Genomic DNA, 72,089 nt, shown 5'->3' with positions numbered 1-72,089 from the left:
GCAAACCAATTTGGTAAAGGCATTGGGCCCCTTATTTGCATATTTTTTTTTTTCTTCAAAAATATACTTTATTCACGTAAAATTTTCACAATACATTGGAAAGTAGTTCAGTACCTTGCGGTCAGCAATTCCATACAATTCGTTTGGATGCTGACAGCAGTTCCATACAATGCACTAGCGTGCATTTCACTTCAAGGTACAGTTTAGTACAATCTGTAAATCACATTACATGTAGTACTGTGCAAATAAGGGTATTACATGGAGCAGATAAGAACAGGTTTACATTAGATTCCAGGATACATTTCGATACCGATCACGAATCACGTTACATGTAACACTATGCAGATGAAAGCAGTACATGGAACGGATGAGAATACATTTACATTTCTTTACAAGTTAGTAAACAGTGCAGAGACTTTCATCATACATGGCACAACACAGGTGTTTTTCAGTACATGGTGCTCTATGTATACAAGCAGATTAACAAATACAGCCGGAGGGGGGTCTGATTCCATCCCCTGGGTTTACCGTGGTGGAAGGGCCTTAAACTGTGGCTCTTCCCCATCATGCCTTTGCGGTGACTGCACCAATCTTTAGTGCATCCCTCAGCACGTACTCCTGGACTTTGGATTGCGCCAGTCTGCAACACTCGGCCGTGGATATCTCCTTGCTCTGGAACACCAGCAAGCTTCGGGAAGACCAAAGTGCATCTTTAACCGAGTTGATGGCTTTCCAGCAGTAGTAGATGTCTGTCTTGGTGTGCGTCTCTGGGAACAGTCCGCAGAACACAGAATCCTGTGTTACGGAGCTGCTTGGGATAAACCTCGACAGCAACCACTGCATCTCCTTCCAGACCTGCCTTGCAAAGGGGCAATCCCGAAGGAGATGGATGACAGTCTCGTCCGCACCATAGCCGACTCGGGGGCAGAGTGCCGTGTCTCTGAAACCCCGGCTGTGCATGAAGAATCTGACGGGTAGGGCCTTCTCACTGCCAACCAAGCTACGTCTTGGTGCTTGTGTGAAAGCTCTGGCGATGAGACATTCTGCCAAACGAGTTCGACAGTCTGCTGGAGGAACCGTCCGACAGGATCCATCATCTCCTCCTTCCGTAGGGCGTCCAGGACCTTACATGCCGACCATTGCTTTATAGCCTTGTGGTCAATGGTGTTTTCCTTGAAAATCTTTTCCACGAAGGACAGGTGCTGAGGCATGGTCCAACTGGTTGGAGCGTTCCACGGCAGCCTGGTGAGACCCATCCTTCGCAACACTTGGGACAGATAGAATCTCAGCACGTAGTGACACTTGGTGTTTGCGTACGAAGGGTCTATGCACAGTTTGATGCAGCCGCACACAAAAGTGGCCATCAGGATGAGGGCCATGTTCGAAATGTCCTTTCCCCCCTTGTCCAGAGATTTGTACATCGTATCTCTGCGGACTCAGTCCATTTTCGATCTCCAGACGAAATGGAATACGACTTGGGTGACTACCACGGCACAGGAGCGGGGTATGGGCCACAACACCGAGAGCACCTCACTCCTGATGACCAGGTTCTTTCCTGCAATGGAGAGGGAGCACAGCTTCCACCATCCCAGTTTATGTTTGGCTATAGCGATACGCTCCTTCCAGTTTTTGCCGCACGCCCCATCCGCTCCGAACCATATTCCCAACATCTTCAGGTAATCTGACTTAAAGGTGAAGGGAATAAAGGATCGGTCGGCCCAGCTTCCAAAGAACATGGACTCGCTTTTGCTGCGATTAATCTTCTCTGCCGACGCCAGTTCAAACTGGTCGCAGATTGTAAGCAATCCGCGGACCGACTGTGAATCCGAGCAAAAGACGGCGACGTCGTCCATGTACAGGGAAGTATTGACCTGAGCACCTCCACTGCCTGGGATTGTCACCTCTCTAATGCCCGCATCCTTCCTGATGGACTCGCAAAGGGCTCGATACAGCACACAAACAAGACAGAGGACAGCCTTGCCTGACTCCAGACCTGATCGGAAAGCTTTCAGTTTCCCACCCGTTGATTAGAACTGTGCTACTGATGTCTGTGTAGAGCAGTTGGATCCAATTGCGGATACCCTCCCCAAACCCCATCTTGGAGAGCACGTCCATCAGGTACGTGTGTGATATCTTGTCAAAGGCCTTCTCCTGGTCCAAGCTGATTAAACCGGTGTCACCCTCCTGTCCCACACGTAGGCAATTGTATCCCTGAGTAGCGCAAGGCTATCAGAGATCTTGCTGCCGGGGACAGTGCAGGTCTGGTCCGGGTGGATCACCAGTTCCAGAGCAGACTTGACCCTGTTTGTGATGACCTTCGACAGGATCTTGTCGTCCACACTGAGCAGCGAAATGGGCCGCCAGTTTTTGATTTCCTCCCTCTTCCCTTCTGCTTGTAGATGAGGGTGATGATGCCTTTCCTCATTGATTCTGACATGCTGCCGGCCAGAAGCATACCCCCATACACTTCCAGCAGGTCTGGGCCTATCCAGTCCCACAGAGCCGAATACAACTCGACCGGTAAGCCGTCGCTTCCTGGAGTTTTACTCGTCTCGAGGGACCAGATGGCCTTTGTCAGCTCGTCCAGAGTTAGTAGGTGGTCCAGACTCTCCTGCTCGCTGTCGTCTAAGACCTCCGAGATAGATGACAGGAAAGACTAGGAGGCCACGCAGTTTGTGGGCTTGACGTCGTACAGCCCAGCATAGAAGAATTTGCTGATCCTCAGCATGTCAGGCTGCGAAAGGGGCCAATGACTGTCTTTGCCATGGACGCCGGAAGCCTCTGTTAATGCCTATATCCATATGCTGGGCAGCACACTTCTGGCTCAGAATGTGCACATGCATGCAGCAAGCCACATTGCCCATTTGATGCCAGTTTTACTTCTGTGAAGTGTCATCAAATTTCTAGACATGTTTCCTTACCCTTACAAAATTTAGTTTTCATATTTTCAATTCGGATCATGGTACTGTTTTTTTACCTCCCACATCAAACATTCACCTAGAATTTTACATCCCAGGATCAAATGTTCATTACAACCATCTGTTCAGCTGTCAGTTTCCTATGTTAATGCTGTGTTTCATTCTGTTTTGTTTATTGAAAGTGGGTTGGCGTGCAAACGAAGTATGTATATATATAATTACATTGTTAAATATGTGGGTTGAATTGCTAAGTTGTCTGCGATTCTGTGATAATTGTGGCGTTGCAAGTACATGAACAAACTTAAATGACATCCTTGAAACAGCCATCTATTATTCTACGTACAATGGGCTAGATTTTACACTTGTGTGCTTATCGCCCAAAAATGGCCATTATTTCCAGCCTGGACGCTAAAAATGGGTTTTCAGATCGCCGGCTTCTCGCCCATTCTGAAAGCACCTAGTTTCCATTTTTGAAATTGGGCGTTACCGCAAGCGATATGAAATGGGCAATGGCGTTAAATCTCTCTGATCTTCTGCTGTAAAGTGTTGCCTTCCTTAGCAATTCAGGAGGTCAAAGGACATCATGACATGCGCAGAAGAGGAGACAGAGAGGGAGTTGAAAGGGACTGAAGACTGTGGTGTGTGCTTGTTTGGCTGTTGTGGGAGGCACGCGGGAGATTCACCAGCAGCAAAAAGCCGACTAAGCACCAAGAACATAGCTGACACTGAGATTTTGTCCAATAAATAAAATATAACATGGAAGGGATGGTGGAGGCCCTGGAGCTGGTAGGCAGGAACACTGGTGACAGAGGGCTCCCAGTGATCCCGGAGCACGGCACTGCACCCCAAGGTGCCACACCCCCATTGCCAATGACACGAGAGCCAGGAGCAATATCTTGTTTCTGGCTCGAAGCACGTTCCCACCTCGGGACCGTCCTCTCCCATATCCGTCTAAGCAGCAGTTCAGCCGTCATTCCACCCCCCCCCCCCACCACCCCCCGCCCAATGAAGCATCGCCTGAGGAGCTCCTCGACCAGGCGGCTTGGAGTCAGGAGCGGAAGGGGAAGGGGCAGAGGTGGGGAGAAGCGGGGGGTGAGGGTTGTTTTTTTACAGAAATACTGATGATTTCAGACAAATATTCGGTTTAAATGTTTTTTAATAAACAAAACCTTGTTGCGCATTGGCTCAGATAGCTGCACCATTACACGCTGATGATTTCTCAACATCAAAGGCTATAATTACACTTAGCTTCAACCAACTTAAACTTTAACTGTCACCACGGTGATGCCCACCATTGATGTATGACCTGCACACCCAGCAGTGGGTCAGCCTTATAAATACCACCAACGTTCTTTCAGGAAAAGTGCTCATTGATGAGCTCCTGACATAAGGCTCTTGCAGCTATTATGCCACAACGTGCCCTTTCATGCATTTTACAGGGGGATGGGGGCATGGCTTCAGCGTCAGCCTGATTGTCTGGGCCGATGTCAGCATCCACCTCCTCATCCTCCTCTTCCTCTCTGTGGTGAGGTGGACTGTCAGACTCTTCAGGCAATTCTTGCCCCTCCTGATAGCCAAGTTCTGCAGCATGTAGCACAGCAGCACAAATTGAGGCGCCTGCTCAGGGTAGTATTGGAGCTCGCCTCCTAAGTGGTCCAGGCATCTAAAGCACTGCTTAAGCATTCCAATGGTTTTCTCCACGACATTGCAAGTTGCTCTGTGGCTCTCGTTGTATCGACTCTCGGCTTCAGCGTGGGTGTCACACAGAGGAGGTCATCAGCCAGGTGGCGAGGCCATATCCTTTGTCACCAAGCATCCAGCATTGACCTTGTGGCTGATTGTTAAACAAGTCAGATACAGTGCTCTCACGCAGGATGTGAGCATCATGGCTGCTGCCCGGAAATTTAGCATTCACTGCCATTATAATTTGTTGGTGGTCGACAATGAGTTGGACATTCAGGGAGTGGAATCCCTTGCGATTTCTGAAACCTCTGCATCCTGAAAAGGTGCCCGCATTGCGATGTGCATACAGTCTATTGCTCCATGCACTTTGGGGAAGTTTGCAATTCTGGAGAATCCTAGAGCCCTCTCACTCTGTGCCTTCCTGGTCATAGGGAAGCTGATCAAGTCCCTACTGCGTGCGTACAGGACTTCAGTGGCCTCTCTAATGCAGCAATGTGTGGCATGCTGAGACAGACCACAAATATCACCAACTGAGGCCTGAAAAGAATCCGATGCGTAGAACGACAGTGCTGAGGTGGCTTTGACTCGATGGACAGTGCAGTACTGATGGTACTGGCAGGCTGCAGATCTCCTCTTATGAGCTGGCATACCTCAGTGATACCCTCTTTGTGGAAGCGCAGTTTCAGAAGGCAGATGGTGTCGGGCAAGTCGAGGTAAGACCGCTTGTCCCTGTAATTGCGGGGGGTGTAATGTCTGGTCCTCCTCATCAGTCTGGCATGTCTTACATTGGGCACATAATGCTGTGGAGCGTACCTTCGGCCATCTCGCATCAGCAGCATATAATTGTTCATCAAGAGAGGGTGAGAAAAGACAGGCCCCATTGCAATAGCTCTCTGTTTTCACCGATTGGCCACAAACAATGAATGTCCCGACGAAGGCACCTATTCAATTCCAATCGGTCACAGTATGGTAAACAGGTTTGTACAGATGTTCACATCACCTCCAAAGACCTCCAGAGTATATCCGAACTTCCCCGAGGTTGAAGCAGAGCAGCCTTTTAAAGGATGTAACATGTGATGTAGAACATAGCGTCCATAACGCTGTGATTAGTTCCGGTTAGTTCCACTTTTACCGGGCGGTTTTTGGGCGAGCAATATTGTGGCTGATATGTGTGTGAGGTGGTGAAAGTGATGGTGGACGATCTCCTGGGCGTTATTTTGGGCAAGTGTGATCTTTACGACAAAAAAAGGTGGGCGATTGGTATTATTGAATCTCGGCGTTAATTCCGTGCGGAAACTAACAATGGGCGATATTATGGGCGTTAATTTCGCCCATTCTGATGATTCCGCCCCAAAAAAGTGGGTGGGCGGTATTACTCTTTCCCGGCATTACTCAAGTGGGGAAAGTAACGCTCGGTGATAAGTTTCCGAAAAATGCCCGTCAGTTTCCATTTTGTGGCTAAATGGGTGATATATGGGTGTTATACATCATTTCAGTGGTAAAATGGACGTTAATTGGGCATTAAGGATGCAAAAAAAGTGGAAAATCTAACCCACTGTATCAATGATTTCAACAGGAATTTCTGGTGATGGTTTGTGATCATTGCATGTTACTGCTGGGACAATGATTCCCTGTTATAGCAGCCATGTTACTTTAAAAGTAGACAAAGCAGCCTACAAAACTATGGCCAGATCTTGCTGGAAAACGAATGGCGTGTTAACGATGTATGTCTTTATTGATGTGCAAATTGGCCATCAAGTTCAGGGGATTAAGAGATACATCACGAGTTGCAAATCTCAACAACTTGATGATTGATTTGCGCCACTATGCTGTTTGCTTCACACAAACGCATCTTGCCTTTAGCCGCAAATTCATTACCCAATCAACTCACCACAGGAAGTAATCAACTTGTCTGGCCCAAAAATTAAACAATTTAAACTGTGACATTTCATTCCTTCAGGTAGTAAATTGTTATTCAAGATTTTAAAAATGCCAAATTTAAAATGTTCACATTTTTTCTTCTTCCTTTCTGTCTCTTTTTTCTCTCTCTCCTAAACCACTCTTTCCTTTTCTTTCTGTAACTGATTTGATTCTAATTTACTCACTTTCTCAGCTGTTCCTTTGTTTCTTTCTCGATCCTAAAATCTCATTGGTTGAGGAGATACACTGTTAGCACTACCGTTCACTGAGGTCCCAGATGTCCTGCGGCTTTTGCCGCGCGTTATTAGCTTGCACTTCCAGCAAGTTACTGCGCAAAATATTTTTGAGCTGAAGGGTGCAGAATAAAGTCTAACTAACGGGGCATGCTGGGAGATGCCCTGTTCCAGCAACATTCGGCCCATATGCTTCTTTGATTCAAAGTTCTTTATTGGCAAATCTGGGTTTTTGAACTCTAGTCTTTGTGATTATAGGGTTCCAGTTACTAAACTGAAATAATTTTATTTATAAAAAAAAATTAAAAGTTATGGGCTCAATTTTCCCCGATGCCATTTTTTTGGCATATTTGAAGAGTTACCCTGTTTTTTTGGGCCTGATTGCGCCAAAAAAAAGTTGAAAGTTTCCCCATTTTAACTTGTGAATGTGGTTCGGCGCACATTGTCCTTAAGCTCTGTGGGTGGAGGCTAAGATGTGCGCCAAAAAGATCGGGTTGCCAGGGTAACGAGGGACACACTGGGGGCTGAGGCTGGAAAGTGAAACATACAAAATATTCTGGCTGGCTTACAGCAACCTGCACAAGCACATTGCAGCTTACCAACATGAAAATAATAATGAGTGTGCCAAAAGTCTGTCCTGTAAACTGAATTGGAAAGGTTCCCTTCCTCCCCCCCACCGGTGCCGCTCCTAGCCCGGGCCAAAAGGCCCCCCTCCCCCCACCGGTGCCCGGTGCCACTCCTAGCCCAGGCCAAAAGGCCTCCTTCCCCCCTGGAGCCCGGTGCTGCTCCTAGCCTGGGCCGAAAGGCCTCCCTCCCCCCCCCCCCCCCCCGGAACCGATGCCACTCCTGGCTCAGGCTGAAAGGCCTCCCTCCTCCCGGAGCCGCTCCTAGCCCAGACCGAAGGGTGGACAGACCTACCAAAAGTCCCAGATTAAAGTCCCAAATTTGATTCATTAGAGATTAAAGACAAAAAGGAGATTGTTACAGTAATGGAGTTGTACTACAGAACCCGTAAGTAAAAGAAGTTATAATTACCCACTCTCTCTCAGTCTCTGGTGCTGCTGTCCCGGCTGTGGAACTGGATCTTCTGCGATGCTGATTCTCTTACCTGTGCTGATTTTGTTAACTGCCCAGAAGATTTTTCAGAGAGGACACATACGCCGTCTTAAGAAACATCGTAGTTGGCCAAACTTGCATAAACAGCCTCCAATGAGGTAAAAAAAATCGTAGCTTAAAAAAATCGTACCTAAGTGAATTACGCTGGCGTAGAAACTTTGGGGAAACTTGGAGATTTTAATTTACTCAAAAAAAAAAGATGCATGCCAAACAAACGGCGCAGATAATTGGGGAGAATGGAGCCCTATATTTTAATGGGAACTCTATTAGTATCTTTTGCTTTTAATACCCCTAAGTTAAATTCCTAATGGAAAGAAGGGTTTTAAATCTTAAATCTACCATAACCAATTTAAAATTATCAAACGCTAAATTACTTCTGCATGTATATGTTTTTAAAAATGAATTGCCATCTGTTCTACAGAATATGGAGAGAGCTAATTGGCCATAGTAAAGGTGTGAGAAGCTGCAAGAGAGTGAGAAAAGCAGCAACTGAGAAGTGTTGCAAGCAGGCACAGTAGAGTGAGCGAAAGTAGGAGTGTGAAAAGCAGTGGCAGTGGATTGAGATGAGCTGCAAAAGGCATTGGAGAACCCAGAAAATGGTGAACAGCAACAGAGGAAAGTGAGCAGTTGCAGGAAAGCCAAAAGAGTAATGGACAGTGTGGGAAAGGTGAAGTGCTAGACCACAACTGGCCGAGTCTTAAACAAAACAAAAAATCAAGCAATCAAGTCGTCTTATCACTTTCCTGATAACAAGATTATTAGAGCAGATAATTGAGCCTTTGTAGCATGATTTTCCACTCCAAGGGTAATAAAAAATATTTACTTATTTAGATACAGCACAGACAGCTACCTATGCCAGTTCAATGATAGATTAGGCAACTTGGTACTGGTGAGTTGATATACCACAAAGTTAATGGTCCAGATTTTGTAGTCAGTGGTGAAAGAACAGCAGTCGCCGTTCACTACACTGACAGCTGTCTAGAGCTTTTTTGGGCTTATAAGCGGAGACATGCTGTCATCAGGCATTTGAAACTGCACCGTCCTCTACAGAGGATCTGTGGCGTGCAGGTCTATGGCAGGTCAAGCCACAGCGTGGCTCTTCAACCAATCAGATTGAAGAATCCTCACTGAAACACGCACAATCTAAACCAGGAAGTATAAACCAGGAACTATAAATTAGATTTAAATCATATACAGAAAGCAAAATAAAGATTGAGAAAGAAAAATGGGATTAAGAGAGTCAGGTGAGATAAAAGAGTCAGACAGAAAAAGTAAAACAAAAATCTTTATTTTAAAATCTCCGAACACTAAGTAAATTCTGAAAGAATAATACTCCACACTTGTAAAATTAAATTTTCATGGCCAGAGAGGTGATTTGGTAGTAATTATATCTGATCGTGCTGTTAGATAAATCACCAGTCCAAACTTTTTCTGCCGTGTTTAGTGGGTAACTAGTGGGTAAGTACGCACCTCAACGTCCTTACATTAATTTCAATGCTGAGTCTATCGGCGAACTACTATCATAGCGTAGCCTTGGGAGGAGCCGCAACTTCTGGTGTTCTGCATTTAATTGCACATGTGCATACTCCAGAAGTTGCTGTCCGATTTACTGCATAATAACAGTGAGCATAGTCAGTCTCACCGTTATTCTCAAAATCTGGACCAATCAGCTTATTTTTCATATCACATTCTCTCTGGATGAATGGGTCAGGGGAATGGAACTAAGCAGATAGCGTTTTCAGAGAGTTAGGAGAGTTAGCAGAGTTATGATGGGCTGGAAGGCCTTTCTATTCTATATAATCCACTATATATTAATTAATCGAAATACCTGGATCATAAAATAAAATATTTTTCTGCTTTGTGGATGTTGAGCATGTGTATATCTCTTCTTCACCACTGCAGGTAGGTGACGGCTGTGAAGTCAGGTCGCTGATTGCAGTGCGGGCAGGCACAGCAGGAGGGGTGAAGGAGCGGCAAGAGTTTGTAGAAGGAAGTGACCGGGGCCCAGGAGAGCTGCGAGTCTGGGGCCCAGAAGAGGCGAGGGCCCAGGGGCAGCACAGGCCAGCCACCACTGCGAGATGTGTGTGCACTAGGTCTGTGCAGCAGAGCTGGTCTCCAGTCGTCTTGGTTAATCCTTGCCACTGGACCAAGACCTAGCTCTGTCAAGCCCGTGTGGTGGCTGGTGTGCAACGGCCACCACACATTAAAAAAATCCAAACACAGGCATCTTCCACCCTCCAAGATGTAGTTTGGGATATTAGGTCCTTCATTGAAACACCGGTGAACTCATTCCTTTTAGGCGTGGAAGCAAGTTATCCTCGCTTCGGGGGACTGCATATGATGATGACGATGACCTCGTCTTCAAAACATCCATTATTTCATACATACCTATACATTCAGTGTAAATACAATTGGGTTTTATCATCAGAATTTTCAAGCCATTGTTTTCAATGTAGTGTCTACTATCTAATAGATGCATTGCAGCAAATCACCAAGGCTTCTTCAACAGCACCTCCCGAACCCACGACCTCCACCACCGAGAAGGATGAGGGCAGCAAGTGTATGGGAACACCATCATTCCTGAGTTCCCCTCCGAGTTGCACTCCATCCTGACTTGGACATATATATTTTTATTTTGCCAAGTTAAAATCCTGGAACTGCCTACCTAAGAGAATTGTGGGATTACCTTCACCATATGGACTGCAGCAGGCAAAATCAAAATACTACAGATACAAGGGGGCCGAAATTCAGGTGCACTAGAAAGCTGGTGCACCTATGGTTTTTTATCTGGCACTCATCGCTGGAACTCTTGATGCGGTGAGTAGATCCATTTTCAGGACTTTAAATTATTTTCAAAGTCCTACAGGAAAAGGATCATAATGGTGTGGGCCTTAGACTCAAAGCCAGGCAGGCTGGCTGCTGAAAATAAGTCACTTGGGCCATCCGCCGCTGTCAATCAACGTGGTATGTCACAATGCACGTGCATCACCATGCTCTCTCCCCTCCGTTAAAGGGGAAAGATTAGATCATTTTTTAATCCAGGGAGGGTTTTGGCTGGGCCAGCTGCCTGGCACCCAAGGGGGGTGCCAGGCTGCCCGTTGGTGGCCCAGCCGAACCCGGGGCCAGTATTTTGCCGGCCGATTGGCAAGTCGGCTGGCAAAAACGTTTCCATTGCAGCTGCCCCTTTAAAGGCCGCTGGATTGCAGTCTTCAGGGGGTGCACCGGCAGAAAAACCTGTCGGGGGCACCGTGCTGGGGGGGGGGGGGGGGGGGTGATGGGGGGAAATCGCTGGATCGAACTGAAAATGGATAGGTAAGTATTTATTTGATTTTAATGGGGCGATGCATCTACTTGGGCAGCACGGGGTCCAGGCCGAAAAATCCCCAACCTGAATTTTGATTGGAGTCAACAGACTGCCCCAAAGCGGCGGCTATTCGATTTTTAAGAATGGCCGCCGCAAACGGGCATTAACGGGTCTCTTTTTGAGACCTTGAATTTCGGCTCCAGGAAATCTGAAATAAAAACAGAAAATGTTGGAAATACTCAGCAGGTCAGGCGGCATCTGTGGAGAAAGAAACAGAGTTAACTTTTCAGATCATTGACCTTTTAACAGATGCTGGAGAGTCATTACAAGGCACGTGGTGACTATACTTCAGATGCCCTGTTTTATAATGATGATGATGATACACTATGGTTGATCATTCAAAGTTGCTTGTTGCGATAAAACATATGAATCATCCAATAATTCGAATTAGTCAAAGCAAATAACAAAACAATGTTGGAATTTGGTGCTAAAAACTGTATCAGATCATTTGAATTCAGAAAGTGAATCAAAAGTAGACCCTCAATACACTAAACGTCGTAATAAATATGACACTGTATTAAATTGGCACTCATATCGTAGGACCTCGTGATTGAATTGCAGCCTTGTACTCTCCACATCACGATTTAGCGTGGACCACCGCTTACATTATGAATGACCCTTTATTTGCAATGTTACGGTGCAACACTGTACTATATTCCTCTCTGACAGATTGTGGTGAGATCTCCACCTCCTCCTAGCGGGGACCAATTAAAAAGATCTGACAACTCGGAGAGATCCGGAATTGCAGCTCGTAGAAACACAATTCAAGCCGGCACACGTGAAAGTGAAAGCCCGGGATAAGGAGAAACCCCCCGTTTTGGGCCATTCGTGCTACACAAGGGCGGCAGCGGCAGCGGCAGCTTGAATAAACCTAGCCTGTCCCCAGCTAGCGCCACCACACCCGTTATTGGTATAGGGAAACAAACACTATTTATTTCTGACCTGACTCTTGTGCCGTCTGGATTATGGGAATGAGTTTCGTTCTTTAGCTGAAAAAACTTTGCCCTTTTTTATTCAGTACTGTTTCTCTCGGAAATCGCCGACAGTAACTTATTGCAGGCGATGGCCATAACGCACGCTGCGGCGGAATATGTCTTCTCCGACTTTCTGCTGAAGGAGCCGACGGACTCCAGACACAAAGGGGTGAGGCTGGAGCTGGCCGTGGACAAGATCGTCACTCTGGTGTCGGCCGGCCTGCCTCTGCTCCTCATCTCTCTGGCCTTTGCACAAGAAATCTCAGTCGGTAAGGGAGACAACTTTTTGTTTTCTGGCGTCACGTCACATCACGTTGCTCGTGTGCCCACACCGGGCTGTGCACTTGTCGATACTTATTAAAAAAATACTTCGTGTTGGATTTTCTGCAACGGTGACCGGGGGGAGGTGTTTGCTTTTTCTCCTGTTTAAAAGGCACCTTAAGACGGCTCTTCTCTGTGGCGCTAACTTTAGCCGGCAGGTTAGTGCAGAGTGTGCTCAGCGACCCCGCTTCGGACAAACTGTTCATTAACCGCAGCTGTGGGAGAAGATATTTGCTGCAAAGCAGCTTCAGTCCGAGGCCCGGAGCCCGCTCCCGGGAGGACGAGTCCAGGGCGCAGCGGAGAGAGCTTCACTCGGCCGCCGAAGCTGAGTTAGGAAGAGGCGCGCACCGAGCCAACACAAAGCAGCCCAGCTCCGCTGTTGGCAGCTTTACTTTAGGCCTGTTCTAAAATTGAGGGGAGAAAAGAAGTAAGCGAGAAAATATTTTGCGTTTTTTTTTAGTCATTTTTTTGTTCAAATTAACTGAAACGTTGTCGCCTTTATTTGGTTTTTTTTTTGCCCCCGTTTGTAAAATGAGCACAAGTGCGGGAGGTCAGGCGCTGGTTGGTTGGACAAGGAGAGGTCAGTGGGCAGGGTCCCGCTCTCGGCACCTCTTATGGCTACACAAAGTCGGCTTGTCTGCAAAGCCCAGTCAGTGACCATTTAGAATAACCGAATCAAGGCGCCTTTGCTGCTGCTGTTTGGATGTATTCAATGATAGCGCTTTTGTAGTTGTTAAATAAACTGGTTGTATATGTCATTATTGACGGGAGAGATCCAAGTGATGCTGCGTTTTGGAGCTGCGAGTTATGGTAATTAAGGAGGAGATAGTCACCCTTTTAAACATGAATCTGACACTGTTGTCAGTGCTCATTCAATAGTATGATTCATTACATTGGCCTGCAATATAATATGATTTGGTGGAGTCTTTCATCCACCACTGCCTGTCATGACATGCCTATTTGGATACTGAAATACAGTAACGAAGTCAGGCGTTTAATATATATTATTATATTAGTGTCACACATTGCTGCAGTTCTATTAGAAAGAAATATATTGAGGTTAAGATATTGATCTTGACACTTATGTTATTATAATGAACATTTCGATGTGTTATTGTCTTAGCATGCATTGCAGAATGTTTTATCCTTTTAAATCTTTATCTGTTTATCAATTGCATAATTTCAGAAAATGAACTTCAGTGTAATTGAGTGTGGGATTTTGAACTGTTAGTTTCATGTTCCCCTAAACTGAAATGATAGATTTTCATACAAATCTATGATTTTTACAATAGGTAACACACTCAAGTGCAAAAAATAGTGAAAAAGTGGGATCAGCCCTAAAAGAAAAGTGAGAATCACCAAAACTCAGTTGAGGTTGAAATTGTTCCTGTTGTGTTATAACTGTGTGGTTATAAACCCTACAGTAATATGCAGAGAAAGCATTCATAAAGTAAAGTAGAGGGCTGCCTGGGATTACAGAGGGCATATAAAGTGTATATTCATGCCAGGCATAACCTCAAACATTGGATCATAGAATTATAGAATGTTACAGCACAGAAGGAAGCAATTTGGCCTATTGCACTTCTGTTGACTCCCTGAAAGAGATCTGCTCAGTCCTAATCTCTTTCCTGTACCCTTTTAGGTTTTGTTTGTTAAAATATTTATTCAGTTAACCTGCCTAAACATGACTTGAACTATGCCTTATAGATTCGTATTCCACAGGAAGATTATCACTAATCTGTGTCATCTGGTGCAAGAAAACTTGGAGAGACAGGCTAACATCAGCAGTGAATTAGCAGTCTTCGTAGGCAGTCCCTCAAAATCGAGGAAGACTTCCTTCCATTCTAAAAGTGAGTTCTCAGGTGACTGTACAGTCCAATACAGGAATTACAGTCTCTGTCATAGGTGGGACTGACAGTAGTTGAAGGAAGGGGTGGGTGGGGAGTCTGGTTTGCCGCACGCTCCTTCCGCTGTTTGTGCTTGATTTCTGCATGCTTTCGGCGACGAGACTCGAGGTGCTCAACACCCTCCCGGATGCTCTTCCTTCTCTTGGAGGAAACGTTTCAAGGACACCCTTAAGGCCTCCTTGATAAAGTGCAACATCCCCACCGGCACCTGGGAATCAATGGCCCAAGGCTGCCCTAAGTGGAGGAATTAGCAGTGACAATATCACCACTGACCTCTCTTATTTTGGCTTTCAGACACCCACAAGAGTAAACAAGTTTTCCATGTTCTGGTGCATTGAAGGAGTAGCTAAAGCCCTACATACTAACACAATCAGATATACTTCAGGTATGCCCCATATCAGCAGCAGCATCGACAGCAACAATTTTACCTAAATGCTGATTGATCCTGTCTCATTCTTATTAAATTATTAATTGTCTGTATCTATAGACCAGTGCTTGCTTCAAGTAGTGGTGTTGACATATGGGGCTAGAGATTCCATAGCGCCCCATTTGGGGCGATAATGTTTGAAAACTAGGAAAAGTAGTGCCAGGCGCTAATGATTCTCCTGCTGGGAAATTCAGCTTAGTGCTCCAAGAGGGAAGTGGAGCTCCAAATCAAGCAATAATTTCCCTTGGGGTACTAAAGTCCGAGAGCGGGGCGGTAGAGGCAGAGCGCTGAACAATGTGGAGTGCAATGCTGAAAGCATCAGAGGCAGCTTTCCTCACTTAAAGGGAAGGGCCAATAATGGTGCACAATCTACTTCTTGGCATATCTTGCCTGGCAAATGTCCTCAAAAATCTTGCGCCTGAAAAAGCTGGCGCATAGCCTTTTACAGACGCAAGTGTTTTAAAACACGCACAAACACAATAAAATAAACACATTGTATTGTTGAAAACTCTGCCCGCTAAAGTAACCCGAATTACAAAACTTAAAAATAAAATCGGAAATATTTAGTTTTTTTCTAAGGCATTTATTAACTTTTAATTTCAATTAATTTTAATTATGTGAGGTCTATTTTTTTATTATTGTGTGTTTGTTTTTTTTCCCCATTAATAGCACTGAGAACTCGTAGATACGTGAGTCTTACGTAGACCCCCAGAGGAATTTCTGCCCCTTTAATTTATACTGAAAAATAACTTGTAACATCAGGGACTACGCAAAACATTTATTTCCAACCCACCCTTAACTAATGATTTTAAAATGTAAACAACAGGGCTAATTGTCTGATCACAGCACAGCATCTGAAGGAATAAATTATCGTGTGTACACCATGGACATTTTGCCAGTACAACTCAACTTGCGTGATTCCACAATGTCAACTTATTGCAATAATTTGTACACTCTACACTTTATGCACATTGATTCAAGTGGCAAAAACACACTTTGTGTGTGGGAAGAATACCTGGTGAGTCAGCAGCTCTTAAAGGGCTGATGGTGATGATGCCCTGCCTATGTTGCAGGTTGACTGCAGGTCTCAAAAAATAGCAAATGGCAAAGCTCGGCAATTGTTATAATGGTTGGAAAATTCTACAGGCTCGCTGACCTCTCTTAATGTGCTTCACGATGGAAGTGCAAATTCATAAAATATTCAACACTATGTCACTTTAGTGTCAGTCTGATGATGTTTTATACCTTCAGACGCCTTGTTCTGTTTTATTAACCTTTTATCCATATCATGTGGAACTGCTTTTGACTTTCCTGCAGCAGCTAGATAATTTACATATCAAAGGAATGTACTGCACCAAGTCAATAGTTTCAATTTCCTCATGATTGCCTCTCATTAAATAGTTCACATACAATTATTTTCAGCGCAAACAATTTAATGTAAATGTGTACACCCTTCTATCTGTATTTTCTATCTTTTATATTGCAGATCTGCTTCTAATGGAATTGGTTCTGCAATATGACAGGATTAATTTACTCCATTTTAGAATTAGGCAGATTTGCAACACTAGCTACAACCTTTTTTAAAAAAACTCCATTGCATAAGATCTTGCAAATATCGTATTGCAGTACTGCCTATGAAGCCAGGGCTATAATATAAATAGGGTATTCGGCTGCTTCGTTTTAAACTTTTCTATAAACGGATGGTCAGCAAAGCGTAGAAGCAATTTGAACATTACTATATTAAAACTAATCCACTTTCAGAATAGTGTTCTTACCACAATGGCACCAATTTGATTACATATTATGAACGTCAAGATTACAAACTGATCCTGTCATAATATTTCAGAATAAATCAACTGACACATATTTCTTGCTGAAGTGCGTTGCCTCTTAAGATTTATAAATAATAGTCTTGTCAGAAATGGTGACATGAACTACCTTAATGCATGTTGATGCACTACTCTAATATGATGTGATGGGAACAACTTGAAACTGTAAACAAGCAGAACTAGTTTCACATCACTGAAGAATACTTCAATTTGGACAGTTACAGAATGGGATGAAGAGTAATCAGGGACAGTCCTCCTTGCTGATTGGGGAGTTGTGATGGTAGGAGGTAGTGGAGATTAGACAAACATATATTGGAAATGTAATTTTGAGGGACAATTCTATTTACTGTACAGATTTTTAAGTGACCCTGACTGCAGAGAGTTGCATGTAGGTATTTCTGTAAATTATCAATTCAGAAATAATGTTCACAAAATATTCATATTTAGCTCTCTGCGTTGCAGTTTATTTTGAGGATAGATGCACCAATGTCAGTGTTCTCGCTCAGGTCAGCATCCCCAGCATCGAAGCACTGATCACACTCGACCAGCTCTGTTGGGTGGGCCACATCGTCTGCATGCCTGACACGAGACTCCCTAACCAAGTGCTCTACTTGGCACTCCAACACGGAAAACGAGCCCCAGGTGGACAAAGGAAATGCTTCAAGGACACCCTCAAACCCTCCTTGGTAGTGTAACATCCCCACCGGCACCTGGGAATCTCTGGCCCAAGACCACCCAAAGTGGAGGAAGAGCTTCTGGGAGGGCGCTGAGCATCTCGAGTTTCGTTGCCAAGAGCATGCAGAAACCAAGCACAGACAGCAGAAGGAGCATGCGGCAAACCAGGCTCTCCACCCACCCCTTCCTTCAACCACTGTCTGCCCCCACCTGTGACAAAGACTGTAATTCCCGCATTGGACTGTACAGCCACCTGAGAACTCACTTTTAGAGTGGAAGCAAGTCTTCCTCTATTTCGAGAGACTGCCTATGATGATGATTTTGGGTTACTGTTCTACTACGGAAGCATGAGTATTGGTATAATTTTAAAATAGATATGAAATCATAGAATGATATAACAAATAAGAAGGCCATTTGACCTATTCTGACTCTTTGAAAGAACTATCCAATTAGTCTCATTTCCCCTGCCCTTTCCCCAGAGCCCTGCACATTTGTCCCCTTCCAAGTATTTATCCAATTCTCTTTTGAAAGTTATTACTGAATCTGCCTTCACCCCCTTTCAAGCTGTGAATTTTAAATCATCATTAACTCGCTTGCGTTTTTAAAAAAAAGGTTTCCTCATGTCGCCTCTCGTTCTTCTGCCAATTACCTTAAATCTGTGTCCTATGGTTACCGACCCTTCTGCCACTAGAAACAGTTTCTTCATGTTTACTCTATCAAAACACTTCATGATTTTTGAACACCTCTATCAAATCTCCCCCCCCCCCCCCCAGCTATAACCTTCTCTGCTCTAAGGAGAACAACCACAGCTTCTCTAGTCTCTCCACGTAACTGAAGTCCTGCATCCCTGGTACCATTCTAGTAAATCATCTTTGCACCCTCGTTAAGGCTTTGACATCCTTCCTAAAGTGTGGTGCCCAGAATTGGACACAATGCTCCAGCTTTAATAATGGTTCAACGTAACTTCCTTGCTTTTGTACTCAGTGGGCTGGAATTTCATCAGCCTTCTGCCGCGTTTTTCTGCGGTATTTCCTCTTTTTCGGTGGAAAACCACTCAGTGGGAATTTCATCAGTGTTCCGCCGGCAGTTTCGAAATACCGCTAGGGAGCGAACCGCTGACGTGCAACACTGAAAAAACGCTTCCGCCTGAGTTTGGTGGTAGCGGTGAGGAGAAACCAGCCAGAGCAGCCCTTCAGTTGGCAGTAGATATGAAACCCTGCAAAAAAAGGTAAGTTAAAGTTTTTTAAAATTCTTTGGCAGCAATTAATTGGAAAAGGGTCCTGTGAATGTTTTGCATTTTAAAAAAAAAAAAAAAAAATATTTTGAAAAATATTTTGTTTGTTTTCCCCCTTCCCTAGGCCCAACTCGCAGCCTCGGACTAAATTTGACAATGATTAATTTTTCCGCCGAGAATCCATGTGAAACGGTGATTTTTCCCGCTGGCGGATTTTTTTTCTATTTTTTGGATTAATTTTCCACCATTCTTCATTGAATAATCATAGTTGTTTTTTGGCCGGTAAACCGGTGGTGGCAGCTTTTGATCAAAATCCAGCCCTATGCCTCTATTTATAAAACAATGGATGCAGTATGCTCAAAAAGCCTGCTCACCTTGCCCTACCACCTTTAAAGATTTGCCTGTGAACTCCCAGGTCTCTCTGTTCCTGCACCTTCTTTAAAATTGTACCATTTAGTTTATATAGAAATATAGAAAATAAGTGCAGGAGTAGGCCATTTGGCCCTTCGAGCCTGCACCACCATTCAATAAGATCATGGCTGATCATTCCCTCAGTACCTCTTTCCTGCTTTCTCTCCATACCCCTTGATCCCTTTAGCCGTAAGGGCCATATCTAACTCCCTCTTGAATACACCCAATGAACTGGCATCAACAACTCTCTGCGGTAGGGAATTCCACAGGTTAACAACTCTGAGTGAAGAAGTTTCTCCTCATCTCAGTCCTAAATGTCCTACCCCTTATCCTAAGACTGTGTCCCCTGGTTCTGGACTTCCCAAGCATCGGGAACAATCTACCCGCATCTAACCTGTCCCGTCCCGTCAGAATCTTATATGTTTCTATGAGATCCCTCTCGTCCTTCTAAACTCCAGTGTATAAAGGCCCAATTGATCCTGTCTCTCCTCATATGTCAGTCCAGCCGTCCCGGGAATCAGTCTGGTGAATCTTCGCTGCACTCCCTCAATAGCAAGAACGTCCTTCCTCAGATTAGGAGACCAAAACTGAACGCAATATTCCAGGTGAGGCCTCACCAAGGCCCAGCACAACTGCAGTAAGACCTCCCTGCTCCAATACTCAAATCCCCTAGCTATGGAGGCCAACATACCATTTGCCTTCTTCCCCGCCTGCTGTACCTGCATACCAACTTTCAATGACTGATGTACCATGACACCTAGGTCTCGTTGCACCTCCCCTTTTCCTAATCTGCCGCCATTCAGATAATATTCTGCCTTCGTGGTTTTGCTCTCAAAGTGGATAACTTCACATTTATCCACATTATACTGCATCTGCCATGTATTTGCCCACTCACCGAACCTGTCCAAGTCACCCTGCAGCCTCTTGGCGTCCTCCTCCCAGCTCACACCACCACCCAGTTTAGTGTCATCTGCAAGCTTGGAGATATTACATTCAATTCCTTCATCTAAATCATTAATGTATATTGTAAATAGCTGGGGTCCCAACACTGAGCCCTGCGGCACCCCATTAGTCACTGCCTGCCATTCTGAAAAGGACCCGTTTATCCCGACTCTCTGCTCCTGTCTGCCAACCAGTTCTCTATCCACGTCAGTACATTACCCCCAATACCATGTGATTTGATTTTGCACACCAATCTCTTGTGTGGAACCTTGTCAAAAAGCCTTTTGAAAGTCCAAATACACCACATCCACTGGTTCTCCCTTGTCCACTCTACTAGTTACATCCTCAAAAAATTCTAGAAGATTTGTTGAGCATGATTTCCCTTTCATAAATCCATGCTGACTTGGACCGATCCTGTCACTGCTTTCCAAATGCGCTACTATTTCATCTTTAATAATTGATTCCAACATTTTCCCCACTACTGATGTCAGGCTAACCGGTCTATAATTTCCCGTTTTCTCTCTCCCTCCTTTTTTAAAAAAGTGATGTTACATTAGTACCCTCCAGTCCATAGGGACTGATTCAGAGTCAATAGACTGTTGGAAAATGATCACCAATGCATCCACTATTTCTATGGCCACTTTGTTAAGTACTCTGGGATGCAGATTATCAGGCCCCGGGGATTTATCGTCCTTCAATCCCATCAATTTTCCCAACACAATTTCCCGCCTAATAAGGATATCCTTCAGTTCCTCCTTCTCACTATACCCTCGGTCCCCTCGTACTTCCGGAAGATTATTTGTGTCTTTATTCATGAAGACAGAACCAAAGTATTTGTTCAATTGGTCTGCCAATTTTTTGTTCCCATTATAAATTCACCTGAATCTGACTGCAAGGGACCTACGTTTGTCTTCACTAATCTTTTTCTCTTCACATATCAATAGAAGCTTTTGCAGTCAGTTATTATGTTCCCAGCAAGCTTCCTCTCGTACTCTATTTTCCCCCTCCTCATTAAACCCTTTGTCCTCCTCTGCTAAATTCTAAATTTGTCCTCGTCCTCAGGTTTGCTACTTTTTCTGGCCAATTTATATACCTCTTCCTTGGATTTAACACCATCCTTAATTTCCCTTGTTAGCCACGGTTGAGCCACCTTCCCCGTTTTATTTTTATTCCAGACAGGGATGTACAATTGTTGAAGTTCATCCATGTGATCTTTAAATGTTTGTCATTGCCTATCCACCATCAACCCTTTAAGTATCATTCTCCAGTCTATCCTAGCCAATTCACGCCTCATACCGTCGAAGTTACCTTTCCTTAAGTTCAGGATCCTAATCTCTGAATTAACACTGTCACTCTCCATCTTAATAAAGAATTCTTCCATATTATGGTCACTCTTCCCCAAGGGGCTATGCACAACAAGATTGCTAATTAGTCCTTTCTCATTACACATCAGCCAGTTTAGGATGGCCAGCACTCTAGTTGGTTCCTCGACATATTGGTCTAGAAAACCATCCCTAATACACTCCAGGAAATCCTCCTCCACCGTATTGCTACCAGTTTGGTTAGCCCAATCTATATGTAGATTAAAGTTGCCCATGATAACTGCTGTACCTTTATTGCACGCGTCCCTAATTTCTTGTTTGATGTTGTCCCCAACCTCACTATTACTGTTTGGTGGTCTGTACACAACTCCCACTCGCGTTTTCTGCCCTTTGGAATTCCGCAGCTCCACCCATACAGATTCCACATCATCCAAGCTAATGTCCTTCCTTACTATTGCGTTAATTTCCTCTTTGACCAGCAATGCTACCCCACCTCCTTTTGCTTTCTGTCTATCCTTCCTGAATGTTGAATACTCCTGGAAGTTGAGTTCCCAGCTTTGGTCACCCTGGAGCCATGTCTCCGTAATCCCAATTATATCATATTCGTTAATAGCTGCCTGCGCCGGTAATTCGTCCACCTTATTACGAATACTCCTCGCATTGAGGCACAAAGCCTTCAGGCTTGTCTTTTTAACACACTTTTCCCTTTTGGAATTTTGCTGTAATGTGGCCCTTTTTGATTTTTGCCTTGGGTTTCTCTGCCCTCCACTTTTACTTTTCATCTTTCTATCTTTTCCTTCTGCCCCCATTCTACATCCCTCTGTCTTCCTGCATAGGTTTCCATCCCCCTGCCATTTTAGTTTAACTCCTCCCCAACAGCACGAGCAAACATTCCCCTAGGACATTGGTTCTGGTCCTGCCCAGGTGCAGACCGTCCAGTTTAGAAACATAGAAAATAGGTGCAGGAGTAGGCCATTCGGCCCTTCGAGCCTGCACCACCATTCAATGAATTCATGGCTAAACATGCAACTTCAGTACCCCATTCCTGCTTTCTCACCATACCCCTTGATCCCCCGAGTAGCAAGGACTACATCCAACTCCTTTTTGAATATATTTAGTGAATTGGCCTCAACAACTTTCTGTGGTAGAGAATTCCACAGGTTTACCACTCTCTGGGTGAAGAAGTTTCTCCTCATCTCGGTCCTAAATGGCTTACCCCTTATCCTTAGACTGTGTCCCCTGGTTCTGGACTTCCCCAACATTAGGAACATTCTTCCTGCATCTAACCTGTCTAAACCCGTCAGAATTTTAAACGTTTCTATGAGTCCCCTCTCATTCTTCTGAACTCCAGTGAATACAAGTCCAATTGATCCAGTCTTTCTTGATAGGTCAGTCCCGCCATCCCGGGAATCAGTCTGGTGAACCTTCGCTGCACTCCCTCAATAGCAAGAATGTCCTTCCTCAGGTTAGGAGACCAAAACTGTACACAATACTCCAGGTGTGGCCTCACCAAGGCCCTGTACAACTGTAGTAACACCTCCCTGCCCCTGTACTCAAATCCCCTCGCTATGAAGGCCAACATGACATTTGCTATCTTAACTGCCTGCTGTACCTGCATGCCAACCTTCAATGACTGATGTACCATGACACCCAGGTCTCTTTGCACCTCCCCTTTTCCTAATCTGTCACCATTCAGATAATAGTCTGTCTCTCTGTTTTTACCACCAAAGTGGATAACCTCACATTTATCCACATTATACTTCATCTGCCATGCATTTGCCCACTCACCTAACCTATCCAAGTCGCTCTGCAGCCTCATAGCATCTTCCTCGCAGCTCACACTGCCACCCAACTTAGTGTCATCTGCAAATTTGGAGATACTACATTTAATCCCCTCGTCTAAATCATTAATGTACAGTGTAAACAGCTGGGGCCCCAGCACAGAACCTTGCGGTACCCCACTAGTCACTGCCTGCCATTCTGAAAAGTCCCCATTTACTCCTACTCTTTGCTTCCTGTCTGACAACCAGTTCTCAATCCATGTCAGCACACTACCTCCAATCCCATGTGCTTTAACTTTGCACATTAATCTCTTGTGTGGGACCTTGTCGAAAGCCTTCTGAAAGTCCAAATATACCACATTAAGACACACAGCCTTCAGGCTTGTTTTTTTAACACCCTTTGTCCTTTTAGAATTTTGCTGTACAGTGGCCCTTTTTGTTCTTTGCCTTGGGTTTCTCTGCCCTCCACTTTTCCTCATCTCCTTTCTGTCTTTTGCTTTTGTCTCCTTTTTGTTTCCCTCTGTCTCCCTGCATTGGTTCCCATCCCCCTGCCATATTAGTTTAACTCCTCCCCAACCGCACTAGCAAACACTCCCCCTAGGACATTGGTTCCGGTCCTGCCCAGGTGCAGACCGTCCGGTTTGTACTGGTCCACCTCCCCCAGAACCGGTTCCAATGCCCCAGGAATTTGAATCCCTCCCTGCTGCACCACTGCTCAAGCCACGTATTCATCTGCGCTATCCTGCGATTCCTAACTCTGACTAGCACGTGGCACTGGTAGCAATCCCGAGATTACTACTTTTGAGGTCCTACTTTTTAATTTAGCTCTTAGCTCCTTAAATTCGTTTCGTAGGACCTCATCCCGTTTTTTACCTATGTCATTGGTACCAATGTGCACCACGACAACTGGCTGTTCTCCCTCCCTTTTTAGAATGTCCTGCACCCGCTCAGAGACATCCTTGACCCTTACACCAGGGAGGCAACATACCATCCTGGAGTCTCGGTTGCGGCCGCAGAAACGCCTATCTATTCCCCTTACAATTGAATCCCCTATCACTATCGCTCTCCCACTCTTTTTCCTGTCCTCCTGTGCAACAGAGCCAGCCACGGTGCCATGAACTTGGCTGCTGCTGCCCTCCCCTGATGAGTCATCCCCCCCCCCCCAACAGTACCCAAAGCAGTGTATCTGTTTTGCAGGGGGATGACCACAGGGGACCCCTGCACTACCTTCCTTGCACTGCTCTTCCTGCTGGTCTTCCATTCCCTATCTGGCTGTAGATCCTTTCCCTGCGGTACGACCAACTCGCTACACGTGCTACTCATGTCATTCTCAGTATCGTGGATGCTCCAGAGTGAATCCACCCTCAGCTCCAACTCCGCAACGCGGTCTGTCAGAAGCTAGAGGCGGATACACTTCCCGCACACGTAGTCGTCAGGATCACTGGTGTCGTCCCTGGGTTCCTACATGGTACAGGAGGAGCATAACACGTGACTGAGCTGTCCTGCCATGACTTAACCCTTAGATAAGCAACAACAATGCTAAAGTTTACTCACTGTTATAGAAGAGAAAAAAGAAAAACTACTCACCAATCACCAGCCAATCACTTACCCCGTTGGCTGTGACGTCACCTTTCTGTTTCTTTCTACTTTTTTGCCTTCTCCCTGTAGCTGCACAAGTACCTCCGACGCTGCTCCCGACTGCCGCCGACGCTGGGCCCCGGACTCCCTGCTGTGCCTTTTATAGGCCTCTCCACGCACCACGTACTGATCCCACCTCCCCCAGAACCGGTTCCAATGTCCCAGGAATTTGAATCCCTCCCTTCTGCACCACTCCTCAAGCCATGTATTCATCTGAGCTATCCTGCAATTCCTACTCTGACTAGCACGTGGCACTGGTAGCAATCCTGAGATTACTACCTCTTTTGAGGTCCTACTTTTTAATTTAATTCCTAGCTCCCTAAATTCATCTTGTCGGACCTCATCCTGTTTTTTACCTATATTGTTGGTACCTATATGCACCACGACAACTGGCTGTTCACCCTCCTGCTCCAAAATGTCCTGCAACTGCTCCAAGACATCCTTGACCCTTCCACCAGGGAGACAACATACCATCCTGGAGTCTAGATTGCGACTGCAGAAACGTCTATCTATTCCCCTTACAATAGAATCCCCTACCACTATAGCTCTCCCACTCTTTTTCCTGGCTTCCTGTGCAGCAGAGCCACCCACGGTGCCATGGACTTGGCTGCTGCTGCCTTCCCCTGATTCGTCCTCTTTTCCCTGCCCCCCCCCCCCCCAACAATACCCCAAACAGTGTATCTGTTTTGGAGGGGGATGACCACAGGGGACCTCTGCACTACCTTCCTTTCACTTCTCTTCCTATTGGTCATCCATTCCCTATCTGTCTGTTACATTTACCTGCGGTCTGACCAACTCACTAAACGTGCTATTCACAATATCCTCAGCATCGCGGATGCTGCAGAGTGAATCCACCCGCAGCTCCAGTACTTGCCGCATTGCGGTCTGTCAGGAGCTGCAGCAGGACACACTTCCCACACATGCAGTCGTCAGGGACACTGGAAGCGTCCCTGAGCTCCCACATAGCACAGGAGGAGCATAACATGTGTCCGAGCTCCCCTGCCATGACTTAACCCCTAGATTAACTTAATTTGGCAACAACAATGATAAAGGTCACCTACTGATAAAGAAAAGAAAAACTACTCACCAATCACTTACCCCCTTGGCTATGACGTCACCTTTCGATTTCTTTCTACTTCTTTGTTTACCTTCTGCCTCTGCAGCTGCACCAGCTAGCCTCACGAACTGCTGCCCGAACTCCCGCCTCTGCGACGCTGCTCCTCGATTCCCCAGACTCGTGCTGGGCCTTTTATAGGCTTCACACACTGCCGCCCGAACTCCCGCCTCTCCGACGCTCTCCTCGACTCCCTGGACTCGTGCTGGGCCTTTTATAGGCTTCACAAACTGCCGCCCGAACTCCTGCCTCTTCGACGCTGCTTCTCGACTCCCCGGACTCGAGCTGGGCTTTTTATAGGCCTCACGAGCTGCCACCTGATGGATTTATTGAGAGTGATTTTGTTGTTTTATTCCGAATGCAGAATATAATGTAATTAGGGCAAGTGATTTCTAAGGCAACTTCCCCAATGAAAGCGCAAGATGCATTCGCTGTGCTATGCTAGGCTGCCACTTTCATTTAAATTCTAATTTTAAATAGTGTTGGTAAACTGAATGCTTGTCAACTGTAAGGCCAGCTATTACAATAACCTCCCTCAAACATTAGGCGATTGCGAAAAGGACACATGCAGGCATGTTGAAACAGGCTGTTAATTAAAATAAAACTGCTGATCAGGGGAACAACTGGGTGGATCTGACTCAATATTAGTGTCACCTGTAACTGCCCATGGCATTGACATTTGCTGCATCAAACCACTTGTCTCCATTATAATTTTCAATGACTTTAAATTATCTTTTTGTTCTTCCGTAACAGGTACCCAAATTAGTTGCTTTTCCCCGAGTTCTTTTTCTTGGCGACAAGCAGCTTATGTGGATGCCTACTGCTGGGCCTCGCTCCATCGGCCTTTACCAAAGTATGATGCAGAAAGAATACCATTGTGGCTTCATAAGGTAAAAACAGTTTCAGAAAGCTTTCCTTTCTAATTTTCTATTATTTTTATAATGGCTATTGTGAACAGACTATGTACAATAAATGTCTTGATGAGAAACCCTAATGCTATTATGCATATGGAAAAGACGTTTTCATTTAGTAAGTGAAATGTATCTACTAAATGTTTGTAGGATGTTCAATGGGGTATCAAAAGTGGTGCTTTATTTTATGTTAGGTTGCTACATCTTATTCTCAGAGGTCTCTGTCTTAATGTTAAACCCAAAATTGAGTTCAAGAGTTAAAGGTCAAAACCTCTGGTATTGAGTGGGGACATAAGAAAAGTCAAGGGTATGAAAAGGTCACTTGGCCCATCAAAGCTCACCCCTCTATTACTCCAACTCTTATTATAACATCCAGCTACATTTTGAATATTCCACGTGACCTTGGGGTCGATACTTTTCAACTTTTCCTCTACAGAATACCCATTTCTCTGAATGCAAAGGTTAGGAAAACTAGACAGAACCCGTTTTGCCACCATTTACATTGCCCTGGGATTTCAGGGGCTTTCCTTGGGTTTGTAGTTAGGCCGTCACCTGCAGTAGATGCAGAACCAACAATCACATTCTAATGAGAGAGGAAGGGTGTTCCTTGCCTCCACTTCATTTTCCTGCTGTAAGTTTCCTATTGCCTGTCCCTGATACCCACTGATCAGAGGGACCTTGGAGGTACTGGGGACAGGCTGAAGGTCGGGTAAATGGCTGTTTAGCATTTAAAATCTCTTCTCTTTTCACCCCCCCCCCCACCCCACCACACTGGCAAGATGTTGACTAGTAATTTGATGAGAAATCCTAATGCTATTATGCATATGGAAAAGGCGCTTTCATTTAGTAAGTGAAATGTACCCACGTGAAGACTGGCAGCTGAATTGTCCCAATCTTGGAGACGTAATACACAGCTGCAAGACTGAGACCTGTTGCTGTGCTTCAATTTTCTGCCTTTTCTTTCAAATAAGCCTCTGCTAGGGAGTACAGGGGTGCCCTGAGTCCTGATAATGGCCCAGAACAGGAAATCCTGGCGCTCCTAGTTCTGGATAAGTTGAGCACACTTTGGACATATAACTCCTGTCCAATGTCAGGGCAGGATAGAGCGGGAGTCTCTTCCCTTTTTATTTCTTTACTACTTTGCCTGCAAGATTATGCCACATAATTTTCATTCTTTGAGTAAAGAATTTCTTGCATTTTACCAATTCATTTTTATATACTTTGGTCCTACTTTCCTTGCCTAACTTGGTCATATTCTGCATTACCTTATGCATACTATTTATTATTTTACAAACTTTGATAAGGCTCTGCTTTAACTATCTTTCTCAACTGTAAAGTCTGATTTTTCTCACGCTTAACCAGTTAAATCTTGGATAATTCTTGTTCTTCTCTACCATCTCCAATGTATGTGTATGTTCATTCTGGTGTGGTTGAATGCAGTATGACCAGTGTATTGTAAAGCCTCAGCATAATGGCTGGAGTCTTGGGGCCCGAATTTCTGGAGAAAGTTTTTTGGGGTGGCCTTGGAGCATAACAAGATAAGAAATAGGAACAGGCATAGGCCATGTGGCCATTCAAGCATGCTCCGCCATTCAGTAAGATCATGGCTGATCTTTTACCTCAACTCCACCTCCTGCACTATCCCTCGATTCCTTTAATATCCAAAAATCTATCGATCTCTGTTTTGAAGCTCATAGTGTCAGTTGTCGCTCTCGCCTCTGAGTCAAAATATTGTGGGTTGAAGTCCCACTCCAGGGACTTGAGCACAAAATAAATCTAGGCTTATACTCCATTGCACTGTCAGAAGTGCCGTTCTTCTGATGAGACATTTAAACCGACGCCCCGTCTGCTCTCCCAAGTGGACGTAACGGGCCGGATTTTCGGCTTCCGGGGTTTTGCGGCGAAAACGGTAATGATACGAGAAATTAACCGTTTTCTTGCACTATCATTTTTAGCCCAAACTTTTGGCCTTTAAGTGTGGGGCACATCGGTAAGGGAGGCGTTGCACAAGCATTCATGGCGCAAACCACGAGCTTCGGCAACTTTAGTCCGGGGCTGGGAGCGCTGCGAGAGAGGCCTTGGGAGGGGGAAAAACAAACAAACACAAAAATTCCAAAAACATTTACAAGACCCTTATCTATCGAATTGCTGCAAAAAATAATTAAAAGCTAAAATCTTTAACTTATCTTTTTCATATTTACCGCTGCTGGCAGGGCTGCACCGACAGGTTTGACCTGTTGCTATTCTGGCCGCAGCATACGGGTCGAGTGTGTGCCAAAACCCGGACGCAAACGCAATCCGAGTCATTGCATGTCAGCGCACCGCTCCTTGGCGGTACTTGAAAGCGCCGCCGCAAACAGGTACCCGGGGATCCCGCCCAGGCTTTGCGACCAGGTTTTCGCTGCGGAGGGTCAAATTGCGACGAAAACCCAGTTGCAGATTTCGCGAAAATCCGGCCCAACAGATCCCATGACATTATTTCAAAGAAGAGCAGTGGAGTTATCCCCGTGTGCTGGCCAATATTTATCCATCAATCAACGTCACTTAAAACAATGATTATCCAGTCATTAGCACATTGCTGCTTGTGGGAACTTGCTTGCACGTTTCCTACATACAGCGGTGACTACACTCCAAAAGTACTTCATTGGTTGTAAAGTGCTTTGAGACGTCCGGTTGTCGTGAAAGGCACTATATAAATCCAATTCATTCTTTTTTCTTTTTTGAATAAACTAATGACTGAGCATCCACAGCCTTCTGGAGAATTGCAAAAATTCACAACCCTTGTGAAGAAATTTCTCCTTGTCTCAATCCTAAATGGCCGACCCTTTATTCTGATATTGTGACCCCTAGTTCTAGACTGTCCAGCCAAGTGAAGCATCCTTCTTTCATCTACCCTGTCAAACCCTAAAAGAATTTTAAACGTTTCAAGAAATCACCTTTCATTCTTCTAAATTCTAGAGAATATAGGTCTAGTCATCTCAATCTCTCCTCATGGGTCAGTCAATCTCCCTCCTCCACCCCCCCCTCCCCCCCCATCCCAGGATTCAGACTGGTGAACCTTCGTTGCACTCCCTCTAAGGCAATTAAGGAGACCAAAACAGTACAAAGTACTGCAGGTGCGGTCTCGCCACAGCCCTATATAATTGCAGCAATACTTCTTTACTCTTGTATTCCAATCCTTTTATAATAAAGGCTAACATTCCATTTACTTTCCTAATTGCTTGCTCTACCTGCATGTTAACTTTGTGATTTGTATACAAGGACACCCAGGTCCCTCTGAATACCAACATTTCCCAAACTCTCACCATTTAAAAGATATTCTGCTTTTTTATTTTTCCTACCAAAGTTGTTTATGGGCCCCCAAACAGTAGTGGTAATTAGGTCACAGTATAAATCAGGAAATCAGAGGTGCATGTAACAAAGGTAATACAATAATCATGGTGGATTTTAATCTACATATAGATTTGGCAAACCAAATTTGCAGTAATAATGTAGAGGATGAATTCATTGATGTGTACAAGATGGTTTTCTAGATCAACATGTTGAAGAACCAACTAAAGAACATGCTATTTTAGATCTGGTATTGTGCAATGAGAAAGCGTTAATTAATAACCTTGTAGCAAAGGGGCCCTTGGGGAAGAGTGACCATAATATGATAGAATTTTACATTAGGTTTGAAAGTGAATTAGTTAAATCCAAAACTAGGGTCTTAATTCTAAGCAAAGGAAACTACGTAGGTATGAGGGGAGAGTTGGCTCCGGTAAACTGAGAAACTACACTAAAAAGTATGATGGTAGACAAGCAATGGCTAGCATTTAAAGAATTAATACATAATTTTACAAAAATATACATTCATTTAAGGCACAGAAACCCCACCAAGAAAAGTGGTCCAAGCATGGCTAACGCAAAGTTAAAGATAGATCAAAGGAAAAGGCTTCTAATGTTGCCAGAAAGAGCAGTAAACCTGAGGATTGGGAGGATTTTAGAATTAAGCAAAGGAGGACCAAGAAATTGAGGAAGAAAAGGAAAATAGAATAAGAGAGTAAATAAGCAAGAGACATAAAAACAGACTGTAAAAGCTTCTCTAGGTATGTGAAAAGAAAAAGAATAGCAAAAGATAATGTGGGTTCCCTGCAGGCTGAGGCAGGAGAAATTATAATGGGGAATAAGGGAATGGCAGAGAAATTAAACAACATACTTTGTGTCTGACTTCACGGAAGAAGACACACAATATCTCCCAGAAATAGTGGAGCACCAAGGGTCAAGCAAGAACGAGGAACTGAAAGAAATGAGTATTCGTAAAATAATAGTACTGGAGAAATTAATGGGACTGAGAGCCAATAAATCCCTGGGACCTGATGGCCTATATTCTAGGGTTTTGAAAGAGATGGCTATAGAGCTAGTGGATACATTGGCTGCCATCTTCCAAGGTTCCATAGATTCTGGAATCATTCCCACAGATTGAAAGGTAGCTAATGTAACCCCACGACTCTACCTGCCACCTGCCTCTCTCTCTCTCTCTCTCCCCCTCCCCGCCTGGTTGGGAGGACTCCGCGGCTCGGTTGGACAATATGGGCAATTGAAGAACAACGTGGTCCCACTTCTGGCGGGAGGTGTTGGGGGCGGTGTCCAGAAGACGCAGGCGCAGAAGGAAGTGAAACGTGTTAGTACAAATTCCGTGTTGACTCTGCCCAAGTATATTATGATTTTTACCACGTCCCTCAATAGATTCGAGCATTTTCCCTACTACTGATGTCTGGCAAACTGGTCTATAGATCACTTTTTTATCTGTTCCTTTTTTTGAATAGTGGAGTTACATTTCCTACCTTTCAATCTGCAGGGACCTTTCTAGAAGCTCGCGAATTCTGGAAGATTAAAACCAATGCACCCACTATCTCTGTAGCAATCTCATTTAAAACCATAAGATATAGGCCATCAGGTCCTGGGGATTTGTTGGCTTTTAGTCCCATTAATTTCTCTAATACTATTTCTTTACTAATACTAATTTCTCTTAAGTTCCTCATTCTCAGTAGACCCTTGGTTCCCCATTATTTCCAGAATTTGGTTGTGGCTTCCTCCATAAAGACAGATACAAAGTATTTGTTTAATGTCTCTGCCATTTCATTGTTCCCCATTATAATATCTTCTGCCCTGCCTGTAAAGGACCCTTGTTTACTTTTGCTAATCTCTTCCTTTTTACATGCCCATAGAAGCTTTTACAATCTGTTTTTATGTCTCTTGATAGTTTAATCTCATTCTATTTTCTCTATATCAATTTCTTGTTCATCCTATGCTGAATTCTAAAATCCTCACAATCCTTAAGCTTGCTTCTCTTTTTGGCTGCATTATAAGCCTCTTTCTTTAATCTAACACTATCTTTAACTTCTCTCGTTAGCCACAGTTGGACCACTTCCTGTGAGATTTTTATTCCCTAAGGGAATGTATATTCGCTGCGAATTAAAAATCTTGTAAATGTTTGCAATTGTTTATCTACTGTCATATCTTTTAATCTAGTTTCCCAACCTAGCTTTGCCAACTCATCTGTCATACCTACGTAGTTTGCTTTGTTCAGATTTAAGACACTAGTTTCGGAATTAACTAAATCGCACTCAAACTCAAAATAAAATTCTATCATTATGATCACCGCTCCCCAGAAGCTCGTTGGTACAAGATTATTAATTAATCCTGTCTCATTGCACAATAGTAGATATAATAAAGCCTGTTCCCTAGTTGATTCCTTGACATACTGCTCAAGAACACTATCTTGAATACATTCCATGAACCTGTCCTCTACACTATTACTGCAAATTTGGTTTGCTCAGTCTATATGAAAATGAAAGTCCCCCATGATTATTGTATTACCTTTATTACATGCACCTCAAATTTTCTGAATTATACTGTGCCTGACACTATTAACTACTGTTAGGGGGCTTATAAAGTACCCCCATCAGTGTTTTCTGCCTCTTGTTGTTTTTTAGCTCCACCCAAAGTGATTCTATAAGATCCTTTCTCTCTACTGCCTTTATCCCATCCTTTATTATCGGGGTATACCCCTCCTTTTCCATTCTGCCATCTCTTCTAAAAGTCAAGTATCCTGGAATATTTAGTTCCTAACCTTAGTCACTCTGCAACCACTTCTCCATAATGGCTATGAGATCAAACCCATCTATTTCTATCTGTGCTGTTAATTCATCTATCTTGTTGTGAATGCTTTGCGCATTCAGATATAGTGCCGATAGCTTTAATTTTTTTCTATTTTTCTCTGATATCACCTTTGTCATTCATGCCCCATTACCTTTATCTCTACTCTGCTCTACAGCCTTGAAATTTCTCTTTTCTAACTGCTTTTGAATTCACCCTCTCACCAGCCCCCCCCACCCCCTTAATAAGTTTAAAGCCCTATCTGCCGCCCTAGTTATTCAATTCACCAGGACACTGATCCCAGCCCAGTTTTAAGTGGCACGGAATAGCTCCCTCTTTCCCCAGCACTGGTGGAAGCTCGCTCTCTCTCTCTCTTTCTCTCTCTATCTCTCTCTCTCTCTCTCTCTCTCTCTCTCTCTCTCTCTCTCTCTCTCAAATTCTGGGGTCAGGAGCAATGTTCTCTCTTGGTTTTGCGGTTGCGCAGCTGTCTGCTGGTAACATGTCACCCAGGACTAGCTTTTCCAATGTTAATTTCGCGAACTGGAAATGGGCCCTGCAGCCAAAAATAAACTGGGGGAAAATTGATCAGGAGCATTGTGTACTGTTGGCAGATGCCCGTACTATTAAGTGGATGGAGGTAATTGGCATTGGCGTCCATTTGACTTTTAGAAGGGCTGGCCCAAAAAAGTAAAAAAAATATTGCCTCTGTAAATAGCACCTCCACGTCTCCCTCCAACTTCCCTTTGAGAAAACAGCTGATAGAGCTGTAATGGGGCAAGCATCTTCATTTCAAAGCTGGAGCAGACGAAGGACTGAAAATTGTTCATTTTATTCTGGCAGTCCTCCAACACCTATCTGTTTCATGTTCAGCCTTAAACTGACATTCTGTGAAGGCTATGTGATGAGTAAGGAAATTAATTAGGAAGCTCAAAGTGCACCAACAATACAGTCTCGGGTACAGCACTATCTGGTTTAATAGCAGAGTCCATCCCATCTTGAAATATTTGTTTTTACTCCACTATGACAAAGCACAATCACACTTCAATCAATTTTAGTTGTTGAAATTGACAGTGCTCACTAAAGTAAGTAACAGTACTAACCATGAATGAACAAGATTTTGACATCTTGAAATAATTACTTCATTTATATTGCAACACAAATGTTCATCTGTAGCTAACATGGTGGACTTGCAATGGAGTTTTCAAACCGATGCTCTAGAAATTGATCTCCATGATACCAACGCTTTGAACAAATCTTTTTTTGTTGACCAATGTGAAGCTTCAGCTGGTTTCAACTTAATATAGCAGCAATGTTCCCTCTAATTGTTTTTTCATGTGCGGTCCCTTTAGATTTGCTGCACGTGCGGTATTTCTTCCAGTGGCAGGAGCTGGTGAGCAGCCTGTGTGCGACCTCGTGATTGGTGCATGGCCGCGCACCTCAGGAGGAACATTGTATATCAGCAATATCTAATTTTGAGGATCACAGTATGTGATTGGCAAAATTAAACCTTATCTGTTAATATTTCAAAATAAAAGGTAGCAATTGTATTCCTGTTTAAGTCTGTATCGTGGATGACAATGTTAAAAACATACAAAATTCTTTGATCAAGGAGCTATTTAACTGCTCAGACTTCTTCCTTTTTCTCCTGACTTCTTAAAAACAAAGGTGGGTTTTTGCCAGTCCTTTATTGGAGCAATACCAAACTAATCCTGCTGCCCTGTATATTTATTCGCTTCAACTATTTAGTTACTCTTCCTCCATGTCTCAAGTATTCCTGGTGGCAAAGCATTCCATACAGCTTTTGATGTAAAGAAATTTCTTCTCTCTCTTATCACTCACTTACTCCTCTTTTTGTAGCTTTCTTATCAAGGTTAAAATATGACCCACATAGTCACTCCGTGAAAATTATACAATTATCTGATTAAATAACACTATTTCTTGTAGTTCTTCATTTTTGCATAATTTAAATTAGTGCTTTATTAGTCTATGTCTTCCAGCTAGGTTTACACCCAATGGGGTATTGAGAAGGGCACCTGACCCCATGTTTATTATCACCAACATGTGCATAATGGACATGAGCTCTGGGTGTAAAAAATACCCATCGTTGGCATCTCACTAGGAAATCGGGTGCTGCTGCAGGATTTAAAGGCAACAGCAGGTATAGGGCCAGATACTGTGATTATTTTTTGAGGCAGCATCATTATGTTTGAAAACTTGTCCGCAAGCACTTCAGGAGGACACGTATCTCTGATCTGGAGGAAGTGAGGCATGAAACAGCCTCTCTGAGACAAAGTACCATAGCCATTTTGTGCAAACTGCTCAACAAGGATGTTAGGCGGTAGTAACCAATGCGAATGCTATGAGCAATGTATCAGATACCCGGAGGAAATGCAGAAAGTCACATAATTTAACAAGCCAGACAATCCAATTAATCCAGTGTACTAAGCACCTATGACACACAGTTACCTCCCTCTCATACCATTCTGGCTGAAAAATCATGGGCAGCACACACCCGAATTTCTGGTATGGGCTGCTATTGACAAGGTTTCCTGTCGACAATGTGGACGTAAAATTACCCCTATAAGAGTGTTCTTCAAAGATGGTTGTAGTGCATTGCCAGGGGAGTATGAAGAAAAATCTTTATTGCCTTTGAACCCCTCCCTCTCCTTCCACCTTAAAGGTTGACCCGGTAATACTTGATTTTATTGGCTGTTAACCCGAAAATATTTCTGTTGCTGCTGATTGATGTAGTAAGCACAGATACAAGACTCTGCAACACAGAGGGCACTGCTTAAAAACTTTAAGCAGGTGGCACTATAAGAACACTGGAATCTGGGTTGATTTTCATCTTGATCTAATCAACTTTTAAAAATCGTCAACCATCTTGTGTAGTATTGCATATGCAGATTGCGTAATATGTTAAATTATACAGTATTAACAACGTTAGTGTATTCTTGATCCAAGGTCTTGGGTATTAAATTAAAAGATGAAGTTCTATATGATCAGTTTGGAGAAATGGATTTATTTACTACTTTGCAGCCACTTCAGCATCAAGCAATCCTAGGTTCCATAGAATCACAAAAGTTTACAGCACGGAAAGGGGCCATTTCGGCCTATCGTGTCCACGCCAGCCAACAAGAGGCTATCTAGCCTAATTCCACTTTCCAGCTCTAGGTCCGTAACCCTGCAGGTTACGACACTTCAGGTGCACATCCAAGTACTTTTTAAATGAGGTGAGGGTTTCTGCCTCTACCACCCTTTCAGGCAGCGAGTTCCAGACCTCCACAACCCTCTGCGTGAAGAAATTTCCCCTCAAATCCCCTCTAAACCTTTTACTAATTACTTTAAATTTATACCCCCTCTGCTAAGGGAAATGGGCCCTTTCTCTCCACTATCTCTAGGCCCCTCATAATTTTATACACCTCAATGAGGTCTCCCCTCAGCCTCCTCTGTTCCAAAGAAAACAAACCCAGCCTATCCAATCTGTCCTCATTGCTAAGATTCTCCTCCTGGCAACATCCTCGTAAATCTCCTCTGTACCCTCTCCAGTGCAATCACATCCTTCCTGTAATGCGGTGACCAGAACTACACGCAGTACTCCAGCTGTGGCCTAACCAGCGTTCAAGCATAACCCCCCTGGTCTTATATTCTGTGCCTCGGCTAATAAAGGCAAGCATTCCATATGCCTTATTAACCACCTTGGACACCTGGCCTGCTACCTTCAGGGATCTGTGGATATGCACTCCCAAGTCCCTTTTTTCCTCTGCACTTCTCAGTGTCCTACCATTTAATGTGTATTCCCTTTCCTTGTTAACCCTCCCCTAATGCATTACTTCACACTTCTCCGGATTAAATTTCATTTGCCACTGTTCTGCCCACCTGACCAGTTGATTGATAATATCTTCCTCAAGTCCTCAGCTTTCTTCTTCATTATCAACCACACAGCCGATTTTTGTATTATCTGCAAACTTCTTAATCATATCCCCCTATATTCAAGTCTAGATCACTGATGTTTACCACAAAAAGCAAGGGACCTAGTACTGAGCCTGCGGAACCCCACAGGAAACGTCCCTCCAGTCACAAAAACACCCATCAACCATTACCCTTTGCTTCCTGCCTCTGAGCCAATTTTGGATCCAACTTGCCACTTTGCCCTGGATCCCATGGGATTTTACTTTCATGACCAGTCTACCATGTGGAACCTTACCAAAAGCTTTGCTAAAATCCATATACACTACATCATACGCACTGCCCTCATCTACCCTCCTGGTTACCACCTCCAGAAAATTCAATCAAGTTAGTCAGACATGACCTTCCCTTAACAAATCCATGCTGACTGTCCCTGATTAATCTGTGTCTTTCTAAATGTAGATTTATCCTGTCCTTCAAGATTTTTTCCAATAATTTTCCCACTACTGAGGTTAGGCTGACTGGCCTGTAATTACTCGGTCTGTCCCTTTTCTCCCTTCTTAACCAAAGGTACCACATTAGCAGTCCTCCAGTCCTCTGGCACCACACCTGAAAGCCTGAGAGGATTGGAAAATGATGGTCAAAGCCTCTGCTATTTCCTCCTTTTTTTTTTTCTTCGCTGAACAGCCTGGGATATATTTCATCCAGGCCGTATCCACTTTCAAAGCTGCTAAACCCCTTAATATCACCTCTCTCACTATGTTGATTTCATCTAATATTTCACACTCCTCCTCCTCGATAGTAGTGCCTGCATCACCCCTCTCTTTCGTGAAAACAGATGTAAAGTATTCATTAAGAATCATACCCACATCTTTCGCCTCCACACACAGATTACCCTCATGGTCTCTAATAGGTCCTACCTTTCTTTAGTTATCCTCTTGCTCTTAATATATTTATAAAACATCTTTGGGTTTTCCTTGATTTTACTTGCCAATAATTTTTCATGCTCTCACTTTGCTTTCCTAATATTCCTTTTGATCTCATCCCTGGACTTTCTATACTCCTCTAGAGATTCTGCAGTATTTAGCCCTCGGTATCTGTCATAAGTTTCCCTTTTTTCTTTATCCTACCCTGTATGTCCCAAGACATCCAGGGGGCTCTAGATTTGTTAGTCCCTCCCTTTTTCTTTAATGGCACATATTTGGCCTGAACCCTGCAGATCATCTCCTTGAATGCCTCCCACTGCTCTAACACTGATTTACCTTCAAGTAGCTGTTTCCTGTCCACTATGGCCAAATCACCTCTCAGCTTAGCAAAGTTGGCTTTTCCCCAATTTAGAACTTTTATTCCTCATCTATCCTTGTCCTTTTCCATAAATACCTTAAATCTAACTCATTTATGGTCACTAGCACCTAAATGCTCTCCCACTGATACCCCTTGCACCTGCCCAGCTTCATTCCCTAAAATTAAATCCAGAACCGCTCCCTCCTGTGTTGGGCTTGCTGTATACTGACTAAAAAAGTTCTCTTGATTACATTTTAGGAATTCCACACCCTCTATACCCTTCACACTAATTTTGTCCCAGTTAATATTGGGATAGTTGAAATCCCCTATTATTACTGCCCTATAGTTTTTGCACTTCCTAGAAATGTACCTACATATTTGCTCTTCTATCCCCCTCTCGCTGTTTGGGGGTCTATAGTACACGCCCAGCAGTGTGATTGCTCCTTTTTTGTTTTTCAGTTCGACCCATATGATCGTTTGATCCCTCTCGCATATCATCCCTCCTCACAGCTGTAATAGTTTCTTTAGTCAACACCGTGACACCCCCCCTCCCTTTTTACCCTCTCTCTATCCCATCTGAAAACCTTGTAACCAGGAATGTTAAGTTGCCATATCTGGCCCTATTTTAGCCATGTCTCTGTAATAGCTATAATATCATACTCCCAAATATCTACATGTGCTCTCAGCTCATCTGCATTATTTGCTATACTCCTTGCATTGAAGTATATAGCATTTAGTACAGCCAGACCTCCTTGTTGACTGCTTTCTAGCACTTGTTTCTTCTGTCCTTCAAATTCATTTTCTACATTCCAGCTTTACTTCTCTCCCTACTGAATCTATTCTCGGGTTCCCATTCCCCTGCCAAGCTAGTTTAAACCCTCCCCAACAACACGAACAAACACCGCCCGCCCGCCCCCCCCCCCCCCCCCCCCCGCAAGGATTTTGGTCCCGGCTCTGTTGAGGTGCAACCCGTCTGGCTTGTACACGTCCCACCTCCCCCAGAAGTGATCCCAATGCCTCAGGAATCTAAAGCCCTCCCTCCTGCACCATCTCTCCTGCCATGCATTCATCTGCTCTATCCTCCTATTTCTGTACTCACGAGCTCATGGCACTGCGAGTAATCCGGAGATTACTACCTTTTGAGGTCCTGCTTTTTAATCTCTCTCCTAGCTCCCTAAACTCTGCCTGCAGGACCGCATCCCTCTTTCTACCTATGCCATTGGTCCTGATATGGACCATGACCTCTGGCTGTTCACCCTCTACCCCAGAATGCCCTGCAGCCGCTCGGTGACGTCCTTGACCCTGGCTCCAGGGAGGCCACATACCATCCTGGAGTCATGTCTGCGACCGCAGGAACACCGTCTGCTCCCCTTACTATTGAATCCCCTACCACGAAAGCTCTTCCATTCTTCTTCCTCTCCTCCCCCCCATCCTGCCAGCTGAGTCACCCGTGGTGCCATGGACTTGGTTCTGGCTGCACTTCCCAGAGGCACCATCAACCCCACTGGTACTCAGAAGAGAATACCAGTTGGAGAGTGATATGGACTTGGGGGACTCCTGTACTACCTGCCTAGTCCTCCTCTTCTGTCTGCTGGTCACCCACTCCCTCTCTGCCTGCACACTCTTAAGCTGCGGGGTGACCACCTCTAGAAATGTGCTATCCATGTTGCTCTCAGTCTCGCGAATGCACTGCAGTGACTCCAGCCGCTGCTCAAGCTCCAAAATGCGGAGCTCAATTTGGTACAGCTGGAGACACCTCCTGTACACATGGTCGTTCTGGCTGCGCGAAGCATCCAGGACTTCCCACATGCCACAGGATGTGCAATCCACAGGAGTGAGCTGCCCTGCCATCCCTCTAGTTAGACTTAATTATCAAGCAGAAATAAACTCTCAACCTTAGCAAAACACCCCCCGCCGCTACTCAGCAAACAGCTGATTTAATTCATTACGTTTTTTTAGATAATAAATATCACATTTATTTAATTGCAGCTCCTAACTTATACCAATGCTCAAGGTTTTAAAAAAAGAGAAATACTCACCAATCAACTGGCCAATCGCTTACCAGCTTGGCTGAGACGTCACACTTCCATTTCGATTCTTTTTACTTTTTGTCTCTTACTCTTGTCGCTGCTGCAGATTGCTCCTCCCGATCTCCAGCTCTCCTGCGATACCGCCGCCTTTTCAAGCTCCGCGTCCAGTCAGGTCTCGTGATGCTTGCTCCTCCCTTTCCCGAGGTTAAGTATAGCGTGAGCTAATAGCAGCCTCAATGATGATCAGCCTTAATCCCAGCTTTATAGGAGTACCCCCTACTGCACCAGTGAGAATCTTAGACAATGACTGAGACTGCCAGTTGGCACTGTAGGTTTTTGCAGTGGACCTGTGCCCACTGGGAACTGGTGCTCTGAAATTACATTCAGATACTGCTGTATGAACATTTCAAGCATTTGTCTGAAATTCCTCTCCTATTTTAACTGAGAGATTTACCTGTTTAAAATCAATAGGTTAGTGCCTCCACTAATGTAGCTGAGAGGAATTTCAGAACGGCGCATTGTGTTCATAACACCAGTAATCTACAGCTTAATTTCAGTATAAGGCTGCACATGCTATTTTCAGTGAGGACTGTCTGACTAACAGACTACAGAATTTTATCCCATTAAGTTCGATTGTGTTCAAACTCTAGTTCCCAGAAGTTGAAAGACTGTGTTCCAGTAGCGTCTAGTAAAATATTGCTGATCTTTGATTTGTAATTATTTTATGGCATGTTTCACATTGCACTGTGAACTATGGGATATTTTCAATCTTAAAAGTGAAATCTGCGCTCTGCATTTTTTTCCGAGTTGGCTTTAATTTTAAATATATGTACAGAATTCTTCAATCTAAAACAGATCAAATCCCTGTAGGTTTTCCTCCTCTTTCCCACCCCCATAGGAATGGTAATGTCTCACTATTGAAATTTTTCTGTGCTGTAGTGGAGGAATAATTGGAGTGCTCAGGTCATGTGATCAAGGTGGAACTATTCTATTATGTAACAAATTATGACCTGTCTGAGTGACACTAATTAAACCACTGATTAATCAGATGTATCATTTGTTTGGAAAGTATGTTAAGTGAACTGTAATAATTCCTAGATCTTAATTTGCTTGGATATTTAAATGCAGCACAGTCCATCACGACACTTTGGAGGTGAAGTTGAACTTCGGTGGTAGCATCAAATGAGCAGCAGTGAGTCGGCAGTCAGTTTTATATCCCGCACGATTCGGCAAGTTGTGAAATGATTGCCAATTTTTTAGCGATGATTTGCGCTACTGCTGGAGTCCAATTTCACCACCTCCTATCTTCTAATGTAATTGCTAAGATTGTAGCAAAACATGAGTAAGCCTGAGAGGAAACCTCTACCGGGAGAACAAAAGCCACTCCTACCTGTGTTAATTACATGCCTTGGGTTGTAGCGTCATTGTTCATGCAGTATTGAGGAGTCGTTTGTTGAATTGGGGCAAGTTTCCAAATCCTTTGTTTTTGTTCAATAAAGCAAACGGATAATATTCAAAGGAAATCTGGCGAACAAGTCGAAATGGTGTCCTGACCTTAACGATTGTACTAGTTGAAGGTTGTTGTGCACATTTGTCCAATATTACCGTCCAGCACACACCACATTATGATGCTTGGTTTCCACCAGGTGGGAAGGCAGTTAAAATGAGGGCAGTTACTTGCCCCCTTTGATCCTCCTACCTTCAAGCCATATCTTGATGTCAACCTGCTCTTTTAAGCAGGCAAGCGGGATACCCACAGGACGCCAATGGAGTCATTCTTTAATTATGCAGACCGGGCATGTAATAATTTAATCCGGACCCGGTTTGCCATTTTCGTTGGCAGCCCAAGTGGGGGAGCAGTAATGGCTTCTGGCCAGTCATGTCAGGAGGTGGCTTGTGGACCAAAAGAGGTACATGCAGGTAAGTAATTAAATTCAATTTTTGGTCTCCTCGTTGGCCTGGTTGGAATCGGGCAGGTCAGCGAGAAAATCTATTGTAATGAGACTGGGTCGTTCAGATCGGCCATGCCTCCATGTCCCCGGAGTTGCTGCCTGTTTCACAGCTCGTGTGCACCGCCCTGCCCTGCCCCGCCCCACCTCCATTAAAATCAGGAGCTCTGTCTCCACTGTATTTCTGGCAAATTACAGTGGTGGAGCAGAACAGCTCTGAGGCAATTGCTGACCATAGTTTCCTCTGTCAGCACTGTTTCTGCTTCTCCCAGAAATGTGTGCGCACAATGCTATTAATGCCAGTTGAGCATTTTTTAGCAGCATTCCTGCTGGTGCTTTGGATTGGTTACTTGGTTATATGTTCCCCTTAATCCACCCTACCGAACACACTGAACATCCAGGAAAGTTGTCCATTCCTACTAGAGCACCTTTTAAACAAACGAGCAAAATTTGTAACATTCATTGAGCAAACTGTCCGTGGTCTAGGAAGAATCTGTTGCCAGATTTTCCAGTCTTTTGCGCTCCGTTTTTCTCCCCGGAGTGGTGGCAGTGAGGTTTTCTGGGCGGGCGGTCAGCCTCCAGCGGGGGATTTCGGGGCCGGTTTTGCGGCAATGCAGAGCAGCATCGCCGGACGAGCTGTACCTGTGTGCAACGCCCCTGGTTGTGACACCAGTGTGGTTTGTGACTGATGCCTGACCTGTATGCCCCGCAGTGAATGCCTGGGAAATCGGGTGAGGAACCTATACCGACTGCAGAGAGGTACGTAATGCAATGCTAAGGTAAGTGTGTCTGTTTTTTCTGAATTTTTTTTTGTGATTTATGTTGTGGTGGCGTGGGCTATGTATTGGGAATGATTTTTGTGGGGGGGTTTTTCTTCTCCCCAGGCGTCTCTGGAAGCACTCCCGGCCTGGCTCTCTAGCTGGGGATTTTCCCATGCTAAAGCCCAAAAGAGGTGTACAATGCCACCCTTAGTGCTGCACCCTAGACTTGGGGCCCAACTGCCCAATTTTGATGACTGAGACGCAAACTATTCCCAGGCTCAAACTTTACCGCCCTGCTGCTATTACTGCCCCGAAATCTTCAATGCCGAAAATCCAACCCCCTGGTCTCTGCTGCTTTGAAGATTCACTTGTGTTATCCTTTTAAATTGACTAAAAACTCGATGGGATGATGACAATCATCATCACTTACCTCTGTGAACTACTAAAGTTTGTCATAGTTAAAACAGGCCATATTAATAACTGCCCACAATCATGAATTGCCCAGAGCTATGAACAGAGCATAACTTAACATTTTAAGATAATTGGCAAAAGAATTTTAGTAGAGATGAGGAAATCATTTTTTACATAGCGAGTTTTTTCCTTCGGCAGTCCCCCGGAGTCGAGGATGACTTGCTTCCACACTTATGAGTTCTAAGGTGACTAATGAGTTCTATGCGGGATCTACAGACCTCTGTCACAGGTGGGGCAGGTGGTGGTTGAAGGGACGGGTGGGTGGGGTGCTTGGTTTGTCGTACGCTCCTTCTGCTGTTTGTACTTGGATTTTGTGTGCCCCCGACGAAGAAACCTGGTGTTCGGTGTCTTCTCGAATGCTTCTACACTTTGCGCGGTCTTGGGCCAGGGATTACCAAGAGTCAGTGGGTGTGTTACATTTTTTCAAGGAGGCTTTGAGGGCGTCCTTGAAGCATTTTCTCTGCCCTCCTGGGACTCACCTGCCAGAGCTCTGAGTAGCGTGCTTGTTTCGGGAGTCTTGTATCAGGCATGTGGACAATGTGGTCCGTCCATCAGAGCTCGTTGAGCGTGATCAATACCTCCATGCTGGGGATGTTGGTCTGAGAGAGCACTGACGTTGGTACACCTATCCTACCGATGGATTTGCAGGATTTTGCGGAGGCAGCATTGGTGGTACTTCTCCAGTGCTTTGAGGTGCCTACTGCATATTGTCCATGTCTTTGAAGCATATAGAAGGGCGGGTATCACTACTGCTGTGTCGACCATGAGTTGGTGCCGGACTTGAGATCTTGGTCTTCAAACACACTTTTCCTCAGGTGACTGTAGGCTACACTGGCACACTGAAGGCGGTGTTGGATTTCGTTATCAATGTCTGGCCTCACTGACCGAAGGCTCCCAAGGTATGGAAAGTGGTTCATGTTGTCCAAGGTCTCATCATGGATCTTGATAATTGGGGAGCAGTACTGTGTGGCGGGGTCAGGTTGGTAGAGAACCTTTGTCTTACGGATGTTTAATGTAAGGTCCAGTCTCGTACGCTTCAGTGAAGGTGTTGAAAATGGTTTGGAGGTCAGCCTCGGAGTGTACGCAAATGCAAGCGTCATCTGCATATTGTAATTCAATGACCGAGGTTGGAACAACATTTGTTCTGGACTGGAGCTGATGAAGATTGAACATTTTCCCGTTAGTCCTGTAGATTAGTTCCACTCCAGGTTTGTTAAATGTGAGATGTAGTATTGCAGTGAGAAAGATTGGGAAGAGTGTTGGTGCAATGAAACAGCCTTGTTTCACTCCGGCCTGCACTTTTATTGGGTCCGTGCTGGGACTGTTGGTAAGGATCACGGCTTGCATGGTTTTCTAGACCAATATGTTGAGGAACCAACTAGGGGGAAGGCCATCTTAGACTGGGTGTTGTGTAATGAGAGAGGATTAATTAGCAATCTCATTGTGCGAGGCCCCTTGGGGAAGAGTGACCATAATATGGTGGAATTCTGCATTAGGATGGATAATGAAACAGTAAATTCAGAGACCATGGTCCAGAACTTAAAGAAGGGTAACTTTGAAGGTATGAGGCGTGAATTGGCTAGGATAGATTGGCGAATGATACTTAGGGGGTTGACTGTGGATGGGCAATGGCAGACATTTAGAGACCGCATGGATGAATTACAACAATTGTACATTCCTGTCTGGCGTAAAAATAAAAAAGGAAAGGTGGCTCAACCGTGGCTATCAAGGGAAATCAGGGATAGTATTAAAGCCAAGGAAGTGGCATACAAATTGGCCAGAAATGGCAGCGAACCTGGGGACTGGGAGAAATTTAGAACTCAGCAGAGGAGGACAAAGGGTTTGATTAGGGCAGGGAAAATGAAGTACGAGAAGAAGCTTGCAGGGAACATTAAGGCGGATTGCAAAAGTTTCTATAGGTATGTAAAGAGAAAAAGGTTAGTAAAGACAAACGTAGGTCCCCTGCAGTCAGAAGTCATAACGGGGAACAAAGAAATGGCAGACCAATTGAACAAGTACTTTGGTTCGGTATTCACTAAGGAGGATACAAACAACCTTCCGGATATAAAAGGGGTCAGAGGGTCCAGTAAGGAGGGGGAACTGAGGGAAATCCTTATTAGTCGGGAAATTGTGTTGGGGAAATTGATGGGATTGAAGGCCGATAAATCCCCAGGGCCTGATGGACTGCATCCCAGAGTACTTAAGGAGGTGGCCTTGGAAATAGTGGATGCATTGACAGTCATTTTCCAACATTCCATTGACTCTGGATCAGTTCCTATGGAGTGCAGGGTAGCCAATGTAACCCCACTTTTTAAAAAAGGAGGGAGAGAGAAAACAGGGAATTATAGACCGGTCAGCCTGACCTCAGTAGTGGGTAAAATGATGGAATCAATTATTAAGGATGTCATAGCAGTGCATCTGGAAAATGGTGACATAATGGGTCCAAGTCAGCATGGATTTGTGAAAGGGAAATCATGCTTGACAAATCTTCTGGAATTTTTTGAGGATGTTTTCAGTAAAGTGGACAAAGGAGAACCAATTGATGTGGTATATTTGGACTTTCAGAAGGCTTTCGACAAGGTCCCACACAAGAGATTAATGTGCAAAGTTAAAGCACATGGGATTGGGGGTAGTGTGCTGACGTGGATTGAGAACTGGTTGTCAGACAGGAAGCAAAGAGTAGGAGTAAACGGGTACTTTTCAGAATGGCAGGCAGTGACTAGTGGGGTGCCGCAAGGTTCTGTGCTGGGGCCCCAGCTGTTTACATTGTACATTAATGATTTAGACGAGGGGATTAAATGCAGTATCTCCAAATTTGCGGATGACACTAAGTTGGGTGGCAGTGTGAGCTGCGAGGAGGATGCTATTAGGCTGCAGAGTGACTTGGATAGGTTAGGTGAGTGGGCAAATGCATGGCAGATGAAGTATAATGTGGATAAATGTGAGGTTATCCACTTTGGTGGTAAAAACAGAGACAGACTATTATCTGAATGGTGACAGATTAGGAAAAGGGAAGGTGCAACGAGACCTGGGTGTCATGGTACATCAGTCATTGAAGGTTAGCATGCAGATACAGCAGGCGGTTAAGAAAGCAAATGGCATGTTGGCCTTCATAGCGAGGGGATTTGAATACAGGGGCAGGGAGGTGTTGCTACAGTTGTACAGGGCCTTGGTGAGGCCACACCTGGAGTATTGTGTACAGTTTTGGTCTCCTAACTTGAGGAAGGACATTCTTGCTATTGAGGGAGTGCAGCGAAGATTCACCAGACTGATTCCCGGGATGGCGGGACTGACCTATCAAGAAAGACTGGATCAACTGGGCTTGTATTCACTGGAGTTCAGAAGAATGAGAGGGGACCTCATGGAAACGTTTAAAATTCTGACTGGTTTAGATAGGTTAGATGCAGGAAGAATGTTCCCAATGTTGGGGAAGTCCAGAACCAGGGGTCACAGTCTGAGGATAAGGGGTAAGCCATTTAGGACCGAGATGAGGAGAAACTTCTTCACCCAGAGAGTGGTGAACCTGTGGAATTCTCTACCACAGAAAGTAGTTGAGGCCAATTCACTAAATATATTCAAAAGGGAGTTAGATGAAGTCCTTACTACTCGGGGGATCAAGGGTTATGGCGAGAAAGCAGGAAGGGGGTACTGAAGTTTCATGTTCAGCCATGAACTCATTGAATGGCGGTGCAGGCTAGAAGGGCTGAATGGCCTGCTCCTGCACCTATTTTCTGTCATCGTGGAGCATGCGGAGGATGGTGACAAATTTTTGAGGACAGCCGAATTTGAGAAGGACACTCCATAATTCCTCTCGGTTGACAGAGTCAAAGGCCTTTGTGAGGTCAAAGAAAACCATGTATAGAGGTTGATGCTGCTCCCTACATTTTTCTTGAATTTGTCGCGCACTGAAGATCCTGTTCATTGTGCCTCTTAGTGGGCGGAATCCGCATTGTGATTCTGGGAGGAGCTCTTCAGCCACTGGAAGGACTTGTCTCCTTTCTTGAAGATTGTCACGATTACGGCATCTCTGAAATTCCCTGGCATGCTCTCCTCCTTCCAGATAAGAGAGATGAGGTCATGGATTTGCACTGAGTACTTCTCTGCCATGCTTTAGTACTTTGTCAGGGATTCCATCTGCTCAGGAAGTCTTGTTTTTTTTCAGCTGTCGGATAGGCTTTTCAACCTCATGCTGGGCTGGGATTGTGCCGAGATAGTGGTTATGGTAAGGAGTCAAGGACACTTGCGTCAAAGACAGAGTCTTGGTTAAGGAGGTCTTCGAAGGAGGCGGGCACTGACTGCCTCTCTGACTTTGATGAGCACCTCTTTGTTCTTAGCTCTCAGTGGGATAGGTCTTGGGGTGCTTGGGCCATAGATGGCCTTGACTGCGCTGAAGAATCCACGCACATCATGATTGTTGGTTAGTTGCTGGATCTCCTGCACTTGTTCCACCCATCATCTGTTCTTTAGGTCACGTGTTTTTTGTTGAACTTCAGTCTTCAGTTGTCTGTAGATCTATTTTCTTTTGAGTTACGATGTTGTTTCCAATTCAAGAATACCTTGTGCTTACAATTTATTAGCTCCTGGATCTTGTCATTCTCATCAAACCAGTCTTGATGTTTTCTGGTAGAGTCTCTTCACTGGTGCTAATTATGATGGACTTGAGGGCAGACCAGACACTATGGACACTCTGCGGCTCTGGTTCATTGGGAGTTGTCAGGTTGGCCATGAGGCATTGACTGAATCGGGCTTTCTTTGCAGGGTCTTTGAATGCTTCGGTATTGATTTTTTTGCAGCAGCGTTTCTGTTTTGCCGCTGCCATTTTAAGGCTAGGTTGAAGGAAATAACAGAGTGGATTAGGCGTTGGTCAGATCAACAGTCGTCGGTTCCTGTCATGGCGCGGGTGATGCGGACGTCTTTGCGGCCCCTCGCTTGGATAATGATGCAGTCTAACAGATGCCAAAGCCTGGAACGAGGGAATTGGCATGAGGCCTTGTACTTGTGTCTCTCTTGAAACAAGGTGTTGGTTATGACAAGACCATGTTCTAAGCATTTCGTCAAGAGGAGGATACCATTGGAGTTTGTTTTCCCTGCCATTCACACCTCTTCAGAGGTCTGTATCCTTTCCAACTCTGGCATTAAAATCGCCAAGGAAAATCAACTTGTCGCCCGTTGGAACTCGGGACAGGGATTGTTCAAGGCTGGAGTAAATTCCTCTTTAGCCTCATCCGTAGCTTCCAGGGTTGGGGCGTACACACTGATGACCGTAGCGTACTGGTTCCAGATTAGAGTGAGCCGAAGGGTCATGAGGCATTCGTTTATTCCACAAGGGAAATCTCTAAGATGGCAAATTTGCTCATTTTTGATGGCGAAGCCAACCTCATGTTCTTCTGGTTGTCCTTTCAGAAGAAGGCATATCCACCTTGTTCCATGAGCTGGGCTTCTCCTGCCTGCCGTGTCTCGCTCAGGGCAGCAACGTCAATGTTGAAGTGTCTGAGGTCCCGGGCAATGATAGGGGTGCGACGTTCAGGTCTGTCGCTGTTGGGGTTATCCCTCAGGGTCCTGACGTTCCATGACCCAAACGTCATAATCTGTAATACATTGCCTTCAATAGTAACTTTCAAAAACCGAATTGGATATATACTTGGAAATATTTGCAGGACTATGGAGAAAGAGCAGGTTAGTGGGATTAATTGGATAGATCTTTGAAGGAGCATGCACAGGCATGATGTGCTGAATGGCTTTGTTCAGTGCTGTACGATTCTATTAGATATGGAAACACATTAAAAGATGGATTTCAATGTTATAATTGTATATACCAGTTATATTATATTTAATGTCGCAAAAATATTTCAAATATGAGCTGTCCATCGAAAAATATACATTTCTTGTTCAACCATGTTGACTTTGGTGGGGGGGGGGGGGGGGGGGAATTTTCCTGGTACACATGGGGGGTATGGTAACTAGCAGCATGTGTTGGTGCATCACTGGCACATTGCCGAACATTTTCCAAGATTTTCTTGCCATCAATGTATGCTCAGGAAATTATTCCATATAAGTAAAATTATCTGTTGCTCAAAATCGGCTAATTCTTTGGAGATAGCTAATTTCAATAGGATGTTTTAATTGATTGAGCTGTTAGCTGGGCAAAATCTTAGCTGGCAAGTTAGTTTTTTTGAGCACTGCTGGTGTAACTGAGTTTCTAGTGCTTATTCTGGACATTGTAGAGCTACGTGGGCTGAATGTCGGACTTCTGAAATTCTCATAATTGCACTCCAAGTAGCTCCCTCACATCTTCGAATTAGTGCATTCCTCGTGCAACAAGAACGAGCCGGTTTCAGATCCATTAGCGGGAAGTAAGATGGACCCGCAGAATGTTGTAAACCATGGTATTTTTTATTCCCATGTGAAAGGTATAGGCTTAGCTATATGACATCTGTCCAAGTTGGTTAAATGTGAAGACTTCAATATCGTGACTATATTAATTTTGTATTAGAAAAGTTAAAATTGCCAGTTGTTGTGATTTAACCAATTTCATCTTAAACACTGGGAGCCCTGATACTACTATGCGTGTAACCCATGATTAATTCAAAAGGTTATATAAATAGTAACAAAATGAATATTAAGACAGGAGTAGGCCATTCAGCCCTTTGAGCCTATTCCACCATTCAATTAGATCATTGCTGATCTGTGTGTTAATTCCATTACCTGCCTTAGTTCTATATCACTTGCCTCTATATATTTAGGTTTATATTTAGGATTGAAATTATCAGAAACATTACATGTAAGTACAGGGACAACATCTAGATTTATACTTCCATCACAATCCCCCAGCTCTTTTCAATTGACCACGCCTCAACCGCTTTTTTGGAGTGAAGGGTTCCATATTTTCACTACCCTTTGTGTGACATCGCCCCTAAATGGCCTAGCCCTAATTTCAAGATGATGCCCCCCCCCCACCTCCCCCATTCTAGACTCCATTCATCAGAGAAAATCGTTCCTCTATTATCTACTCGATCAATGCCTTTAATCATTATAAACACCTCAACTAGATCACCCCTTAATGGGCGCAATTTTCTCCAGTATTTGCGCCGTTTTCTTTGGAGTAGGCTGCTTTTTCTGGCCTAACTTAAAAATCCCCAGTTTCCCCAATCAATTTGCACCAGTGCAACTCATTTAGTTACATTTATTTTAGTTAAGTATTTTTTTTCTCAAAAGGGGGCATAACCAGCCATCTAGGCCAATTCTGGCCATTTAGGCAACTTTGGCTAGCTGATAGTTACTCCATTTCTACTTAGGCCAGCACATGCGACCTCTCGAGAAAACCCTTGCGGATAGTTAAAGAAATCGGCACAGCTAAGTACATCGGAGGCCATTCGGCCTGGGCTAGAGGCGGGAAGTGGAGCGGACCTGGACCGGCACTCGCTTGTGACCGGAGAGGCTCGGCAGGGGAGGGAGCAAACTGACCGGCACGCACTCGGGCGGCCACAGAGCGGGAAGGCACGCGCTTGGGATCGGAGAGACACGGCGGGGGAGGAAGCAAGCTCGAAGTACAACCGCTAGTAAAATGGAGAATTGTTCTTGCATAGCAGGACATCACTGTTGCTTCCATTTGCAGTGAAACTCTTTAGACTACAAGGAAATACTTTTGCTGAGTTAGGTTTGCATCACTGATCTTTGGTGGTAGTTATGAGTTCAGTCTCTGGAGAGATGCATCAGATGCCTGGTATTGTAATCGTGATGCCATTCCGCGCTCAAATTTGTTCTATTCTATCTCATATTCTCCCTCTCTATTCCACTAAACTGTCAGACTTATTTCCTGTAATACTTTCCTGTGATTGAAATTCTCGTCATGCCTGCTTTCTGTCATAATTACGTTCCTTATTCATTTTACCTACCTCTGACTTGAGTCCTTTTAAGCCCGGTCTCCAAACTATATAGTGATGTTACTTACTTAACGTTGAGCAGTCTTGAAGGACCTAAAATGAGTCCTGTGGCCTGATGCTGACTGTCCATTCCCTGTTGCCACCCCTCATGGCTGCCATCCACAAGCCAACACTGCCTGCCATTCGCCTTTCTCTGAGCTCGACTGCGCATGCGCGGCCATTTCAGCGACGTTAAGAATGTCAGTTTTTTTTTTTCCTCGCACATGCGCAGAAGGCCCGGCTCCTTTTTCCAGCGCAGACCGCCGGCTCCACCCTCCGAGTCGACTGGCCACGCTGCGCCGCTGCAGATTACAGCCTAACATTGGGGAAACTTTGGAGATTTTTTTTCTGGTGCATTTATTTACTTAATTAAGCGATGCAACTCTGGCAATACGCCAGAAAACAGGCTCGGGGAAAATTGGGCCCAATATTCTTTCCTCAAGGGAATATAAGCCTATGCAAAGCTATGCGAGATAAAATTTGCATTATCATGTTGAAGCGTCCCAAAGCTCTTCAATGAATTGTTTTTGAAGTGTTGTTACATAGGCAAATACAGCAGTCATTCTGCACCATCAACATCCCACAAACAACAATGAGCTAGAAGATCAGTGTTTTTGATAGTGACTGAGGAATGAATTTTGGCCAGGACACTGGGAACATTCCCTGCTCTTCTTCCAATAGTATCATGAGCTTTAACTGTCCACTTAAACAACCGGAATAGGCAGATGGGACTTTGGTTTAACAATTCATCCCAAAGTTGGCACTCCAATAATGCAGTACTCCTTCACTAGGACACTGGAGTATCAGTGCAGATTGTGAACTCCCTCACTAGGACCCTGGAGTATCAGTTCAGGTTGTGAACTTGAGTCCTGGTGTTGAGCTCCAACCTGCAACCTTCTGACCCAGAGTCAAGAATGTTACCAACTAAACAAGGCTGATGAAAAGTGGTTGGTATTGTAGTTGATGCCACACAGACACTCGGTGGGGATGGGGAGGTAATAACCTCCAAAAACGGGTGGGTTGGGGTCGGGTGAGATGTAGAAATGTTAACAATATCCAACCTGACTCTAACCTGCCCACTTCTGGGTTTAACGGAGGCAGGAAAGGGATGGGTGACCAACCTGCTCGCAGGAGACGGGTTAAGCCTCGGCATCAGAATTAGGAGCAGGAGTAGACCATCCAGCCCTTCGAGCCTGCTTCGCCATTTAATAAGATCATGGCTGATCTTCGACCTCAACTCCGCTTTCCCGCCTGATCTCCATATCCCTTGATTCCCCTGGAGTCCAAAGATGTTTCTCTCTGACTTGAATATATTCAATGATTCAGCATCTGCAGCCCTTTGGGATAGAGAATTCCAAAGATTCACAACCGTCTGAGTGAAGAAATTCCTCCTCCTCTCAGTCTTAAAAGGCCGGCCTCTTATCTTGAGACTTTGCCCCCCCCGCCCCCCCCCCCCCCGAGTTCTAGACACTCTAGCCAGAGAAACGACCTCTCCGTATCTACTGTCAATCTGCCTCCGAATCTTAAGCCATTTAAATATTATAATAAGGCTACGTGCCTGAGACTTGACTTGCCTTCTGGGTTTAACCTTGGCCGGCCAGGTTTCCCAGGCCTCGGGGAAACCCGGCAGATAAAGAGTGGCAAGGACTGCTTCGTGGAAAAAGTAAGTGCCTTTACAGTACTGCTTGTGGGCCAGGAGGAGGAGGAAGAGGAAGAGTGCTTCCCCCACCATCACTTCCCTCCGAAGCCTACCTACTTCCCTGCCAATGGACCCCCTGTTATCAGACACCCTCCCCTCCTCCAGAATTGGGGATTGAACCAACCCAACCCCCCACGCTCCCACTAACCCAGTAATAGGCTGGTTCGCTACTTTTGCCGCCGTCTCCTCCAGAATGTTTCCCACCAACATGGAGGAAGCCTGTCAATCAGCGATCCTGTGTTTTTTTTTTAAAAAAGACACACAAACGCCACAGCATGCAACAACTAAATCTCCTTCCCCCGCACAAGCAACCCGCCCCAATCAATATCGTGCATGGCCTCTGATTTCATTGCTCCAATGCACCGTTTACTGATGATTTGAATTTTTATGGTTATTCTCTTAAAGCTTGTTGTACACGTGCATCCTACTTTGAAAAGTGCTGCATGATCCTGGTCTCTATGTAAAACTGAATTTGTAAGTAGCTGCGGTGTGTCTTCTGTTAACAACAATGATCAGTCTTGTTAAACAATTAGAAAATGAAGTTACTATAAGAGTTTGGAGTTATTTTCCAATTGGAACCAAAAATGTATTTAATAACGTTGCAATCAAAATATCGCTCGCTCGGAATACAAATCACACTTGACTTTGCTGTTCCTTGCATCTTTTTAAAATTGTGGAAATCAGTGCTTGAACAAGATTTAAAAAAAACCTAACTGGATCTTGGGCATTACGTATTTTAAAGAACAAAATGTTGCTTTGAACGCTGTCTTTACTTGTGAATCTCTGACTGGGGATGGTGCTCTTGGCTGTACTGGGTAACAAAGGGATACAGAGTATTTTGATGAATGCTGAGAGGCTTCAGTGCTCCTGCCTGTATGCAAATAAAGAATCGGCAGATGTTGCCAGCCATGTGCGACTATATTTTAAAAATTAATGTCTTTAGCTGTAAACAAGTATAAATATAACTGCTATGGAAACTCTAGAATGAAGCCATTGTACAACTGTATTCTAAAGTATTTATTTTAATGATATCTCAAAGCATTTCTCAGGGATGTTTCAATACTTTCATTGAATGTCATTTACTACAATGTTCATATCTTAAACAATAAATGTGGACGACTTCTTGTCCCCATTCTTGCATGATTGATAGTGTGTTGTTTTGCACTAGGAAATTTATGTCACTTTGGAATTAATTGGTTTGTGGATCCCAAATATGTTTCTCATTTTTATTCAAAGCTATTTCTTCTGGTGTAGTCATTTATATGAACCGCTTTTCTCAGAAGTATATACTTTTCCAACAGTTTTCCCAGAAACTATGTATATTGGCCATACAATCACTAATTGCCACCTATTGCTGTACAACGTACAGTGGTTTACAGGATTTATTCTGTATGTGCTTCATTTCCCATATCCATTTGTGCAATACTGTAATCTTTCAGAAGCAACATTGTTATTTATTGCCTGAGATGATGTTGGTGGAAGAGGATTATGCCAGGTGTGTGTCACTGTTGTAATGTAGAAACGTGACAGTCAATTTACGCACAGCAAGCTTCCACAAATAGCAGTGTGATAATTTATATAGCGCTTTTCACGTAGTAAATGTCCCAAGGTGCTTCACAGGAAAGTTACAAGTCGAAAACTTGACACTGAGCCACATAACGGCAGATGACCAAAAAGCTTGGCCATCGATAGTTGAGCGATTATAATCCGGGATGCTCAAGAAAGCAGAATTTGAGGAGTGCAGATATCTCGCGGGGGGTTGAGGCTGAATGAGATTACAGAGATAGGACGAGGAGAGGCATTGCTTAAGCCAATGTAGGTCAGCGAGCACAGGGCTGATGAGTGAGCGGGACTTGGTGCGAGTTAGGACACGGGCTGCCAAGCTTTGGATGACCTCAAGTTTACGTATTGTAGAATGTGGGAGGCCAGCCAGCAGTGCATTGGAGTAGTCAAGTCTAGAGGTATCGAATGCATGGATGAGGGCTTCAGCAGCAGATGAGCTGAGGCAAGGGCGGAGACAGGCAAGGGCGGAGACAGGCAATGTTACGGAGGTGGAAATAGATGGTTTTAATTATGTCATGGATATATGGTCAGAGCTAATTTCAGGGTCACATGACACCAAGGTTGCGAATAGTCTTGTTCAGCCTGTGCTAGGGAGAGGGATGGAGTCGGTGGCTAGGGAACACAGTTTGTGGTGGGGACCAAAGATAATGGCTTCAGTCTTCCCAATAATTATTTGGAGAAAATTTCTGCTCATCCAGACAAGCAGTCTGACAATTTAGAGACATAAGAACATAAGAAATAGGAACAAGAGTAGGCCATACAGCCCCTTGAGCCTGCTCCACCATTCAATAAGATCATGGCTGATCCAATCATGGACTCGGGTCCACTTCCCCACCCGCTCCCCATAAACCCCTTATCCCTTTATCGTTTAAGAAACTGTCTATTTCTGTCATAAATTTATTCAATGTCCCAGCTTCCACAGCTCTCTGAGGCAGCGAATTCCACAGATTTACAACCCTCAGAGAAGAAATTTCTCCTCATCTCAGTTTTAAATGGGCAGCCCCTTATTCTAAGATCATGCCCTCTAGTTCTAGTCTTCCCCATCAGTGGAAACATCCTCTCTGCATCCACCTTGTCAAACCCCCTCTTAATCTTTTATGTTTCGATAAGATCACCTCTCCTTCTGAACTCCAATGAGTAGAGGCCCAACCTACTCAACCTTTCCTCATAAGTCAACCCCCTCATCTCCGGAATCAACCTAGTGAACCTTCTCTGAACTGCCTCCAAAGCAATATATCTTTTCATCAATATGGAAACCAAAACTACGCAGTATTCCAGGTGTGGCCTCACCAATACCCTGTATAACTGTAGCAAGACTTCCCTGCTTTTATACTCCATCCCCTTTGCAATAAAGGCCAAGATTCCATTGGCCTTCCTGATCACTTGCTGTACCTGCATACTTACCTTTTGTGTTTCTTGCACAAGTCCCCCCAGGTCCCGCTGTACTGCAGCACTTTGCAATCTTTCTCCATTTAAATAATAACTTGCTCTTTGATTTTTGACCATGGAGGGGTCGAGAGAAGTGGTGGAGAGATAGAGCTGGGTATCGTCTGCGTACATGTGGAAATTGACGCCATGTTTTCGGATGATGTCGCCAAGGGCAGCAAAGAGATGAGAAATATGAGGAGGCGAAGGTTAGTTCTTTGGGGGACCCCAGAGGTAATGATGCGTGAGTGGAAAAAGAAGCCATTGCAGATGATTTTCTGGCTATGATTTTAGATAGATAAAAATGGAAGCAGGTGAGTGCAGTCCCACCCAACTAGCCAATTATCTCAAAGGCTACAGACAGGTTGAGAAGGACGAGGAGGGATAGTTTACCTTTGTCACAGTTACGAGGATGTCATTTGTGACTTCGATGAAAGCTGTTTCGGTACTGAGGCGGAAACCGAATTTATGCCAAACGTAGTTCTCCCTAAGAAGGCCTGAGGTCTGGGAACTTTGATGTTTTGAGTTCCCAGCAAGGCTTTTTCCGCTCCACCCCTTACATCAATGGCACAGTTACCCTGCCCACTCTTATTAGTTTTTATTTACATCATATGAAAATTGCTTACTTGGGTGGGCTCGAGGTCACAATGGAGACAACTGCACTTGGTATGTTGAAGTGATTTACTCATTCCCTCTTTTCTTTCCATTTTCTGGCCTTACAAAGTATCTGCGAGAGAATTTATACATCTGTAAAGAAAGGCATTACTATAAGTATTAGCCAACTCACAACCACAGGTTGAGTTTAATGTATTTCAGTTGCACAGAGCCAGCAACTGAAATGTTTATTTTTCTATTTTAACCTGTGTTTGATTTTTTTTGTTGTTGCAGGTTTTTCCATACGTTCTACTGCTAGTGGCGATCCTTATGTATGTTCCAGCCTTGTTTTGGCGGTTTACTGCAGCACCTCTGCTATATGGAGAATTGACTTTTATAATAGAAGAGCTTGATAAGGCCTACAACCGTGGAATCAGATTAGCACAGCACATTGTCAGCACCAGTGGATTTGATGTTAACAGCTGCTTCCAATCTATCGGGGAACAAAGTGGGTATGTAGATACGCAGATGGTTGGTGGCACATTTGTATGGCTGTAACTGTTGTAATTATCCCATGCCTGTGGATTGTGCACCAGATTTTTTGCGATATTGATTAAGTCTAGTAGACTTGTGGGAGAATAAGCTCATATTTTCTGTGGTTACAGTAACTACCACTTATTTCATGTTGAATTGTATATCAGTGGAAAATTAGCTCATTCCCTGACTTCTATTCTATTTTAAAAGGGGCTAAATGCCCCTCTAACAGATACGTACAACACGCTAACAAAATGGTACGAATGGGAATCTTGAAATGTGCAATTTTGTTAACAGGAACAGAAAAGAAGCAGCCAATCATGGTGCATTAGTAATAATCCTTTAGTATGCCTCAAACTGCCAACAAGCCATTTAACAAGAATAAATGAAGGGGGGGGGGGACGCGCGGGGGGAGGAAGCAAGCAATTCAGTTGAGGAGCAGCATATTTGTATAAAGTACTGAATGGCAAGTTCAGAAACACCATAGACTGGATTCTCTTTTTTCTCTGGTTGGGGCAGTGGCACGGTAGGATTTTGACCCTGCAACGATGCTGACCCATTTTCCTGGGTTGGACTCGTTTAGTGTCCAGTTTGGTCTCCCGGCAGGTTCCCATCACCAAATGGAGCCTGCCACTGCCAAAGTGAAAAATTGTGTTAATGCAGCAATTGGATTGCCAAAAGGGATGGCCAGATTTAAAGAGACAGAAGAGCCCTGAAGAAGAATTTGACTGAAATTGAACAAAATTAAGGTTAGTGAGCAATGTTCCCTGCTGGCTCACCAGCTTTTCAATGCGAAAAACCGCGCATGTGGGATATTTTGCAGCTCCTTGAAGGGGCTCTGCACCCAAAAAGAAAATTAACGGGAACATTGTTGGTGAGGCGCTGGTCGGTCTCGCCACCTGATTTTGCCTGACTGCAATGTTTAACCTTCCTCCTTCCTAGCCTAGAATCACTGAGGGCATTTGTAGCACCTCAAATTCTGCCCTGGCTGAGATCACATGACTCAGCACACACTGGGAATCTCACCTAAATTTTGGAACCTATCCTATATGAATTCAATTAGTTAGTCATTATTGAAAATCAGACTTAATCATATACATATTATTCACAGGTCAGATTTATTCTGTTTTATAGAATTAATTGTAATTAACAATTATTTGGAAAACTTGTTAAATTATTCAAATCATTAAACATGTAACTTAGCAAGCACAATTCTCAACATAATGGGGTAAATGTTAGTCTTCACTGCACCGACGTTAGCCTGGTAAAGAGGTTCATTCGCTCGTTATAAAACTACCCGATTTTCATTTAATTAATTTCGATGGAATGAAAATTGGGCAGATTCTATAACAAGCGGGTAATCTGCTCCTCCTCCAGTGTACTGCCCAGCTGGTGAAGACAAAGATTTACCCGAAGAGTTCCAGTCTCTCTTGTTGACTGTGAGAAGGTACCAAGTGGCAAACCTGGTGTTTTTCTGGCAGGAGAGCGCAAAAGAAAAGGATCTATTTCTCCTTTTTATGCTATAGTTTTCAGGAGCATGCCATCGATTGCCCTGTTGCATGGCTTCCTAAAGGAGGTAGCAAATGTCTAAAATAGTGTGCACAAAACATGTAAAGAACAGTATGTTACATTTACGTTTGTTTCACTTAATGTATTTTTCTTTTTAACTTTAGTTCCAAGGAAAAAAGAGAGAATTTTTTCCAGTTCCCAATCGTGGAGCGTTACTTGAAATCAAAAGAAGATTCCTGCAGCATGTTGACAATGTATCTTATCCGCAACGGGCTTGCTCTTGCTTTTCTTATACTTGCCAGCATCTACTTGGGATATTACATCTCTCTGACCTTCCTCACAGATGAATTCAAATGCTCAGTCAAAACAGGCATTTTGGGGAATGAAACAAACATACCAGATTTTTTTCAGTGCAAACTCATTTCTGTTGGAATTTTTCAACTTCTAAGTATTGTCAACATTGTTGTATATATCCTCCTTATACCAGTCACAGTCTACAGTATGTGTTTTCCTTTAAGAAAGAACCTCACTTTTCTTAAGGTGTATGATCTTTTGCCACAGTTTGAGGTGATGAAGATTACCAAAGGCTGTTGGAATGACTTGAGCCTGTACCTTCTATTTTTGGAAGAAAACATCAGTGAAGTAAAATCACATAAGTGTCTTAAAGTGCTTGAACACATAAAAGGTAAGGAATTACTAGAATCAACATCCGTGATGGATACAATGTTGCCTTTAATAGCCCTTGGACAAATCAAGTCAGATATGGTGGATGGTTTGGCCAAAACCAAGAAAGCTGAGCAGAAATCTGAGCCCGACATGGACATGAATGCAACACAACTGAAAGGTAAAACTTTTTGTTGAAGATAAACTTTAAAAACATTTCCTGCACTTTCCCTCAATCTTTTCACAAACAGGGATTAAATGCCTGGATTAAAATAGTGCAGAGAGGAATTTGGTCCCAGCACATTAAGTGCTCATACAAGAACAGCACAGATCATAACATCCTCTTGAGTTGTGAGCGTAGCGACAAACTTCTTAATAATTACAACCCTCTGGATTGTTTTGATGGCAGTTCTTGTAAACAGAAGCCTATTTCAATAGGCCAGGATTAAATTGTCTCAAAACCTGATGTACTGAAATAGAAATGAAAAAAAATTCCAAGATGAAAATGAAGGGGAAATGAATGAGCAAACTTTCATTTTACATTGCGGTTTTTATTGCAAAGATTTCTCCATAGTGCAGATTCATAATTCTTTTCAAATTTTAAGTATCTTCTAAGAATATTAGGATGGATTTTCCTGAACTTTGTTTCCAGAGAAGTATCTGTCCCCAAAGCATGAAGATCTGACACCCAGATTGGCAGGTCTCTGCCCCTTTAATTTTGCCATGGGATTTCCTGGGTGGAGGCAGAGCTTGGCTTGTACTTACAGTAGACACAGGCCATTCTAGGATGGGAGAGGGCATTACTGGCCCCTCTCCTTATTTCCCTGTTCGTCTACTTCCTGAGCACCCTGGGGCAGAGGTGCCTGAAATACAAGGAGATGTGGTCTGCCCTAGGCTTCTATTGATTGGAGGATCTGCAGGAATCCTGGTGCAGGCCAAAGCCTTCCAGGTAGGCCCAGTGTATACGCAGTCTTCATTCTTCTGTTCTTCCACTGGCATTAGAACCTGTAAATGGTCCAGGTAGGAAATCCTGGTGATCTTGGGGCAGGATAGGAGTAGCACACTGTGTGCACTGCTTCTGTATAACACCAGGGCAGATGGGAGAAGTGGACCCATCCTATCATCCTCAGCAGATATATATTCATTTAGAGTTTACTCTTAATAAATCAGTCATTTTTGCGCTAAAAATGGAAGTGACAAATAATACAGCAAAATTGAAATTTATTGCTAAATAAAACAGATAATTCAAATGAAGAAACTTTGATTTAAAAGGAGTAGACCATATGTGGCAGAGCAATATTGATGGGGTATACTGAAACAAAGATTTCTAGCTATATCTATCATGTTAAAATTGCTGAGTGGGTTTCAAGATTCAATTTCAAAATGTATTCAAAATCTGTCAGGTTCTATGGACAAAAAAATCATTGTAAAAGTGCCAACATGTATCTGCAGTATCAGTTGTGTCTGTAGCTGGCACTGTAGATACCATTTTAAATGTGCCACTGTAATGCTGTGTAGAAAGTAGGAGTTGATATTTACAAACCCTTGCAAACCAGTTTTGTGAATTGACCTGAACTTGCACATATTAGCCACCTGGCGGCTCTGTAGCAGCCTGTTACTTTCTGTCAGTAGCTAAATGAAATATTGCCTCGATGTCCCCAGAAACTGCAAAGGACATTCCGACAAAGCTAAAGGTGCGGGTCCTTGACCCCATTTAAAGAAGTGCGACACATTCCCCGAAGCAGACATTGTTGTTCCCAGTTGTGGATTTGTCGACTGTTGTCAATGGAAATAAAGACCGGAGTGGTGGGGGTTTCTATAACCGATTTGCAACCCCAGTTTTACGCCCGGGAAACAAGTTGAAAATCTACCGCATGGTCTCTGCTTCAATCACTAACTCCAATAGTACATTCAAATGATCCTACAATCTCAACTGTTCGAACAAAAACATCCTTCAGTCCCACCCCCACTTCCGCTGCCGCCTCTATATGTCCAAATGTGGGTGCTTTTCCCTCCCTGTTCCTCCTTATCTCCACTTGACGCTTCCACCTCTATTCTCCACTATCAACCCAATTCCAACAAAGCTTTAAGTAGAATCATAGAATGGTTACAGCACAGAAGGAGGCCATTCAGCCTGTCGAGCATGTGCCGGCTTTCTGCAAGAGCACTTCAGTAAGTCACACTCCCCCACCCTTTCCTCATAGCCCTGCAAATTGTATTCCTTCAGGTATTTAGCTAATTCCCTTTTCAAAGCCATGATTGAATCTGCCTCTACCACCCTCTCAGGCAATGCATTCCATCCTAACCATGCGCTGCATAAGAAAGTTTTTCCTCATGTCACCTTTTGGTTCTTCTGCCAATCACCTTTAATTCTGTGTCCTCTGGTTCGCTACCCTTCCGCCAATGGGAACAGTTTCTCTCTCTCTCTCTCTCTCTCTCTCTCTCTCTCTCTCTCTCTCTCTCTCTCTCTCTCTCTACTCTGTCTCGTCCCCTCATGATTTTGAACCCTCTATCTAATCTCTCCAGTAACTCTGCTCTAAGGAGAACAATCCCAGCATCTCCAGTCTATCCACGTAACTGAAGTCTCTCATCTCTGGAACCATTCTTGTAAATCTTTTCTGCACCCTCTCTAAGGCCTTCACATACTTTCTAAAGTATGGTGCCCAGAATTGAACACACTACTCCAGTTGAGGTCAGACCAGTGTTTTATAAAGGTTCATCATAACATCCTTGCTTTTGTACTCTATGCCTCTATTTATGAAGTCCAGGATCCTGTATGCTTTTTTTTTAAACCGCTTTCTCAACCTGCCCTGCCACCTTCAGTGATTTGTGCACATATACCTCCCCCCAGGTCTCTCTGTTTATTGCACCCCCTTTAGAATTGTACCCTTTAGTGTATATTGTCTCTCCTCCTTCATCCTACCAAAATTTATCACTTCTCACGTTTCTGTGTTAAATTTCATCTGTCGCCATGTCTGCCTATGTCCACTTGAAGTCTATCACTATCATCCTCAATGTTCACTATACTTCCACATTTTGTGTCATCTGCAGATTTTGAAATTGTGCCCTGTACATCTAAGTCCAAGTCCTTAATATATCTCAAGAAAAGCAGTGGTCCTAGTACTGACCTCTGGGGAACACCACTGTATACCTTCCTCCAGTCTGAAAAAAAAAACATTCATCATTACTCTCTGTTTCTTGTCACTTAGCTAATTTCAAATCCACGCTACCACAGTCCCTTTTATTCCATGGGCTTCAACTTTGCCTATTATATGGCACTTTTTTAAATGCCTTTTGGAAGTTGTTAAAAAAAAAATGTACTGCACCTTTGCTATGATCATGGGCAGTCCCACAGAATCGAGGAAGACTTGCTTCCACTCTTAACATGAGTTCTTAGGTGGCTGTACAGTCCAATATGAGAACCACAGTCTCTGTCACAGGTGGGGCAGATAGTCGTTGAGGGAAGGGGTGGGTGGGACTGGTTTGCCGCATGCTCTTTCCGCTGCCTGCACTTGATTACTGCATGCTCTCGGCGATGACACTCTAGGTGCTCAGCGCCCTCCCGGATGCGCTTCCTCCATTTAGGGCGGTCTTTGGCCAAGGTCTCACAGGTGTCAGTGGGGATGTTGCACTTTATTAGGGAGGCTTTGAGGGTGTCCTTGTAACATTTCTGCTGCCCTCCTTTGGCTCGTTTGCCATGAAGGAGTTCCGAGTAGAGCACTTGCTTTGGGTGTCACGTGTCTGGCTTGCAAACTATATGGCCTGCCCAGCGGAGCTGATCAAGTGTGGTCAGTGCTTCAATGCTGGGGATGTTGGCCTGGACGAGGACGCTAACATTGGTGCGTCTGACCTCCCAGGGGATTTGTAGGATCTTGCGGAGACATTGTTGGTGGTATTTCTCCAGTGACATGAGGTGTCTACCATACATGGTCCATGTTTCTGAGCCATACAGGAGGGCGGGTATCACAACAGCCCTGTAGACCATGAGCTTGGTGGCAGTTTTGAGGGCCCGGTCTTCAAATACTCTTTTCCTCAGGCGGCCGAAGGCTGCACTGGCGCACTAGAGGCGGTGTTGGATCTCGTCGTCAATGTCTGCTCTTGTTGATGGGAGGCTCCCGAGATAAGGGAAGTGGTCCACGTTGTCCAGGGCCACGCTGTGGATCTTGATGACTGGGGAACAGTGCTGTGCAGTAAGGACAGGCTGGTGAAGGACCTTTGTCTTGCTGATGTTTAGCGTGAGGTCCATGCTTTCGTATGCCTCAGTAAATACGTCGACTATGTCCTGGAGTTCAGCCTTTGTATGTGCGCAGACACAAGCATCGTCCGCGTACTGTAGCTCGATGGCAGAAGTTGGGGTGGTCTTGGACCTGGCCTGGAGACGGTGGAGGTTGACCAGGTTCCCACTGGTTCTGTAGTTTAGTTCCACTCCAGCGGGGAGCTTGTTGACTGAGGTGGAGCATGGCGGCGAGGAAGATTGAGAAGAGGGTTGATGGTAGAAGCACAGTAAGAGTTGTAGAGAACTTGTAATTGATTCGTGATCACAGCCATGAATGTGAAATTCTGAGAGTCTTTCTCTGTCAGTGAAACTTGCATCTGTTCACAGAAATCCCTGTTGACCCATTCCAAAATTGCAGGGTCATTAGTGTAATTGGGACAGGCAGCCTAAGCCAGTAACACTGCTTCAGAGGTGTCCACCCAGTTCTGTTGACGTAAGTCAGTGTCACACAGCTGCTCCACTTGAGGTACCATGTGACCCGAGAGAGAATTATTTCTTCAGCTCATACTGGAGCTCTGGGTTATTATTTGAAAGGTACTTGATCCCCTTTCCAAGTAACATCTGGGGCCTGTAGTAGGCTTTAAGTGGAACTTGTGCCTCTTTTATCCAAGTCTATAAACAAATGAACACAGCAATGACCCCTGGACTACACCACTTCAAACCTTAACCTTTTGCTTCCTGACCATCAACAAACTTTCTATCCATGCTTTCTAGCCACATTTCCTCTTCTACTATATGGCTGAATTTTTCTAATAAGCTTTTTAGGAAACACATTATTGAATATCTTCTGAAAATGCATATGCACTACATCTAATTTTATCCATGCAATCAGTGACCTCTTCCCAAAAAAATCTCTTAAGTTTATCCAGTACAATTGCCTTTAATAAATCCATGCTAGCTGTCCTTGATTATCCCACGTATTTCTAAATGTTTACTAATTTAATCTTGAATGATGGAATCTAAGAGTTTTCGCACAACTGTTAAAATTAAAAGCTGAAATAAACTGAAGAGGGTTCTCTGCTGGTTCCCTGGCTACATTACAAATCTACCCAGGTATCTGGTCAAGTGAAAATATTTTGGGGCATAAGAAGCAAAGAGTTACATCCAAGAGTTGCATGAGAAGCCAAAATTGTCTCGAATGAAAAACAGTAAATGAATCCCCCAAATGGAACCATGCTTAATTATTGAGAAACATGACCTTAATTTATTTTGTTACACAGATGAGTAATCAAGATCTTTTTAAAATTTTCAGTTATAACGAAACCAGATTCTGTAGACGATGGGACCAGATCTGCTGATGAAGAAAGGGATGAATCCACGGCTCTACGACAAAGACTTCTGGAATCTCAGACTTGCAGTTCAAACTGTTAAAACATGGAATTTAACAACCTGGATCCTATTCCCAAAGACACATACGAGATATTCATTTACAGCAGTATTAGCAAGCTGTGTATTTGTCGAAGGCCATATGTGCTATAAATTTATCACATTATGGGGGCGAAATTGCCCCACGCTCGGTTTGGGATGCTTAATGCGAATTGTGTTTTTTTTTTCGCCCGGCGGCTGGCCGAACCAGGATCTGCTATTGTCGTGCTAACTGTAAAGTCGGCCGACAGGCAAAAAAAAGCTGGCGGCCATGACGCAAGGCCCTCCCCTTTTAGCCTGGACGGGGTGTGCCAGCCACCACAGCTTTACGACGTCAGTGGCATTGCCCCGTGCCAACCTTGCTCCCACAGGGCAATTTCCCCTGCAGGCCATAAGGGATCGCCATGTGCGCCCCCACCCAAGGTGAAAAGTAAGGGGCGCAGCGGAAACCCATTTTCGCTGCCGCCATTCCGGAGATAATTCTGGCTTCCTCCACCTACCCCCGGGGAAAAAATCCTTATCGCACCATTAGCGCCTCCGGGAGGGGCAATTTCCGCCCCTATGTCTTTTTAAAATTTAAATTGTTTAGTTACCTGGAAGAGTGTTCGTTCTGAAAACAGCTACTTTCTTCTTTTTAATTTGTATTTCTCACACTTTTATAAATTTGTAATATCAGTGTTTTATCAAGAATGTTGAGTAGGCTCAAAATAGAATGTAGATTGACCTGGTTAAAATTAATCAGGAAAAGCAGAACTTAATTCAATACAGTCAATGTGACATTTAATTTTTATATTTATTTATTCTGAAGAGATTGGAATAATGTCTTCTTTATTAACTCTTAATTGGGGATACTGTATTGTTAGTGAGCTGAGTCAGAAGGCAAAGGGTTGAAGTCCCACTCCAGATAGCCCTGGCGAGCAGAGACTCGAACATGGGGACCGAATTTGGCCCTCCCCTTTTTTCGGCGCACTCACGTGAGATGAGCCAACTTCCTACAATCTAAACGGCACCAAAAAGATGTCCCGGGATTCTGACCCCCCTCTGCCGACTCTTCCGGGACTTAGCGTGGCGAGTCCATTGGGGGACGGAGCTAGGTCCCTGCGCCTAAACGAGTGCCTGCAGCTGTCCACATGTGCAGTAGAGCGTTCGCGCATGCACAGTAGCTCCTCCCATGATTGTGATGATGCGTGCCTGCAGCATGGGACCCAACGCGTCCCGCCCCTATCCCGGGCTGAGTGGCCTGCTGCACAGGCCAGCCACTGCTTTCCCTTGGATAGAAATCCAGTCCTTCGGAGAGAGCAGTCGGTCCTCTGTGAGGGGAAGTCCTGGAAGTCATTGGAGAGAAGTCCTCAGAGTCGGGGAGAGAGTTGGAGTCGGCCCGCTGACTTCCCGGGCCGAGTTAGGAAGGTAGGACTTGAGTTTTATTTTTTATTTATTATTGATGGTTTTTATGCTTCTTGAATGTTGTTGTGAAGGTGTTTAGTGCTTTACAAGGTCCTCTCCGCTTCCCCGCCTGCCCCTCCCCCCCCCCCCCCCCCACAATCTCTGGCTACCTGCGCTGATTTCGTAACTCCCCTCAAGGGTTTTCTGTGCGGTCACAAGTGGCCACAAAAAGCTGGCCTGTTAGTTTGGAGCAACTATTAGCTGTCCAAACTGGCTTAAATGGCCAAAACGGGCGTAGGTGGCTGGTAACGCTCTCTTTTGGGGGGAAAAAACAAAACTAAAACAAAATCCTAACTAACTCACTTACACTGGTGCAAATTAAATGTGCAGAAAGAGGATTTTTAAGATGCTCCAGAAAAATCAAGTTGCTCCAAAAAAAAGGGAGCAACTCCTGGGCAAATTTGGGCCCATGGTTTCTAAATGCTGCAATGACATTCAGCAGGGTGCTTGCGTCTGGGCTTCACCCCCCTCCCCCACCCTCAATCGTAAAGAGTAGGTGGGACTGTTTAGCCTTGGTTGCAGCTCACCTGGGAGAAGATTCTCCTAAGATTAAAACCACAAGGAAGGCAACAGGAAACCACCCCAGTGAATGGCTCAAGAATCTCCTGTGTGAGACTTGAGTTAGAACCTGCCCTGGGGAAGAACACACTGGATGGGCTATACTGATGCAGCACAACAAACTTATATTTATTTTAGATTAGTTAACTGCAGAGATTGTACACCGTCACTGACATACTGGGAAGATTTAAGGGAAATCTCTTTCAATACCAACTTTATTAAAATGATCAATTGTGCAGTTATGGAGAATATAGAAACTTTCATTGTAACACTGTCAGGAGCTTTCCTATGACTTTCAGTCACTTTCACAACTCAAGTTGTCAGATTTTATGAGCATACATTGACCCAAGTTTTCCACTCTTGCATTTGGCAGCCTGTAATTTTGTCCATTACAGTGACTAGTAGGAAAATTGGAGCTGGTGAGCACAGAAGTAGAAAACCCTGATCCTTAAGCCACTTAATTGGTTATGCTAGCTAGTGGGATTTCCCCAAGAAATGCACCCAGAAGAATAATGACTTTTTAATTTGACTGTGTTCTGGTTTTGTAATTGTACAATTTATTGGGGTCAAAAACCAATATGGTAATGGTTTTTGAAGCAGCAAGAAAACTAGGAGCTTCCCCACTGACTGATTCTCAAATATTTAGGATTAAAAACAGAAAATGCTGAATAATCACAGCAGGTCAGTTGGCACCTGCAGAGATGAGGCCAATTCTGAACTTTTAACGTACCTGGCATCAGATGGACCTGTGTAATACCAGGTTCCTATTTTCTAATTTTCAGTTTTTCTTTTTAAAAAAAAAATAAATAAATAAATAAATAAAAGTTATCATTTTGGAATTTTCATAATGTTTACTACAGAATTCAGGAAAATGTGCCTGTAGTTTGCTGTTAGTCACTTAATACTAGTACCAGCTTTGTTTTTCCCAGCTTTGTATTTATTTATTCTTGTCATGAGAGACAAAAAGTAATCTCCAATAAAGGCACTACTTCAAATGCCAAAAAAGCACCCCCCCTAATTTGTCAGATAATCTAAGGCAACAGACTCTTTGGCTCTGGGATGCAAGCATATAGAGATACCAAATTTATTATTTTGCTATCTTAACCGAGGAATTACCCTGCTTCAAACAAAAGAGACTAAACCCCTGTTACATAGGAACAGGAGTAGGCCATTCAGCCTCTCAAGCCTATTTTGCCATTCAACTAGATCATCGCTGATCTGTACCTCCATTCCATTTACCTGTCTTTGATCCGTATTCTTTGATACCCTCACCTAATAAAAAATCTGTTGATCTTGGTATTGAAAATTTCAATTGACCCAGCGTCACAGCATTTTGTAGGAGAGAATTCCAGATTTGCACTAAGCTTTGTGTGAAGAAGTGCTTCCTGATTTCGCTCCTGAATAAATGTGGTACTACAGTCGCATTCTACACACAGGCCCAAATTTTGCAATGGTAATGACGTCGAAACTGTCGGCATTTGTTGTCATTATTCCTTTGAAACGGACAGCAACCTCAGGATTTAGCATATATGCAGATAAGCGTGGAAATCCTGAAGTTGTGGGCAGTCATTCACTGCTGTTCCGCAGTCCGCGCTGCGGAACTGCTCAGAGCCGGCAATAAATTGAAATAGCGTAGAAGGATGACAACTTTCCGTATTATTATGCTGGAATATCGCTGTATCCACCCCCAAAGTTAAGTCTTTTTGAAATAGGTATAATTGGGTTTCTGGATTTTTAACTGCATATTGAGTGCTGAACAACTGTTCCAGCTGTGTAAAACTAATTTTTATATTTGGAATGTCAAATTTTTCCATTGATAGGATTAAGAATTACAAAGTTAGAACATTTTTTTAAAGTTTGCTTGATATTTCAGCTTCTACCTTAATCCTATGTGTATGTCCCTATCTTTATTTCTCTCTCTGTAAAATTTATTAAAAGCGAAGGATAATCAGTGCTTTTTACTTCCTGGTTTCCTGTCTGTGAGAATTTTTCAATGTGATTGGCTGCTTAGCCTGCTTGCATCACTGACATCACTGTTGCTGGTGCTGGAGATTTGCTTGATTTGGTGCCAGATTCAAACTAAGGTCGGGAGAGCCGAAATCGACGCCATAAAAATTGCTAGATCTTTATGGGCAGCTTTCTCCAAGGTCAGCGGGCGAGCACTATCACTGCCATAAAGTACTCGGGGCTGAAAATCTGTGGCTCTCCGAGTGCATTCCCTCCATAACAGTGGGAGTGTGTTGAACAGCCACAAATTAAGTAGTATCTGGGTCCCAGACTTGCATGGGTGTTTCCTGATGGTCTTGTAAGGGGTGAAGCCTCAGTGTGCCCCAAAGAAGACCTGGGACTTGTCACATTCCCACTCTCTCGGTCAGCAGGTAGCTGGTGCACTAGGTGAGGTGTAGTGATTAGCCAAATGGTGTAAGTGGGGACTACCTGGGGAGAAAGCCTGGATTGTGGCATAGATCCGTGAAGAGAAAACATTTTTTTGTTTGTTTCACTTGCCTTACAAAAGAGGCCAAAGGGGCACTGAAGGTTTTTTCCCAGGGGTGAGGCCAAAACGTGCCCCCTGGCTCACTGTATACATCCTACTTTAATGGGCAAGTGCCCCAGATGAAGCCTGAATGGCATGGCACTTGTCCGAGACATTTCAATGAAGGGATCGCCCCATAACCCTATCAACTGTGACTGGGTCAATGCTGGAGGTCCTGGCTGGCGTATCCTATAATTTATGTGCGAATATAATTATGGGTGGATTTTCAACCCGCCCCCCCTGCAATCTTTACTGCAGATTCTAGTTTACACAAAACAATTCTGTTAAGATATTTCAGCATTGCAATTTTATAAATATTTGTTTTTATAAATAATGAATGTAGTTTTGTTTCTTAGCAGGATTTACATTGTTTAGTTTTGTTTTACCATAAAAGACTATTTAACATGCTCGTATGCTCGTAATCTTAGCCCTTGTATCAGGTATTTACTTCATTGCAAGCAAGAGAATATTTTGGAAGAATTTATCCAGTTTGAGAGTAATTGTAAAACGTTGCTGAAAGCTTCTACTCGTGCTACAGGTGACATCATTTACTTTACTCAGCCCTGTTTTACTTCCGTTTCAGTATGAGTTGCATCTAGATCGGCTGAAATCCCCTGCTAACAGTGAAGTGTAATAGCTTCTGTGCCATCCCCAACATCACCTTGCTCACATGAAAAAAATTAATGTCTCTTATGCTTTTTCTAAGTAATAGCCAGCACAAGTGTAATAGAACTTGCTTTATGCATAGTGATATCGGTGAGGGTGAATGGTACATACCTTTGTTAAGCAATTTTTTTCTAGGATCATAGTAACGTAATTCTGGAGGACAAGATGAAAGAAGCATTTCATGTCAAATAAAAATGCAAAGCTGATGCTTATTCATGTATTTGTCGGCTGGGTTATGTTGCTATTTCAACAGCACAATTATCTGTGTGGAGGACACAGCGTTGGTTAATGTAGACCCTCACTGCAAATCTGTTGTGCATTGTATTACAACATGTATCCTTTGCATCGTCAGAAAATATTGTTGGTGTCCATGCATGGGTTTGACTAACTCATTGTCACCAAATTCAATTGCACAGATTCTCCTCCAGTAGCTGCTATTTTAGCACAGTTAGTCTTAACTAGTTTAATCGTTGTTGGAAGCAGTCAATTGTATCAACTGGTCATCATGTACTTGTCCTAAACTGGTGCACACTTAACCTTTCAAAAGCCATCAGTATTACCTCACTTTATTGGTATTGCTTTATGATCTTTTTATAAACCATATTGAGTGGAAGAAACTAAAAATTGATCCTGTTGAAATTTTGTTTGGTTTCTAACTAACCATTAGTGAGTAAGAGGTTCAGATTTTACATGTGGTTACTGTCGGCGAGCATTTTAACCCTTTGTGAAAAGTTTTTTGATGTTGTGATTACCCTAATGGTGCTCTCCATCTCTCATCTGTCTGTACATTAAAGTAAAAGTGCCTTCATGTTTTTAAACTTTGTCAAACAGACTGAGTCCACAGTAAATCTGTGGCATTGGAATTGCTAACTCTCAAAAGAATCTTGAGAACTTGCATTTTATAAATGTGTTAAATATTAAAATTGTCTGTAAATAATACACTTTCCTATTTTTAGTGGATGATGAGACTTGCTGCTTTTATTTTACGAAGTAAAAGTGATTGAGAACATTGCTTAAATTTGCTTCTTTTTTGTGGGCATATTTCAAAAAGACAAAAGTTTAAAACAAAAACTGCTTTCCACAGCAGACTGACATATGAATATACAAAAAGAAGACAGGAATAGGCCAGCATGTCCATTTAGCCTGTCCCACATAGTTATGGTGCCCTATGCATTTCAATACAGATACTCCCTACCCACCAGGGCTATGTCATCTGTACTGCTCTCGAAGAATGCAGCAGATCCGGGTTCACCGCATGAGCCGACAACGTGTTGCAACTTGTTGCACAAGTTTAATATTCTCTGGGAAAAGAATCACTGAACATCAAACCTAGTTCTGCCTTTGCATAACTTGTATGTGTGACCCCGGTGCCCCCCTAACCTATCCAGTTGAAATAATTGGTTCCTGAAAACACAATCTCGTCCCCATTATTTTATAAACCTCAATCAAATAGCCCACGAGTCTATGCTTTTCTAAGTAGATCGATCCGACAGCGAGACTATCTGGGTAGCTAAGGTATTTTAAACTGGGAGATAATCTTGTGGCCCTCCTGCACTCTTTCCAAAGCCTCAATATTAACTATATATTTAGCATTAGATCTGGCCATGTGCATAACACTACGCTTTTCTAAGTTAAGTGTAATGGCCTATAATAAGTCAACGTAAAAATTAAACCTTTTTTGGTGGTATTAACTTGTTAAAAAAATATGGAATTCATACAGCATGTTGGAATGTTGTTTATACTTGCATTGGTTTTAACATTGGTTTGTCTTAATATGCACTGCAGCTCTTGTTACATGGATTTTAATAAGGGATCTGGAACCTACAGTCAATGATGCTGCATTGGAACGGTTATGTCATAAATATGTTGTGACTGGCTTTCTTGTGAATGAAAGAACTTGTGTGATATATTGCTTATATCCATAATCCGGAATACTCATCCCTCCTGCTACAAAGAAATATGATTGGGACAAGGGAAACTAAACAGACTATTGTAAAGAAACAGTATAAATAAGAGTGCCTGAAATTAAAGATATCGCATTTATTGGTCCACAATTAAAGATGGTGTCTGTTGA

The 72,089-nt window shown here is 43.9% G+C and overlaps 1 protein-coding gene across 1 annotated transcript; it reads left to right on the top strand.

Moving 5' to 3' along the window:
- The first annotated feature begins 12,018 nt into the window (after positions 1–12,018).
- Positions 12,019–66,249, top strand: panx1a (pannexin 1a). Its single transcript, XM_070891465.1, has 5 exons — positions 12,019–12,477; positions 26,563–26,699; positions 56,763–56,980; positions 58,676–59,355; positions 64,703–66,249. Exons 1-5 carry the CDS (start codon positions 12,297–12,299, stop codon positions 64,819–64,821), a joined length of 1,335 nt encoding a protein of 444 aa, XP_070747566.1. The 5' UTR covers positions 12,019–12,296; the 3' UTR covers positions 64,822–66,249.
- Positions 66,250–72,089: the final 5,840 nt, after the last annotated feature.

The sequence above is a fragment of the Pristiophorus japonicus genome, chromosome 10 (genome assembly GCF_044704955.1).
Source record: "Pristiophorus japonicus isolate sPriJap1 chromosome 10, sPriJap1.hap1, whole genome shotgun sequence".
Classification (NCBI taxonomy): Eukaryota; Metazoa; Chordata; class Chondrichthyes; family Pristiophoridae; genus Pristiophorus; species Pristiophorus japonicus.
The sequence above is the reverse complement of the archived record's forward strand: the minus strand, read 5'-3'. Positions and strand labels throughout refer to the sequence as shown.

Excerpts from the sequence above, each read along its gene's own strand:
- panx1a (XM_070891465.1), top strand. The coding sequence starts at position 12,297 with ATGGCCATAACGCACGCTGCGGCGGAATATGTCTTCTCCGACTTTCTG. Across the intron at positions 12,478-26,562 it reads TGCACAAGAAATCTCAGTCG|GTACCCAAATTAGTTGCTTT; the intron begins GTAAGGGAGACA and ends CTTCCGTAACAG. Across the intron at positions 59,356-64,702 it reads GAATGCAACACAACTGAAAG|TTATAACGAAACCAGATTCT; the intron begins GTAAAACTTTTT and ends TAAAATTTTCAG.